Source organism: Aphelocoma coerulescens, assembly GCF_041296385.1.
Source record: "Aphelocoma coerulescens isolate FSJ_1873_10779 chromosome W unlocalized genomic scaffold, UR_Acoe_1.0 ChrW_unloc_scaf_1, whole genome shotgun sequence".
In the NCBI taxonomy this organism is placed as follows: Eukaryota; Metazoa; Chordata; class Aves; order Passeriformes; family Corvidae; genus Aphelocoma; species Aphelocoma coerulescens.
This window is the reverse complement of record NW_027184080.1, coordinates 9,074,006-9,145,690: the sequence shown is the minus strand read 5'-3', so window position 1 is coordinate 9,145,690 and position 71,685 is coordinate 9,074,006. Positions and strand designations below refer to the sequence as shown.

Sequence of the window (71,685 nt, the reverse complement as noted above, 5' to 3'; positions counted from 1 at the left end):
GGGGAAATTCCGGTCCTATGGCACAGCGGCCTTGCCATCCTAAGGGTAAAACTTTATAGGCGCTGTGTCCACATATCCAGTACCAACCTCGTCCTGTGGGCACTGGCCAACCCTTGGGCTTTAGTCCTTGTCTTGTTTGATTCTTATTCCACATGTTGGCCCCCCCCATATGTCCAGAATTCTGAGCAGTTGGGGTAGCTGCCTATAAATGTTAAGTTCCCGCATTTGGAGTCTGTCTTATTCCCCCCTGAGTTTTTAGGTACAGATTCTTCCCAGCACCTCTGCACACAGGATACTGGTGAGGACCCAAGTATTGGCTCTTCAAACTCCAGCTTCCACTGAAGTTGATCTAGGGATATGTTGACATAATGTGAAAGCCTGTTAGTACTAAGTGCAGCATAGATTTCTGTTGTATTAGGGAATGTTGCCCCAACCAAAGGAAAGCCTCTAGCAGAATTCTCAGGCAGCTGAGAACATACCCAGCAATCAGTTAGATTAAAATTTTCAACAACACCTTTGAGCAATCGAAGGTATGTATTCTGGTCCCATGCACCTGCCCCAATTATCAATGTTACCAGTATGGTCCAAATCATGTTGTGTTGATTTTTCGTAGCTGAAGGCGCAGAGGTCCTGTTCTTCTTGCCTCCCACTCTGGCTTTGGCGCAGGTTTGGTCCTGGTATAATGGATCCAGGTCGGTTTACCTTGTACTTTAATTGCTGTATGAGTGGTCAGCAGTGTCTGATAAGGTCCTTCCCATTTCTCCTGGAGTGGATCCCCTGAAAGAGACTTAACATAAACCCAATCCCCTGGTTTCACATTATGAAAGGGTTTATCAGGTGGTGGTGGTTGACAATTAACAACTGTAGCGCGTATTGACTGTAATTTTTGACCTAAATGCTTTACATAATCAATTAGGTAGCTTTGCCCTACCAGAGCCACACTGTCATTGTGAATCACGTTTGTTCCATAGGGCCTTCCATACAGAATCTCAAAGGGGCTTAATTTTTCTTTGAGCCGTGGTTTTACCCTAATTCTTAGCAAAGCCATGGGGAGAGCCTGATACCAATATAAATTAGTTTCTTGACAAATTTTGGCTAATTGTTGCTTTATTAAGTGATTCATCTTCTCCACTTGTCCACTTGCCTGAGGCCTGTATGGTGTATGTAACTGCCAGTGTATGCCTAGTAAATGACTGACTTTCTGCACCACCTGGGCTACAAAGTGTGATCCTCTGTCAGAATTAATTTCTCGGGGTACCCCAAATTGTGGAATAACTTCTTGTATTAAAGCTTTAACAACTTCTCTAGCTTTATTTGTTCTACAAGGGAAAGCTTCTGGCCAGCCTGAGAAAGTGTCTGTGAGGACTAGAAGGTACTTGTATCCCCCCTTCCTAGGTAATTCAGAAAAGTCAATTTGCCACACATGCCCTGGTAAAACGCCTTTAGTGATAGTTCCTGTGCTTAGCCTAACAGTGGTATTAGGATTGTTTTTAAGACAGATTTCACAAGTGGAAGTTATGTCCTCAATTGTTTCCTTCAGTTTTGATGCTGTCACTTTGTCCTTCAAATGGTTATATAAAGCATCAACTCCCCAATGTGTCTTAGAATGTTCGCTTTGGATGAATAATTTTAGCAGTTTTCTGGGTATCACAATGAGATCTTTTATTTTAGCCTACCCATCAGATCCTATTTGTCCCTTTCCTTCTTGTACCCAATTTAAATCATCAGTGTCATATGGTGGGGGGTTTTCACCCATAAGGATGTTAGAAGGGATTAGAGCAAGGGCTTGAATTTGATCCCTGCCAGCCACTGCCTTTGCTGTTTTGTCTGCCATAGCATTTCCCAGTTCAGGGATAGTGTTACCCTGGGAGTGTCCCCTACAATGCATTATAGCCACTTTTGAAGGTTTTACCACTGCTTCCAGTAACTGTATGATTTCAGTAGCATGCTTGATTTCTTTCTTCTGTGAGGTTAATAAACCTCTTTCTTTCCAGATAGCCCTGTGAGCGTGTACCACCCCAAAAGCATACCTTGAATCAGTCCAAATGTTGATAGGTTTTCCTTCGGCCAACGCCAAGGCTCGAGTTAGGGCTATTATTTCAGCCTTTTGAGCTGATGTCCCCACAGGTAATGGTTTTGCCTCAATGACAGCATCTGTGGTTGTAACTGCATACCCAGCGAGACGCTTACCATTCTTGACATAACTGCTCCCATCAGTGAACCAGTTGTCTGCATTTTCTAGCGGAGAGTCCTTTAGGTCTGGGCGGCTGGAGTAAACTGCCTCCATGGTTTCAATGCAGTCATGCTGTACGGGCTCCTCAGCAGCCTTGCCTTGGAGGTAAGCTGCTGGGTTTAAAATGTTAGTTACTTGGATACTCACATCCTCTGATTCTGCTAGGACAGCCTGGTATTTGAGAAAGCGAGATGGGGTTAACCAGTGATTTCCTTTCTGTGTGAGCACTGCTGACACTGTGTGAGAGACAAAAACAGTTATCTGCTGGCCCAGTGTGAACTTGCGAGCTTCTTCTATGTTCAGGATCACAGCTGCCACTGCACGCAGGCAGGGGGGCCATCCTTGGCTGACCACATCCAGCTGCTTGGAGAAATAAGCCACTGGCCTTTTGTATGGTCCCAGCTTCTGTGCCAAAAGTCCCAGCGCCAGTCCTTGTCTCTCATGTGAGAACAACAGAAAAGGTTTAGTGACATCTGGTATGCCCAGTGCTGGAGCTTGCATCAACTCACATTTCAGGGTTACAAATGCATTATTAGTCTCTGGTGTCCAGCATAGGTGAGTTCCCCCAGTCTCTTTTAGGAGTTGGTATAAAGGTTTCATAATTAGTCCATAGTTGTAGATCCATAATCTACACCATCCTGTCATTCCCAGAAAGGTTCTTCGTTCTTTGGTTGTGGTTGGCCTGGGCATTTGACAAATTGCCTCTTTCCTGTTGTCTCCCAAGGCTCTCTCCCCTCCTGCCAGTTCATACCCCAGATATGTAACTTTCTGGAGGACTAGCTGAGCCTTTTCAGGAGAGACTCTATATCCACTTAGTCCCAGAAAATTTAAAAGACTTACAGTCCAGTTCTTGCAGTCTTCACGGGTCCTTGTTGCTATTAGTAGATCATCGACGTACTGCAGAAGTGTACCTTCTCCAAGTGGCGGTGTCCAGGCTTCCAGTTCTTGGGATAATTGACTTCCAAATATCGTGGGGCTATTTTTGAATCCTTGTGGCAATACAGTCCATGTGAGCTGACTTTTTCTCCCTGATTTGGGGTTTTCCCATTCAAAGGCAAAAATTTCCTGACTGCTTTCAGCTAATGGCAGACAAAAGAAAGCATCTTTTAAATCTAAAACTGAAACCCACACGAAATTACTTTGTAATTTTGTAAGTAAAGTATAAGGATTGGCTACTATGGGATGCAGTGTTTTTGTTATTGCATTTATTGCCCTTAGGTCTTGGACTAACCGATAACTTCCATTTGGCTTTTGTACTGGTAGAATTGGGGTGTTGTAGGGGCATCTACATTCTCTCGGCAACCCTTGATCGATAAATTTGGCAATTATTGGCTCTATTCCCACCCGTGCTTCATGCCTTAGTGGATATTGTTTGACTGACACTGGCTGTGCCCCTTCTAATAATTCAATAACCACTGGGGAAGCTCGTTTTGATCTTCCTGGGATTTTAACATCCCATACTAGTGGGATTACTTGATCTCTTATCTCATCATCTATGGGTATTCCTTCTTTTTCAGGGATATTTGCTAAACTTAAGGCCAAAATTAAGTTTTCTTCAGGAACCTGTAGTCTCATTCCTTGTTCTGTGAATTCTATTTTTGCTTGTAACCAGGTTAATAGATCTCTGCCTAGCAGGGGTTTAGGCGAGTTTGGAAGATATAGAAATTGGTGTATTCCCATCCTTTTTCCTAATGTAAATTTTAAGGGTCTCAAAAAATAGGCTTTCTCAGTTTTCCCTGTAGCCCCAACAACTTGGACATAATCATTACTGACAGGACTCAAAGTCTGATTCAGGACTGAGAATGTGGCTCCAGTATCTACCAAAAACTCCACCTCCCGTTCCCCTAGCTTAGCTTTGACCAGCGGGTCAGCTAGGGAGGGACCCGCCGGTCCCCGTCACTCCTGGTACAGCTGTGCTACAGTCACTGCTCCCAGTGGCGCTGATGATTGTGGCGCTGGGGTCGCGGCACGGTTCATAGGACAATCTCGTTTCCAGTGCCCGGGCTGACCGCATACCAGACACTGGTCTGAGCCTGGGCATTGCTGCCTTTGTCCTCTGGGTGGGGGCCTTCTCCCGCCCCTGGGGAATCCCGATCCCCTGACCTGGGCCACTGCGACTGTGTGGGGATGTGCCCTGTTTTTATAAACTTCCCATGCCACTGCCAGGAGTTTCTCTAAGTTTCGGTTATCTGGTTCCTTAATCTTTTGCAGTTTTCTATGTATATCTGGTGCTGATTGCCCCATCAATAAGGATATTAACTGTTGCTGCCCAATTTCAGAAGCTGGGTCTAGTGTAGTGTGTCTTCTCATATTATCCCTTAATTTTTCTATAAATGCACCTGGGGATTCAGTGGTTTCTTGGTGAATACTGAATAACAATGACCAGTTAACTGTTTTAGGTATAGCATTTAGAAGCCCCCAGTGTACTAATTTCCTGTATCTAACTAAGAATGGGTATGTTTGTGGATCATTGGGGTCCCAGTGTGGATTTCCTGTAGGAAAAATGTTATCTACATTTCCATGCAATGTCCCAGCAGCTATCTGTCCCTGCACGTGTGTTCTTGCTGTGGATATTACAGCAGCTTTTTCTGTCTCAGTTAATTCTGACAGCATGAGGTCTATATCTTCCCAATCAATATCTTGATTTCTAACAACCAATTCAAACCTTTTTGCTACCTTTTCAGGGTTTTCTCTATACACTCTGGCTGCCTCCCTCCAGGTATCTAAATCCAAAGCTGTAAGTGGTGTTTTAACTTTTGTTATTCCCCCGTCTGGCCCCACCACTTGTCTAAGTGGTGCTATGAGCTTCTTCTCTACAGGGGTCTTGCTCCTAGTTCTGGATGATATTCCTGAGCCAGCCTCGCTTGTTCCTTCATCCCCACTATCCTCTGAGGATGTTTGGGGCACTGGGGACATTGTTCCTGAAGTTAGAATGCCACCACTGCGCCCCATTAGCTCCTGAGTTTCCAAGGGATCCTGGTCCCTCTCAGCTTTGAGCTTCAAACATCTTTGCCCAATGGTGCATGATGAGCAACATCTCTTCATGCGGTTTTTTCCTTTTGCCTCCTTTTCTAGGAGGAGGACCATAGAGTCCTGTGGTGCCAGATTGATGCCACATTGTTTCTGCCACTCTGGTTTGCGTCTTAAGGTAAAAAAACAATCTGCATAGGAGGTCTCATCCCATTTATTTTCCCTCCTTAAAAATAACATTAATTGCAATAGAGTGTTATATCTTTGCGTAGTCCTTTGAGGGATGATTCAGCATTCTCTGAGATGATCCTTGTCCCCTCTATCTTGACAAGATTAGGGTGAATTCGTCTTCTCAGGCTTTGTAATTAACATCTTCTGTCTGAACTAACATTTGCTGTCTCCCAATAGTTAACTGTGCTTACATGAGTTAGTTATTGACTGCCCCTTCTTCACAGAGAGTACCTTATTTGCGTCTTTATGTCCCATCTTTGCAGTCCACAGTTCCATCTCACAGCTTCGGTGAGGCAGCCGCTGCGCACGCCCCATGTCTCCAACAGGCCGATATGCGATTGGAAGGCACCAGACCTTCTAAAGTCCGAGTGGCTCTATACGTGTCGGACGAGCACGAGATGCTTTCGGTACCCGTCAGCTAGGACACCAGACGTCTGTCATGGGTTAGCAAGCATGACCATGGAAGTGAGTCTTTTGCAAAGAGGTGCTTACAGCTTCCTCTATGACCTGCCAGAACCTATCAACTGGCTAGTTTGAATATTGACAACTTTTTAAGCCACTTAGAATTTTGACCGCCTCTGTAGTCCACATTTAAGAATGGACAAACCCTGGGAAGCCCTCTCTCTTGCTTCCGGCTGGGGGACAGGTAACTGGGCTGGGCTGGTACAGGGCACAGTGGGCCCTGCCGGGTCCAGGCCAGGACCTGCTCAGGCCGGGCTTGGGCCAGGACACAGCCATCCTGGAGCTGTGCAGCCCTGTTCCACCCACGCCCCCCCCCCCCCCCCCCCCCCAGCTCTGCTACGTGCAGACAGCACAGCCCGGCTCCCCCCCTCTCCAGTGCGGCCGAAGATTCAGCTGAAGCTGCTCTGCTGTCTGGCAAAGATCATTTGACCAACAGCGATAAGCGAAATTCCAGCTGCAAGGCCCGGGTGAGATTAACCCTTTTAGTGCTGTAAGTTCCCTCCAGAACAGATGGAGCCTGCAGACATTAAGTAAAGAAAGAAGAGCTGAAATCCTGAGGGAGGAGAAAGAGGCGATGTTTAGGAGCTGAAATTCTGTTATAAAGCTATGGTGGTGATGGACTATGATATATCAGAGTACCCGTTGTAATTTTATGAAAGCATGGGGGGTGGAGTGTTCAACTTGTACTTGTGAGCAAAAGCACCTGTGCTGGAATAAGCAAATGCTGAAGCAGCTGTAATTTGATGAGAAATTTGAACAGGGAGAGATGGAAGTGATGAGGACTCTTGCTCCAATCGGAAGGAGAAGACCTCTGTTCCTAGAGATACTCCCAGAGGTAGTCCTAGAGATGAAGATGATGAGGACCCTTTTTCTCCCAGGAAAAGGTGAGGGCCTCTATTCTTAGAGATGAAATAGTCCCAGAGATGGGTGAAGAGAACTTTTGTTTTTGAACAGCTCAACCTTAAAATGGTACCCCAGTAGTTCAAGATCGGACCCTCGAAAGCAGTTGTGAGAAGCTGTAAGTTGTGGGAAGGGACTCTCACATGATGCGAGCAGAGAACCAACCTGGGCAGCTATCTTGTGATACTGAAGCCATGAGAGAACCTCTTGTGGAGATGTCTCCATAGCATGGGCAAGAGAGACTCCTCTCCCTAAATGAACTGAAGAAGGTTATTATGGAAGTGGTAAACAGACTGAACATCTCAAGGGTTGTCTTTTACAGTGGGAGAAGGGGGAAAGGTGGGGGGAGGAGAAGTGTTCTGAAGGTGTGGTATGATTTTTTTTTTCCTTTCTTTTAGGTCTGTTAATAAACTTCTTTATATTCTTTCAAGTTTTGTGCCTGCTTTGCTTTCTCCTAATTCTTATCTCACAGAAGGTAAATAGTAATGAGTATTTTGGACCAAACCACTACACTAAACCTAAGTCTGGGACATGGTTGCAGTACACGTGGCTGTTACCAGACCTTCTAAGTTTGCAGTTCCGGTACTCGCTCCGTGGCTCAGTCTGTGTTCCGTGTGGCCCCAGAGGGAGGCCAGCTGCAGCTCGGGAGAAACTCCCGTCCCGCGGGTCCGGGGAAGGTCCCATCCCGCAGCCGCCAAAGTGGGAGGCATGCACCTTTCTAAAGTCCAGTTTGCAGTACACGTGAAGGGTCACCAGACCCTCTATGGTCCAGTTGCGGTACTCACTCCATTCCGTCCGAGACCTTCTAAGTCGGTGCGGTTGCAGTACACGTGAGGGGTCACCAGATGTTGCTGTTATCCCCAGAGAATGGCAAAATCACGACATAAGTCCAGGTCAGATGATATGGCCAAAGCAGAGCTAAGTCCCCATTTAATGAATAGCTCATCTTTTATAGTGTGGTTTGCAATAAAGAAATTACATGATTGGCTTATTCATTCACCACCTCTCAAGGTGATAGGTTGAGTAGTAAGACACCCATTTCCAAATATTATTCTCACAAGACTGAAAACAATTCTACTGTTCTCACAACAACCTGCAGGTGTAGAAATGGTTTACATTCTCTCAAACTGTTGTCCATCCAGTTCGCATGAGAATGAAAGCTTTCACAGAGAAGCTGTGAGAAGCTGGATTTCTCTAACTGCTTTCTCATAAGAAAGAAAAGTTTCACAGGAAAATTCCTCTGCTCCTGCCTTTTAGCATCCACACTACAGCCTCTTCAATTAAATTATAGTGGACAAAAAGGACAACCTAAGACTGGGGGCAAGCAGAAACAGATTAGGTAAAAGAAGAGAAATAAGGAAAACAGGGGAGTTGTTCTATGCAAGAGGTGCGGTAGATCGGATCATTCCTCAGACTACTGTCAATCTGCATACCACGTCAATGGTCAGTCCCTGATATGCCTGGGAAAAAACAGGCTGGGGGGCGCACGGGGAAATTGCGCCCAGATACAAATATTTCCCCAGGCTGCTCCGACACGGGCCTACTCAGCCAGCTTGCAGCCAGCACCCGGGGATCAGCCGGGGTGGATGTGCACACCGCAGCAACAGTCATCTTAGACTCCTGTCATGTTCATAAGGTTCCCTTGGATGCATTTGGGCCCCTGGGACAGGGATTCAGTGTATTGCTTGTGGGCAGATCTAGTGTTACCATTCAGGGGATCTTTGTACACCCAGGAGTTATCGATGCTGATTTTACAGGTCAAATTTGTGCTATGGTTTCCATACCCATCCCCCCGTCACTATTCCTGAAAAGACTCGCATTGCTCAACTTGTGCCTTTTAAGTCATATGTTCCTAGGTCAGAACAACGCAGTCGCGGAGATGGTGGCTTTGGATCTACAGGACTTCCGCAGATCTTCTGGACTGCAGACATCTCCAGCCAAAAGCCGCCGATGATGTGTACCCTAATCCTGCCAAATGCCCAGCCACCCAAGATTCAGCTCCAAGGTTTGATCGACAGGGGTGCTGATGTAACTATTATCTCCTCCTCTGTGTGGTCTCCCATGTGGCCTCTGGCCCCTGCGGGGTCAGCCATTGCAGGGTTGGGAGGAACCACACAGAGCTATTTAAGCGAACAACCTGTGGTGGTGAAAAATTCAGAGGGACAAACAGCTACAGTTCGGCCCTATGTCACTGCAGCTCTGCTTAACCTCTGGGGACGGGATGTGTTGGCTGCCTGGGGGGTACGGATTTGGACAAATTTTTGATGGGGGCCACTGTGCTGAAGGGCGCAGTATATCCTACGCTGCCTTTGAAGTGGCTAGTATGCAAATCTATTTGGATTCACCAGTGTTGGGGTTCCTGCCCCCTGGCATGGGGTCCAGGGGGAGGGGACCCTGGAATAGAGGCAGGGCCTATGGGGTTTCCCTACTCCCTGGTCAATCTTGTTCCCCATTGGTTGTTTTGTGTTCCCCTGCGTGGGGAGGACCGTTTGTCCCGTGATTGCTTGGTTCTTCAGCAGTCCCCTGGCCATGTGGCTGGAGAATAAAGATCTCTGAAACATCTATCAAGAATCGGTCCCTATTCCTTTCCACGGGCTTCGCTGACTATACATGTTGCAGAAATCCCCGCTGCAACACACCAGTGGCCCCTACCAGAGGAGAAATTAGTCACCCTTTGCCAGTTAGTCCAGGAACAATTACAACAGGGACATCTTGAGCCTTCTACTAGTCCCTGGAACACTCCTATTTTTGTAATTAAGAAAAAAAGTCGGGGAAATGGAGATTGTTACAGGATCTCTGAAAAATCAATGCAGTGATGGAAAGTATGGGGGCATTGCAGACTGGTATGCCCTCACCCACCATGATCCCAACAGAGTGGGAAATCCTGATCATTGATTTGAAGGATTGCTTTTTCACTATTCCTTTGCATCCTATTGACAAACCAAAATTTGCCTTTACTGTGCCTGCAGTTAACAATGCTGAACCTGCGCAGACGTATCAATGGAAGGTTCTACCTCAGGGCATGAAGAACAGCCCGACTATCTGCCAATGGTATGCCGCTCAGGCTTTGTCCGGAGTCTGTGAGCAGTTTCCTGAGGCACACTGCTACCATTACATGGATGATATCCTGGTGGCAGCATCCACCCAGGACAAGCTGCTGAGGATACAGCCTTGGCTGCTCACTGCTCTGCATTCTTATGGATTGCAAGTGGCTCCAGAGAAAGTTCAACAGCATCCTCCTTGGAAGTATTTAGGAGTCAAAAATTCTGGATCAGACCATACAACACCAAGAGGTGCAATTCTCGGATTCTATTAAGACCATACAACACCAAGAGGTGCAATTCTTGGATTCTATTAAGACCTTGAATGATGCTCAGAAATTGCTGGGTATCATAAATTGGTTACGTCCTTATCTAGGGCTAACCATGGTACAATTTTCCCCGCTTTTTAATATTTTAAAGGGGGACCCCAAGTTGAATTCACCTTGAAAATTGACTCCTGAAGCGTGACGAGTGCTGGAGGAGGTGCAGCAGGCTGTTTCTGCTCTTCAGGTTTATTGAGTGGATCCCTCCATTGATATCACTGTTTTCATTACCATTCCAGATCTTCATCCTACAGGTGTCATTGGCCAATGGAATAAACAGTGGCCCGACCCTTTGCATATCCTGGAATGGGTCTTTTTGCCACATCAGCCAAAAAAGACAGCATCCACATTGTTTGAATTGATCGCTTGTCTGATAATTAAATGCTGTCATCGGTGTTTGCAATTAATGGCAGCAGACCCTGCAACAATTGTTCTTCCAGTACAGCAGGATCACTTTGAGTGGAGCCTGGCCAATAGTGCTCCTTTGCAAAGTCTGCTGCAAAACTTTTCAGGACAGATTGCTTATCATCTGCCCAGCCATAAATTACTGCAAGTGGCAAAATCAATAAGCTTCACTTTACGACCAAAAAATAGTCGGGTGCCAGTGCAAGGACCCACCTTCTTCACCGATGGGTCCGGGAAAACTGGGAAAGCTATTGTTACCTGGAAGGAGGAATCTGAATGGCAGGGGCTGGAAGGCCATGAGTCAGGCTCAGCTCAGCTGGTTGAACTGAGGGCTGTCGTCATGGCTTTTCATCAGTTCTCTCAGGTACCTTTGAATTTGGTCACTGATTCTGCCTACGTAGCAGACATAACTCAACGCTTGGATTACTCGCTTTTGAAGGAAGTGAATAATGCGGCTCTGTTTTCACTATTGAAAGCCTTGTGGTGTGCAATTCAAGCTTGAGTGCATCCATATTACATTTTGCATATTCGAAGCCACACCAGTTTGCCAGGTTTCATAACAGAAGGCAATGCTAGGGCTGACAGGCTAGCTAACCCTTTGTGGGTGGCACCTCAGCCTGACAAAATTGCACAAGCCAAGGCATCGCACAATTTTTTCCATCAAAGTGCGCATACCCTGCAGAAGCAGTTCCACCTAATGCCAACTGAGGCTCGGGACATTGTCAGTGCTTGTGCTGACTGTCACAGACTCGCTGCACCTCTGCCGTCAGGGGTAAACCCCAGAGGCCTAAAAGCCTTGCAGCTTTGGCAAACAGATGTAACACACATTCCTGAATTTGGCAGACTTAAGTATGTGCACGTGTCTATTGACACGTTCTCCTCAGCTATGTGGGCGTCTGCTCATACTGGGGAGAAAGGCCGCGATGTCATCGCCCATTGGAAACTTGCCTTCTCGATCTTGGGCGTGCCTTCTTCCGTGAAAACTGACAATGGCCCTGCCTATGTCTCACAGAAGATGTGGCAGTTTCTGCACCTATGGGGTGTAGATCATACCTTGGGTATTCCACATTCTGCTACTGGCCAAGCCATTGTTGAACACGCTCACGGCACTTTGAAGTGTGTTTTAGAGAAACAAAAAGGGGGAATGCATGGAGAAACCCCACAGAGCCGACTAGAAAAAGCGTTATATACAATTAATCAACTTACAGTGCCACCAAATTCAAATAATCCTGTTATTTTGAACCATTTTCTCTCATTGCAGTCTGCAGGCGAGATGTACCTGCCTCGAGTGAAAGTCTGGGTATGGGACCTCCTCACTAAGAAGTGGGAAGGCCCTCATGAGCTCATTGCTTGGAGTCGTGGGTATGCTTGCGCTTCCACAGATACTGGGGTACAATGGCTACCTGCAAGATGCGTTCGCCCTGACCTGCAGCACCAGCAGCAGAACAGGCAACCTCCAATGCAACCTCCAGATGATGACCAGAATGCAGATCATTCATCAAATGATCCCTCTGATGATGATCAGGATGTTGACCATCAGCCTTGTCCTTCTACAAGCAGAGACTGAATTTCAGAGATTGAACTTCAAGTTTCTTGTGTTATGGAGTCAGAATGTTATGTAGAACGTTAGAGCCCTTAAGGCTATTCAGAATTAATGTCTGGATGTATAGCTGGATTCTCTGGATTCCCATGGTATTGCTGGAGAATCTCTCTGCCTACACTAAGTTAGTATCTGATTTGGATTCAGTTTGGTAACAGCCATTACCAAATGGATTCTTTATGCTGTTTGTTCTCCTTGCTGCAAGGGATCCTACAGAGGATTACAAACACTACCTTTTTGGTCTTTAAAACAAAAAGGGGGAATTGTAGATGCTAAAAGAGCTGGCAGAGAAATTTTCCTATTTTTTACAGCCACTTGTGAAAGTCTCCTTTCTCATGCAATCTAGCTGGGAAAATTGTTTGAGGTTTTGTAAACTATCTCACAGGTGCACAAGCTGTTTGTGTTTTGTTTTCCACACTGGGAAAAATATTTTGATGTGGGAGACAGAGGACGAGTGAACATGCGGGAAATTCAACAATTTTGGAAATGGGTGTTATGCCGTTCAGCCAATCGCTCTGGGAGGCCGATGGTCAAGCACCCAATGGTGTTATGCCACTCTTGCGAACAAAGCTATATAAGATGATTTATATAATTAAATATAGCCACTTCTGGCCTTTGAACCTGATCCTGGACTGTATCGTTCTTGGTACAACAGCGACAGCGAAGGGAGACTTGCTCTGCAATTAAGGATTCCACTACATGTGGATCAATTCGACCTTGCTGTTCACGGAATGATGTGAGGTCCACAAACCCTCTTGGGTCAGGTAGAAGTTGGTTCGGGTGGCCGCAAGGTCTCAGTGGAGGAGGGCTCGATGGTCTAAGAAAGCAAAGCCGGGGATGAAGTGCCAGAGCGAGGGTGGTCAGGTTCTGATGTAGGAGACATGTTTACAGATTCTTGGAATGGTCTCACGTTCTTTGCTGGGATGCACCTCGGACTGTTTTCTGTGGAGACACAAGCATAACCTCTTCCCCATGTGACAAGGGGGTATGGTCCCAGAACCCCAGAACCTTACCTGATTCTGGATCTCTAATGAGCACTGGGGCTTTTTGTTTGACTTCTAATTGAGAATTATTGCTAAAGTGCCTTACAGTTGGAGGGTTAGGATCCATTAATGAGCAATTTAAAAAATTGAAAACATACGCTTTCTGTAATCGCTCGGCTGGGGTGGCATTCCCCATTCCCCCTTTCTGTTGTAGCAAAAGACGCTTAAGTGAAGCATGGGCTCTTTCAATTATAGATTGGCCCGTTGGAGAATGAGGAATCCCCGTGACATGCGTTACTCTCCATAGGGCAAGAAAATTTGCAGCACTCTGGGAAGTATATGCCGGGGCATTGTCAGTTTTGACTTGCAAGGGAATGCCTAGTACTGCAAAAGCACTCGCAAAGTGCCGGCGAACATCTTTTGCCACCTCTCCTGTATGACAGGATGCAAATAAAGCATCTGAAAAGGTGTCTATGGAGGAGTGGATGTATTTGAGTTTACCAAATTCTGAAAAATGAGTGATGTCTGTTTGCCATAATTGAAGGCTTTGGAGTCCTCTAGGATTAACACCTCCCGCAACAGAGGGAAAGGAGTGCCTCTGGCAGTCAGGGCATACAGCAACAATGCTGGAGGCTTGGCAATTAGTCAAATCAAAAGTGCGTGCCAGTGCAGCAGCATTTTGATGAAAAAAAGAATGGCTAAGTTTTGCTTGGGCAAATCGGTCAGGCAAAACTTGAACAGGTAAAGTAAGTAAGTCTGCTTGGCGATTTCCTTCTGCGATAAAACCGGGCAAAGTAGTGCGAGAGCGAACATGCATTACAAAGTAAGGCTGTTGCCTAGCATCTAAAAGGAAAACAAGTTGTTGTAGCCATTGAAACAATTCCGCATTAGACACTTCCTTCAGTACGGCAGCTTCAGCTCTCTCAACGATCCCTGCAACATAAGCAGAATCTGTAATTAGGTTAAAAGGAATAGGCCATTGCTGAAAGGCTCACACAACAGCTGTCAGTTCAACAATTTGAGGAGAACCTGAAATGGTGGCAACATCTGCATCCCACCAGTCAGATTCTGTGTCCCACCAAAGTAGCACCGACTTGTACATGTGGCCAGATCCATCTGTGAAAACAGTTAAAGCATGCAAGGGAATTTCGCTTCTTTTGGGTCGCGTTAGGAGATTAAAACTGGTTGCCACTAGCTTGTGCTTTGGGGATGTGAAGAAAGTTGTCCAGGACAATCAGCCAGGGCCATTTGAAACATTTCGGACGGCTGCAACAACCACTGCAAATAAACAGAAGTAATAGGTAAACAGATCAAACAAAAATCCACACCTGCAAGTGTGGTTAATCTTTGTCGGACTTTTACAATGAGCAAAGCAATCATTTCATGTTGAGTGCTTATGGTCTTAGACATATGGTGTGACAAAAAAATCCATTCTATAATCAGCAAAGGGTCTGGCACATTAGGATCCCACTGATAAATCAAGGCATGGGCTTGCTTAGCTGGGTTAAGAATTATTAAACAAAAAGGTAACTCAGGGGCCCATCAGGCCTCTTGGCGGTTTGAAATAGCATCAGCTACTTGTTGCAGTGCTTGGGAAGCCTCGGGTGTAAGCTGCCGAGGTGACAAAAGATTTGATTCCCCTTTTAGCAAAGCAAACAAAGGGCTCAAATCTGCATTGGAAATTCCTAACAAAGGACAAACCCAATTAATGGTTCCCAAAAGTTTTTGGGCATCATGTAAGGTTCAAATGTCTGATTGAATTTGTAAAGATTGAGGGGCAATAGTCTGGGTCCTGATACGCCAGCCAAGGTATTTCCAAGGGAATTGGCACTGGATTTTTTCGGGAGCAACACAAAGTCCCGTTTGAGTTACAGCAGCAATGACAACGAGTAGGGCTTCCTCCATAACCTCTTGTTTCTCTGCCACTATGAGAATGTCATCCATGTAATGATACAGAAGAACATCAGGCGTTTTCTGGCGGATGGGACTGAGGACCCTTGCAACAAACCACTGAAAAATAGTAGGGCTATTCTTCGTTCCCTGTGGTAGGACAACCCAGTGATATCTTTGCAAGGGTTCTTGCATGTTAGTGCTTGGGACAGAAAAAGAAAATTTAGGATCATCATCAGGATGCAAAGGAATAGTAAAACAGCAATCTTCAAATCAATGACTGTCAAATGCCAGTCTCGAGGGATCATGGTAGGAGATGGAAGACCGGGTTGAAGGGCTCCCATGTCCTCTATAACAGCATTAATTTTGCGAAGGTCATGGAGCAAGTGCCACTTGCCAGTTTGTTTTTGAGTAACAAACAGGCGAGTTCCAAGGACTGGTGGAGGGGACAATGTGTCCCTTTTGAAGCTGTTCTTGGACAAGGTCAGTAAGTGTGCGCAATTTGGTTTGTGACAGGGACCATTGATCCACCCAGATAGGGTTCTCAGTTTTCCAGGTTAATTTCAGGGTGTCGTGCACCACAATGGTCCCCATCAAAAAACAGACCCAATTTTTAAACCCCATTAGGAAAGTAAATCACCTCCCCATAACACCATGGGTACGAGTAGAACAAATGGTTTAATAGAAGCTGTGTGCCCCTCTGGTCCCATCACTTGAACTAGATGGCAACTTTGATAACTGCGACTGCTTCACCCAATCCCAGTGAGGGCTTGGGGTACTTCCGTGAGGGCCCAAGCAGGAGGCCACTTGGCTTGAGAAATGACAGTCACATCAGCCCCAGTATCTAAAATACCAGTAAGCATCACTTGGTGTCCTCGTAGAGACAACATACATTTACAAGTAGGGCATCTGTCTGAAATGGCCTGTACCCATAAAATTTGTGGGGTTCCTGTGGAACCAAATCCTCCCACTCTTTCTTTGTGTTCCTTTACAGGGGGTTGCGATTCATGTGGGAAAAGAATCAGCTGCGTGATGCAAGTTCCTTTAGGAACTGTACAAGGTGGGAAAGGGGTAAAAGCCATGATTTTGATTTCTCCTACAAAGTCTGAGTCAATAACCCCGGGAAGAACAAAAAGTTCTGAAAGGGTGGTTGAGCATCTCCCTAACAGCAGGGCACTTCTCTGGGGTCCTGGGGGCCCAAGAATTCCTGTAGGGAGTAAATGAACAAAAGAGTCTAACAACGTTAGTGTGACTGAGGTAGCCAGGTCAAATCTGGCGGTGCCTGCAGTTGCTGGGCGAAGACTTGAGGCAGTCCTCCTTGGGGTGTCTGCGATGGCTGAGGTATTTCTGTCTGCACATGGCGCTGTCCTGCACTCTGGGTCTGGTTTCCCTGGATCGGGCGACCTTCAAAATCATACTTAGAATGACATTGATTAGCAAAGTGACAGCCTTTACAACAACGGGGACACACAGCAGGGTTTTTAGGTTTAGTCCCTTTCAGAGCGAAGCAGTCTTTTTTCAAGTGACCAGGTTTGCCACAGCCAAAGCAAACTGCTGGAGCCCCGGAGGGGCCTTTAAGGGCTGCAAAAGCGGCAGCCATTGCCTCATATTTATGCTTTACTGTGCCAATGGGATTGCACACTTCAAGCATTTCAACCAAGGTCGGATTTTGATTAGGCAATGACTTAAGTTTCTTACAGCCCTCGTTCGCATTCCCAATAGCAAGCTTTAAAAGCAAAATTTCACGAACTTTGGGGTGTTCAACCTGGTGCTCAAGCACTTGCTTAAGGCGATCAATAAACTGCATGTAAGGTTCACAAGATTCTTGCACAATAGTTGTAAATGCTTTCTGCGGCTTCTGTGTATCAGGGACTTTAAGAAGGGTGTCTTGGGGTGACTTTATGATGTGTATTCCATATCGCTGCCCTATGCCCAGAAATTAATTCTTGTGCCTTTCTATGCCTTTAAACTGAGCCTGAGAGGGGGGAGGAAAAACTGAGCAAAACTTTTCCAAAGCAGTTTGCAGCTTGGTCAAGGTCACACACAGAGATAGAGACTTTTTTTCAGCTGCAGCAGGAGAATGAGAGGGAAGGGAAGCACCCGGCTTGCTTTTCTTTCCAGACAGCTTTCGGCAGTTTTTTTTCCCTCAGCTCCTTTTCATTCAGAGAGTTGAACTTTTGTTTTTCTGGGACTTCGTTTTTTCCCTTTTCTCTGCTGGACTGTTTCAACATCAGAATACATTGGGAGGACTTTCCACCGAGGCCTTGGCCCTGGAGGTGGGCCCACCACCCCGTCCCAACTCCAAGGACAGGGAGAGAGAGATCTACGGAAGGAATCTGAATTTTCCCCCAGGTTTCTTTCAGCAGGGCGAGGGGTTTTATCATTTAGCATTATTATCCTTTTTCTGGGTGTTTGTTAAATAAATAGTTTTTATCTCTTTCACTTTCCTTTGAGGAAAAAAATTCTTAAATTCTTTTTTTTTCCCCGAACTGGGTGGGGGAGGGATGGTTGTAACCTGCCTTCTGTCAGAGGATATATTTCCAAATTTGTCCAAACCGGCACAGGTCATAACATAAGCATTAAACACAGAAGACAGCAAACTCATGAAGTATGGAGAGCTTAAACCATGCTCTGTCACACTCCAATGGAGCTCTTTAATTACGGAAAAAGACATTGGCTCCCATTGCGGGTTCCGTTGGTTTTTTCCCTGATAAAGGACAGGTGCTGCAATTTTCTCTGCAATGCCCAGTTCCCTCTCTTTCAGCGCCTCCCGTTTCAAATGAGCCCAATTGTCATGGGGGTTAGGGGGATAAAGGTCTGGTTCCCTCTCAGGCTCAATAGATCCGGGATCAAAAGGATCTTCTTGCTCCTTCTCGCTATCATCAGGGCAGTACCCCACGGCGAATGCCCTTACAGATCGCAAGGGACCCCCCTTTGGCTTTCCCACAGGAGGAGGGGTTGAGGGCTGTACAGGAGGAGATGCATCACCCTCGAATTGCATTAAGCTTCCCAGATCCTTCTCAGAGGGAGAGCAAGATGTATTCTCTTTAACTTCAGCATGGGATTTCTCCTGAGCCATCATAGTCTCATAAATCACTCTCCAGGAGGGAAACATATTTGCAACCTCCTTATCCCCTTTTGTCGCACAATTCCATAACTTGACTCCCACTTCATCCCACAGTTCTTTAGTGAAAATTGTAGCCGGGGCAACCCCCAGCAGCTTGGCCGCTGTCCATTTCAGCATGACTTTTAGATAATGCAAAGACAGAAGTTTGCCATGCTTATCTATAATGTAATGTAGTCATGAGTTTAAATACTTCTCTTTCTTGGACAGACATTCCGTTACCCATGTTCCCCACGTTCCCCACAGCTCACCTCCTTATCCTGGAGGGAATCTTTGCCGGCCGGCTCCTGCTTCCTCTCAGCAGCACTTAAGTTCTGTGGGGTTCGCCGTCAACCGCTCAGATTAGGCAGATCTTTGCATCCTCACATGGGAGCACCATTTGCGGCGATTGAGAGACGGGATGCAGCTTGATGCAAGCAAAATTCCAATTTATTGTTTCTACAGCATGGCTTATATGCCCTTATAGCCTTTAAATAAAACTTTCCATTACCTTAGTAAAGAATGCAACATTCGTGTTTCCTAGCAACATTAATTAACTATCATCTTGCATGATTTCTCTAAAGCAAGGCACAATGCAATATATGATGTTCCTTTTACTCAAAGACCTGTCTGCCGCTCCCATGGCATCTGGCCCACTAAGGTCAAGATGTCCATACCTGCGGTACTTTCCACTCAGCTTCCCAACTGCGTCTCCACAACAATTGCACCCAGACCCTGGTGGGAAGAGTAGAGAGTGGTTTCTTCCAGCCTTTCAGGCCAGGAACAGCAGTTTTTGAAAATATTGAGCTCCCTCTGGATGTTAAGGATGGCATAATCTTCTTGTCAGTTCTGTTTTCTTTTTTCTCTAAGACCCGCACTGTGTACAAAATGCTTAGAATCAGGGCTATGGCACAGCATCCTCAGGATGAGAGGGAGAAAAGCAGCAAAACAACAAGCACCATGTCCATGCAAAACATCAAAAAGAGAAAAGGAACCAAAAGACCAGTCAACGCTTTCACATAAACCATCACCAAGTCAGAACAGCCTAAGCTGGTAGCAGTTGCCCCCATTCAGAAGAAGAAATCAAAGAGCAAATCAGTCCGCATAGTGACTGATGAGGATGTGGCAGGACCATCACACCCAGCAGAAGAGACAGAGACGGAGATCATCACTCGGTCGCTATCCCTGGGTGAGCTGCGTGACCTGCGGAGGGAATTCACCCACCAGGCGAATGAGTCCATCCTGACCTGGCTGCTCCGCATCTGGGATGCTGCAGCCAATGACACCATTCTGGACAGGAGTGAGGCCAGGCAGCTGGGATCTCTGTCCCGGGATGTGGTCATTGATCAGGGGATCGGGAGAACCCAAGAAACTCTCAGCCTCTGGCGGTGACTGCTGACAAGTGTAAGGGACAGGTACCTTTGTAAAGAAGACCTCCAGGTGCACCAAGGAAAATGGAGCACAATGGAACAAGGTATCCGGTGCCTGAGGGAATTGGCTGTGCTGGAGATCATTTTCTCAGAAGACGAGAGATTCCCCAAGAGCCCAGATAGTGTCCATTGCACGTCCCAGATGTGGTTGAGATTAACATGGCTTGGACCAGAGATGTACTCCTGTTACCTAGCAATGCTGCAATAGAGGGAAGGAGAGGACAAGGTGGTCACATTGGTCAACAAACTGAGAATTGACAAGGACACTGTCACCACTCTGCTAAGCACCCATGTTTCATCTGTGAAAACAAAGCTGGCTGAGCATGTCTGGAGCTTGGAGGAGAAAATTGAAGAGGGCCACCAGAAACTGAAAAAGGAGCTTAAGGAAGGAATTTACCAAATCTCACCAGAACCAACAAGAGTCTGCCATCAGGAACAGACGTCCCCCAGCCAGGGAGAGAAGACATACTCTGCGAGGTAACCTCTGGTTTTTCCTTCAGGAGCATGGGGAAGACATGATGAAGTGGGATAGAAAACCCACCTCCTCCTTAGCAGCCTGGGTATGTGAATTGAAAAGAGAAACATCTACCTCAGGAAGCTCATCTAGGTTCAACACTGGTCCGGTCTCTCATAGACAGAGCCCCAGATGGTATAGGAATGATAATATGACTGATTCTCTAGAAGGGACCTCAGGAACATATTCACCGGAGGGAAGCAACATGTACCATGACCAGGAATAGAGGGGCCCTGCCTCTAGCCAGGTAGACGAAAGGGACAATCAGATCTATTGGACTGTGTGGATCTGATGGCCTGGCATGTCTGACCCACAAAAATACACAGCTTTGGTTGACACTGGCGCTCAATGTACTCTGATGCCACCAAGGTATGTGGGAGCAGAACCCCTTTCTATTTCTGGGGTGACAGAAGGATCCCAGCAGCCGACTGTACTGGAAGCTGAAGTGAGTTTAACTGGGAACGAGTGGCAGAAACACCCCATTGTGACTGGCCCAGAGGCCCCATGCATCCTTGGCATAGACTATCTCAGAAATGGGTATTTCAAAGACCCAAAAGGACATTGTTGGGCTTTTGGAATAGCTGCTGTAGAGACAGAAGACATCAGACAACTGAATACCCTGCCTGGTCTCTCAGATGACCCCTCTGCTGTGGGACTGCTGAGAGTTGAAGAACAAGAAGTACCAATCGCCCCAGCAACAGTGCACCGTCGGCAATACTGCACCGACAGAGACTCTGTGGTCCCCATCCATAAGATGATTCGTAAACTGGAGAGCCAAGGGGTGGTCAGTAAGGCTCGTTCACCCTTTAACAGCCCTATATGGTAAGTCCAGTGGAGAATGGAGACTGACGGTGGATTACCATGGCCTGAATGAAGTCATGCCACCACTGAGTGCTGCTGTACCAGACATGCTAGAGCTTCAGTATGAGCTGGAATCCAAGGCAGAGAAGTGGTAAGCAACCATCAATATTGCAAATGCCTTCTTCTCCATTCCTCTGGCAGCAGAGGGCAGGCCCCAGTTTGCCTTCACCTTGAGGGGTGTACAGTATACCTGGAACTGGCTGCCCCAGGGGTGGAAGCACAGTCCCGCCATTTGCCATGGACTGATCCAGACTGCACTGGAAAAGGGCGAGGCTCCGGAACATCTGCAGTACATAGACGACATCATCGTATGGGGAAACACAGAAGGGGAAGTCTTCGAGAAAGGAGAGATGATTATCCAGATTCTTCTGAAAGCTGGTTTTGCCATAAAGCGAAGTAAGGTTAAGGGACCTGCTCAAGAAATTCAGTTTCTAGGAGTCAAGTGGCAAGATGGACGTTGCCAGATCTCGACAGAGGTAATCAACAAAATCACAGCTATGTCCCCACCTACCAACAAGAATGAAACCCAGGCTTTTCTAGGAGCCGTGGGCTTTTGGAGGATGCATATCCTGGAGTACAGCACAACTGTAAGCCCTCTATATCTTGTGACATGAAAGAGAAACAATTTCCAGTGGGGCCCTGAACAACAACAAGTGTTCGAACAAATTAAGCAGGAGATTGCCCATGCAGTAGCCCTTGGGCCAGTCAGAACAGGGCAGGATGTGAAGAATGTGCTCTACACTGTGGCCGGGGAGAATGGTTCCTCTTGGAGCCTGTGGGAGAAGGGACCTGGAGAGACTCGAGGACAACCACTCAGGTTCTGGAGTCGGGGATACAAAGGACCCGAGGCCAGCTATACCCCAACAGAGAAGGAGATTCTTGCAGCTTATGAAGGGGTTCAAGCTGCCTCAGAGGTAATTGGCACCGAAGCACAGCTGCTTCTGGCACCCCATCTAGAAGTGCTGGGTTGGATGTTCAAGGGAAAGGTTCCTTCCACACATGCCACTGATGCCACGTGGAGCAAGTGGATTGCCCTCATCACACAGCGGGCCTGGATAGGACATCCTAATCACCCTGGGATTCTGGAAATTATAACAAACTGGCCTGAAGGTGAGACTTTTGGGTTATCTTCTGAAGAAGAGGAAGAGCAAGTGACCCATGCTGCGGAAGCCCCACCATATAATGAGCTACTGGAGACTGAAAGACGTTATGACCTTTTCACCGATGGTTCCTGCCGAATTGTAGGTGCTAGCTGGAATTGGAAAGCTGCAGTATGGAGCCCCACATGACAAGTTGCACAAGCTACCGAGGGAGAAGGTGGATCGAGTCCGGTTGCAGAGCTTAAAGCCGTCCAGCTGACTTTGGATATTGCTGAACGAGAGAAGTGGCCGAGGCTCTATCTCTACACCGACTCGTGGATGGTAGATAATGCTCTGTGGGGATGGCTGGATCGCTGGAGAAAGGCCAATGGGCAGTGCAGAGGGAAACCCATCTGGGCCACTGAGATTTGGCAGGACACTGCCGCCTGAGTAGAGAGGCTGACCGTGAAGGTTCGACATGTGGATGTGCACATACCCAAGAGTTGGGCTAATGAAGAGCATCTGATGCCTTAAGAGGCCTCCTAGACACAGAGACTGGACAGGAGTAAGGGAATAAAATAGGTATTTATTTGAAAGGCCTTCAAAGGTACACCCTGGGACCCAGAGGCTATTGCCAAAAATGGACCCCAAGATGGACGACAGGTCATGAGTTCTTCACACCACACTTTTATAGGTTTGGTTCATTTGCATATCAGGGTTAATTCTCCAATTAAAGCTTCAGTTCAATTATGTAATTTCCCCTCAACTTTCCCCCCTTAGAAGCTCTTTGGATTATACTTTTTGGGCCTAGGATGGTCTGGGTGACCTTGAAGAGCAGGCCCGGAGAGGCTTTGTTATGTCTACCTAGCACAGGTAAGCAGAAATTAGCAAGCTACAAGAAACCTCAGAGTTACACTCTAAGCAGTACAGAATCAGGAAAATATGAAAGTTAAAACCTAGGCATCACATTGAACAATGAGCAGATGGACTGAGCTGCCAAGGGGTCTTGGGGTGACTTTATGATGTGTATCCCGTATTGCTGCCCTATGCCCAGAAATTAATTTTTGTGCCTTTCTATGCCTCTAAACTGAGCCTGAGAGGGGGAAGGAAAAACTGAGCAAAACTTTTCCAAAGCAGTTTTCAGCTTGTTCAAGGTCACACAGAGATAGCGACTTTTTCCCAGCTGCGGCAGGGGAGTGAGGAAGCATCCGGCTTGCTGCTTCCTGGTCAGCTTTTGGCAAGTTTTTCAGCTTTCTTTTTTTCTCTGGAGAGAGACTGAGAGTTGAACTTTTTTCCTTCCCTGGAATTTCAGATTTTCTCCCTTTTCTGTGGACTGCTTCAACATCAGGGCACATCGGGAGGACTTTCCACCGAGCACAGAGGGCCTGGCCCTGGGCCAAGCCCCAGCTCCAAGGAGGCCAAAGGGAGGACTCTAACACTTTCCCAGGTTTTTTCTCCACAGTGAAAGATTTTATTATTTAGCACTATTTTCCTTTTCCCGTGTGTTTGGTAAATAAATAGTTTTTATCTCTTTCACTTTCCTTCAAGGAAATTTTTTTTCCCAAACCTGGTGGGGGAAGGGGTGTTTGTACCTTCTCTCAGAGGATATATTTCTAAATTTGACCAAACCGGAACACAAGGTGAAAGTATCACAGGTGGATCTGGACTGGCAGCACAAAGGAGAATTATTTCCAGCTCATTGGGCCCATGATGCCTCTGGTCATCAGGGATGAGATGCAATGTACAGATGGGCTCGTCACCGAGGGGTGGACTTGACTGTTGGGAAATAGAATTATTGGGATCAATAAAAGAACTGTGCAAGCAATAGGTCTGGAAGCTAAAGGCTTGTGTGTGAGAAAACTCTCCATGGGAAAGTCCCTGTGTGAAAAATAACAAGCAGGGCTGGGAACAAAGAGGGAGTTTTGAAATGGTGCAGCTGTACTATCCGGGAGTGAACGAGGGAGATGGACACTGAATTCTTTTAATCATAACGAGACTATGGAAGCTTGCCAATGTAAGTCCAATTATGTAGAAATAGAAATGTGTTTTGATAAGCTTTAAGCCACTTAGGAGTTAACAAGCTGGTATACTATATAAGTGCCTTTGGACTGCTAATAAACGGAGTTTGCTCTTATCAATCATAATGGTTGGACTGCTTCTCTCTCCCCCCGCTGGGGCCCTGGGCTCCTCGTCTTGTTAAGCTTCTAACACTTGACCATGGACAGTATCTCACAGGTCATCCACAGCTGCGAGACCTGTGCTGCAATCAAACAGGCCAAGCAGGTGAAGCCTCTGTGGTACGGTGGACGATGGTCAAAGTATAAGTATGGGGAAGCCTGGCAAGTTGACTACATCACCCTTCCCCAAACCTGGCAAGGCAAGCGCTATGTGCTGACCATGGTGGAAGCAACCACTAGATGGTTCGAGACCTACGCTGTGCCTCATGCTACTGCCCAGATCACCATCTTGGGCCTGGAAAAGCAAGTCCTGTGTAGACATGGTGATGCCTTAGGTTTTAACTTTTATATTTTTCAAATCCTGTACTGCTTAGTGTGTAACTCTGGAGTTTCTTGTAGCCTGTTAATTTCTGCTCTCTCATGTGTTGCAGCGGGGATACTGCAACACGCATATATCAAACCAGGAGTCCCGTGAAAAAGAAATAAATATATACGGACGGATTCTTGCTAGATGTTTCAGAGATGTTTATTTCCCCAGCCGCATGGCCGGGCTCTGCTGAGGGACCCTTACAGTCGGGGCCCGAGCTGCTTTGCCCGCGCAGGGGAACACAAACCAACCCATGGGGAACGAGGCTGACCAGGGGCAGGGAAACCCCGTGCCTCCCTCAGGGCTACATGGCAGGGGAGGGACCCCAACATCTCACCCGTTTTATTTTAATAAAAGGAGAATGAAGACAATTGGATAAACATAACAAGAACAGTTTCAAAAACAAAACAAGCCACCCTCCTGAGTCTTTAAATGTCCAAACAAATTCTGTGGAACATCTCAGGGCTGACAGAAGGGAGACAGAACTCTCTGGACATGCCTGTGGGGAAACTGAGGCAGGAGAGGGTTTAATTTCTTTCCTCCCCCTTTTCATCCCCCCATCGGCATCGGAAAGGGATTTTTGGGGAAACAATTGGCAAAGGCAGGGGTTTGTGAGGGAAACCATGGATGAAAAAACGGATTGGGAATAAACTGGGGATAGGGTAAACTTAGGAAAGGGTTCATATTGGGTATAGGGTAAAAGGGGAAATTAGGCTGTGGGTAGGGAAATTGCTGGAATGGATATTGTTTATAATTTTGTGCATAACGGCTGCCTTTGACGGGAATACCTCCAGGCCCAGTAACATTCGCTGCTTGTAAACCCTTCTTTCCTTGCACTATATCAAATTGAACAACTTCCCCATCTCCTACACTTTGCAGGTAATTTTTAGGGTTATTCCTTTTAATGGCAGTTCTATGGATGAATAAATCTTCCCCTGTATCATCTCGTGTTATAAATCCATAGTTGTTTTTCACATTGTACCATTTCACAGTTCCTGTGACTTTCGTTGCTAGAACGTCTCCTATCACGTGCTTGCGTGTCTGTCGTGGCTGCTGGTCCCGCGTGGCCGCCGCCTCGCCGACTCCGACGTCTCGGTCAGGCCCCCGCGCCGCGGCCGCTCTGCGCTCTCTGCACGGCCCCGCTCCAGCGCCTGTCTGGGCTCTGCACGGCTCCGCTCCGCAAACTCCACGCTGCTTCGAGAGCGGCCCCGTTTCGGCTCGGCGCTGCACTGCACAGCTTCTCGTGTCGCTGTGGAAACCGCCGCTTCTCCCTGCATAGGGCTCTCTGAGCCATATGCACAGAGCGGGCTTCCACGCTGACCTCCGGTTCCTGGCTGCTCGTGGCCCACGGCACCCATGGCGCCTGCGGCGTCGCTCCCTCACTCGCAGTCGCGTGGCCGGGGACCCCGAGACAGGGATGGGGTCCGCAGTAAGGCGCGCGCTCCCGAGGGGGCCGGGCACATCCAGCACAGGCACCTCCGCTGGCACAGCTGCAGTCATACACTCCTGGGGTGGCCGCCACGCGGTCTCGGCCACGGGAGAAGTATGATCTTCTGCTTTAGGGGTAATGGGATCATACAGATGCTCCTGAAGAGCGTCACTGATTATAAAGGATCCACGGAGAGCTTCTATCGCTAGTCCATCCCTTAGCTTATCACAGATCTCGTTCCAGAAACACTCCTGAGAATATCCAGGAGGTTTGATATCAAAAAGTAAGTCTCGAGAAATATAGGGGAACTCTTTGAAAAGCCAGATAAAAAAGTGTTCAAGATCTCCCGGTTCCAATACTTTTTTGTTTTGTTGTTCAAGGATCCCTTTTACTTCTAGATACATTTTTTTCTGTGGCTCAGAGAGCCCCATTTCCCACGATTCTTCCATAATCCAGATATGGAATAGCGAAACAAAACCAAGAAGAAGAATCCAAAGTTTCCAGGGTTTACTCACACAAATCAGTCACGGGGATCGTTCTGCTCGCAATCTTCCACCATATGTTGCAGCGGGGATACTGCAACACGCATATATCAAACCAGGAGTCCCGTGAAAAAGAAATAAATATATACGGACGGATTCTTGCTAGATGTTTCAGAGATGTTTATTTCCCCAGCCGCATGGCCGGGCTCTGCTGAGGGACCCTTACAGTCGGGGCCCGAGCTGCTTTGCCCGCGCAGGGGAACACAAACCAACCCATGGGGAACGAGGCTGACCAGGGGCAGGGAAACCCCGTGCCTCCCTCAGGGCTACATGGCAGGGGAGGGACCCCAACACTCATGCTAGATAGACATAACAAAGCCTCTCCGGGCCTGCTCTCCAAGGACACCCAGACCGTCCTAGGCCCAAAAATATAAACCAAAAAGCCTCTAAAAGGGGGCAAGCTGAGGGGAAATTACATCATTAAACTGAAGCTTTAATTGGAGAATTAACCCTGATATGCAAATGAACCTAACCTATAAAAGTGTGGTGTGAAGAACTCATGACCTGTTGTCCATCTTGGGGTCCATCTTGGGGTCCATCTTGGCAATAGCCTCTGGCTCCCCAGGGGGTACCTTTGAAGGCCTTTCAAATAAATACCTACCTTTATTCCCTTACTCCTGTCCAGTCTCTGTTTCTAGGAGGCCTCTTAAGGCATCAGTTCTTTGGCACCTCCAGAAGGGACAACGAGGCTTCTGAAAATCCTCTGGGACTCAGAAAGATCCAGCTCATCTCCCCCCCCACCTTGCCGGCACCGGGGGGGGGGGGGGGGTACAGTTGCTACAGTCCAGGAGGCAGAGGAGCCTCAAGAGCCCAGAAAACTCTCCAGATCCAGCACAGAGGCAGGTGAGTAACTGAATAAAGGTGGTATTCTGTTAGCACCTGTGTTGGGTGTTAAGAGATAGAGATCTCTTACAGATTGTTTAGGAACTTGGAAGAGTCCGAAAGGGGTTTCATTTGGTGTTTCCCCCTTTAGTTAGCTTGTCAGCTCGTGAGAGCTTGTCAGGGAACTCGTGTGAGAGTTCCAGGGAATTTAATTTTCCCTCTGTTGGTTTGTTGCTAGGTTCTGTCTAGCTAACACTCCGTGGCATTCAGCCAGGTGGCGCAGCGGCTTGGAGGCTTGAAACCTATATCCTGCTACAGTTTGAATCACTAGGGTTATGGGTTCGAATTCTACCTTCTCCAGTTTTCTCTCTTTGCTTTATAGAGTGTTTTTAGATCGCTTTGCTTTATTTTTGTGAATTTTCTGTTTATAAGCATAAAACCATGGGCTGTAATATTTCTTGTATGGGGAATGAAATACCACTAAACTCGCCTTTAAGTTTAGTATTAGAAAACTGGGGGAAATTGACTGGCAAAGATAAAGCCCTTACAAAAGCAGAATTAATTAGACTTTCCACACTGATTTGGCCAGCTTATAGTTTAGATAACTGGCAAAAGTGGCCCCAATTTGGTAGCCTAGATGAAGAATTAATATTGAGTTTAATATCGTATCATCGAAGAGACCACTGTTTCTTAGAACTAGAGTATGCGAAGCTCTTCTTGGCTGCATCTAAGTTACAAATATCTAAAAGAGAGCATATACTGTTTTTAAGGAAAAAAGAGGAAAAGGTTAGGAAGTCTATGTTGGATCTGACAAAGGGGGAGGACGTGGAGATGGATCTAATAGCTCCTGCACTGAGAACGCCCCCCCCCCTCCTCCTCCTCGGCCAACGTGGGTCCAAGGGGCGGGGGAAGAGGCAGCTTTAGATGGGTTCCAGCCGGTGAAAAAGGAGAAGGGGGAGGCGGACTGGCCGCCCCCGCCGCCTCCCGCGGACCCGGGAGACTTCTCGGCCGCAACTCGGGCTCTGGCAGGGCCACATTTGAAAGAGGATGAAGACTGGTGGCGGCTCTGGAAGGCGCTTGTGTCTTCAGTGGCTTCTGCCCAGAAGCCGCCCGGCTCTCTCTCTCCCCCCTCCCCTCCGGTCCCTCCAGGGGGGGAGGGGCTAAGGGGAGGGGACAGCCAGCGTGTGCAGCCTACGGCACCGCCCTTAGAGGTGGAGCCGGAGGGCAGAACCTTCCACCAGGAGGGCGGGGAGGGAACCTCCCGCAGGGGGGGTGGCGTTCCTCCCTCTCCCAGGCGTCCGAGTCTCCATGACAACGCCGCGCGCCGAGCAGCTGGCTTAGAGGATGACGTCATCGAACCGCGCAGGCCCAGGGACACTGCCCGGCCTCTGCGGCGGAGCAGGTCCCTGTCAGTGATACCAGGTACCAGAATGGGCCGGGGCAGACCTGACACAGCCGACTCCACGGAATCAGACAACTCTCACTCAGGCAGTTCCTCTGAAGAGGAAGATGAGATAGCTGCTTTAAGCAGGTGAAAGAGGGGAAAGATAGCAAGAAAAGCTATAAGGGAGAGAAGCCCAATTGCTAAACGGACCAGAGTGAAAAGGGAGCCAGTTTTACAAGCCCCTCTGAGACAGGCTGTGGGTAATCAAGGGCCAATCTATGTGAAAGTTCCATACTCCCTCATAGAGTTAGAACAATGGAAGTGGGAAAATATAAAGAAAATCCAGACAAAGTGGCTACTTTGGTACAAAGAGCAATTCAAACACAGAACCCTGACTGGAATGATTTGGCAGCTATGATAGTGACATTGCTTGATCCCACTGAAAGACAGATGGTAAACAAAGCTATATAAACTCTGTGGAATCAGGCATAGCTAGCGGGACGTTCCAAGGTACAGTTGCAGAAATTTTTCCAACAGATGATCCAGGGTGGGACCCAAATGTGCCAGCAGAAATGCAAAGATTAAAACGGTATTGTCATGGTTTAGTATAGTTTGGGTTTTTAGTAAAGAGGGCATCAGCCACGGAAGAGATTCTCTTGCAAAGAGGTGCTTACAGCTTCCTCTATGACCTGACGGAACCTATCAACTGGCTAGTTTGAATACTGGCAACTTTTAAAGCTACTTAAGAAGCTTGACATGCCTCTGTGATCCACATTTAAGAGCGAACAGAGCCCAGGAAATCTCTCTTGTCTTCCGGCTTTCGGACAGGTAGGGGGGGGGGGGCCTGCAGGCGGCCCTGCGGGGCCGGGCTGGGCCTTGCTCGGCCTGGCCGGGTCGGCCGTGGCGCAGCCCTGTTCCATCCATGGCCCCCCCCACAGCCCTGCTCCGTGCAGGCGGCGTGGTCCGGCTCCCCCCCCCTCCTTCCAGTGCAGCCGAAGATTCATCTGAGGCCGATGACTGGCAAAGATTATGTGACCAACAGCGATAAGCAAACTCCAGCTGCAAGGCCCGGGTGAGATTAACCCTTTTTTAGTGCTGTAAGTTTCCTCCAGAACAGATGAAGCCTGCAGACATCAATCCTCTCCCGAGTCAGAGGAAGAGGGAAGGTGAAGGCACGTGAAAAAATGCCATAAAGACACCAAAGTCAGTGAAGAAGGAAGAGCTGAAACCCTGAGAGAGGAGATGCTTCAAGCTTAGAAGCTGAAATTCTGTTGTAAAGATATGGTGATGGACCATGATATATCAGAGTACCCGTTGTAATTTCATGAAAGCATGGAGGGTTGGAACGTTCAAACTGTAATTGTGAGCAAAAGTACCTGTGCTGAAATAAGCAAATGACAGTAGCTGTAATTTGATGAGGACTCTTGCTCCCAGGGGAGAAGGAGGGCCTCTATTCTTAGAGATGAAATGTTCCCAGAGATGGGTGAAGAGAATCTTTGTTTCTGAACAGCTCAACCTTAAAATGGTACCCCATTAGCTAAAGATTGGACCCTTGGAAAGAGTTGTGGGGAAAGCTGTAAGTTGAGGGAAGGAACTTTCACATGCAAGCAGAGAACCAACCCGGGCAGCTGCCTCACTGTGATATTGAAGCTATGAGAGAACTGTTTCTTGTGGAGATGTCTCCATAGCATGAGCAAGAGAGACTCCTCTCCCTAAGTGAACTGAAAAAAAGAGATTATTATAGAGGTGGTAAAGTGACTGAAAATCTCAAGGGTTGTCTTTTTACATTGTCAGTGGGAGAAGGAAGAAAGGTGGGGGGAGAAGTGTTCTGAAGGTTTAGTCTGACTTTTTTTCTTTCTTTTAGTTTTGTTAATAAACTTCTTTATATTCTTTTAAGTTTTGTGCCTGCTTTGCTTTCTCCTAATTCTTATCTCACAGAAGCAAAATAAGTAAGTAATGGATATTTTGAACCAAACCACTACAGGTATCAAGATCTTATAGTATATGGGTTAAAGCATGGTGTCCCTAAAGCTCTTAACTGGGCAAAACTTTACGAAGTGAAGCAAGGTCCTAATGAAACTCCTACTGATTTTTTGAATAGGTTAAGAGAAGCTGCTACCAAATAAACATAAATCCTGATACAATGGAAGGGGGAAAGCATCTGGCTTATTTGTTTATAGGTCAGGCTTCAAATGATATAAGAAGAAAGTTGCAAAAGTTAGAAGGGGTTCAAGACATGAGTAAATTGTTAGAAGTAGCCTGGAGAGTGTTTCGAGATAGAGACTCCAGTGACAAAGGTAAACCCTGTCCAAGGAAGAAGGATAGTCAGGAAAAGTCATCTAAGAAAGCCTCTCCCCCTAGGGACAAAGACACATACACTTATTGCAAGAAGAAAGGGCATTGGAAAGCTGACTGTCCGATGTTGAAGAAAAAACCCCCAGTTCCCCAGCTCCCATTGGAACAAAACTCATACTCAGAATGATGGGGACCGGAGGCTTCTCTCCCAGCAGAGCCTTCGGTTATAGCCAAGCTGCGGAAAGATGATATAGAATTTCTGGTAGACACCGGCGCGGCATATTCTGTGTTAAATACTTTAGAAGGGAAACTGAGTCATGAAACTGTTCATGTAGTTGGGGCAACAGGGGTAACTGAAACACGGCCTTTCTTCCAACCTTTGAAATTTAAACTCGGGAAGCACTGGGTAACTCATCAATTCCTTTATATGCCTAACTCCCCTAAACCATTGCTGGGGAGGGATTTGTTAGAGAAATTGGAAGATGAAATTAAATTTAGAAGAGGGGAGGGCGTTCAAGTTATCATTCCAGAAACTAAATTTGTTGAAGTTGCTGCATTTTTTATAGAGGACAGATGTGGTGAAATCCCCATTGAAGTTGAAAATGCTGTCAACCCAATTGTGTGGGCCAGGGATGTTCCAGGAAGATCCAAACAGGCAGAACCAGTGAGCATTGCACTCAAACCAGAAGCCACACCGGTAAGGCAAAAACAATATCCTTTGAAATTAGAAAGTCGCAAAGGACTGGCACCTATAATTGAAACATTCCTCTATCATGGGTTATTAGTGCAATGTGAGTCCAGGTATAACATGCCAATCCTTTCAGTGAAAATAGCTGATGGTAAAAGTTATTGGTTAGTCCAATATTTGAGGGCAGTTAACAAAATTACAGAGGACATACACCCAGTGGTAGCCAATCCATACACACTTTTGACCACACTGACAGATGAATTAGGGTGGTTTACTGTTGTGGACCTGAAAGATGCCTTTTTCTGCATTCCTGTGCATACAAACAGCCAGGAGCTTTTTGCTTTTGAGTGGGAAAATCCCGAAACAGGGAGGAAAAGTCAGCTTACATGGACAGTCCTACCCCAGGGTTTCAAGAATAGCCCAACGATATTTGGAAAACAGCTAGCAAAGGAATTAGAAGATTGGAGGAGACAAGAGCCAGGAGGGGTTATCCTTCAGTATGTTGATGACATCTTGATTGCAGCTAAGACCAGAGATGACTACATCCAATTCACTGTAAGCTTGCTAAACTTTTTGGGACAGAGTGGATACAGAGTTTCCAAAGACAAAGCACAGATTGCCAAGGAAGCAGTAGTTTACTTGGAACTTGAGATCTTCTGTGGACACCAACAGCTCAGCAAAGAATGGAAGGAAGCCATCTGCTGACTTCCAGAGCCCCACACCATGAGAGAGATGCAGGCTTTTCCGGGAATGGTAGGTTGGTGTCATTTGTGGATAGCAAATTATGGGTTGTTGGTGAAACCCTTGTATGGAGCAATAAAAGCAGCTGAAAATGGCATTATAATTTGGACTGAAAGCACAAGGGCTGCATTTAAACAGCTGAAACTCTCTAATGTCAGCTTCAGCACTGGGCTTACCAGACTTGACTAAGCCTTTTGAACTTTTTACACATGAAAGACTGAATGTGGCACTGGGCATATTAGCACAGTGCCTCGGAAGCCAACGGAGGGCTGTGGCCTACTTTTCCAAACAGCTGGACAATGTTAGCCAAGGGGGGCCTGGGTGTTTGAAAGCCGTGGCGGCTACTGTCATCCTGATTCAAGAGGCCCGGAAACTCACCCTTGGACAACACATTGTAGTATGTGCCACATGCAGTAGCAGCAGTACTGGAACAGAAAGGAGAACATTGGCTGTCCGGCAACCGAATGCTTAGATATCAGTCACTGCTGTTGGAACAGGATGATGTTACCCTGAAAACAACTTCTGTTGTTAACCCTGCCATGTTTCTGTCCTCTATCTTAACTGACGATGTGCCTGAGTATTACCACAGGCCTGGTTCCTACGGTATATCACTGTGTCCCGCAGCCATAGGGAAGAGGAGGAGGAGAAGATCCAGCAGGCAGGAATTGTGCAGCAAGATTGATTGACTTAATTATTTTACAAACTCTTTTATAGACTTTTTTCTTCTTAGTCTAATTGGACAAAGGACCAGCCACCCCTTGGGGGTGATTGGCTAAAATCCTAAACCATCCATTGTCAAAATATTTTTCTACTATACCATAAACAAGACTTTTCAAGGTTGCAGGTGTCTTGGTTGTTTACATTCCCTGCTACCTCTTCTGTGAGAGAGAAAAGTCTGTCACGGACTTAGAAAATAGCAAGAAAATCCTCGCTAACAGCATTTTTGAACCTACAATTCCCCCTTTTTGTTTTATAAGATAACAACTCTACTATTAATCCTAAATAGAAATCTACATCAGTTATTAATTCTAAATATGTCCTTAAGGCTTTAACTATCTGACTCCATAACAAGAAATTTAAAGTTCAGTCTCTGCTTGTGGAAGGACCATCCCAGTCTCTGCTTGTAGAAGGACCATCTGCCTGATGGTTGGTATCCTGGTCATCATCAGAAGAGTCATTAGGCTGATGATCTACATTCTGGTTGCCATTTGGATGGTTGGCGTTCTGGTCATCATTTGGAGGTTGCCTGTTCTGCCTCTGGTGCCGTAGGTCAGGGCGAACGCATTTTGAAGGTAGCCACCGTATCCCAGCATCTGTGGAAACACAAGCATACCCACGACCCCAAACGATAAGCTCATGAGGCCTTCCCACTGGTTAGTGAGTAAATTCCGCACCCAGACTTTTGCCCGGGGCAGTTGTCTGTCGCCTGCAGACTGCAATGAGAGAAAATGATTCAGAATAACAGGATTATTTGAATTTTGTGGTACTGTAAGGTGATTAATTGTATACAAAGCTTTTGCTAGTCGGCTCTGTGGGGTTTCTCCATGCATTCCCCTTTTCTGCTTGCCCAAAACACGCTTCAAGGTACCATGAGCGTGTTCAACAATGGCTTGGCCAGTAGGAGAATGTGGGATACCAAAGGTATGGTCCACACTCCATAGGTGTAAAAACTGCCGCGTCTTCTCCGAGGCATAGGCAGGACCATTATCGGTTTTCACAGAAGCTGGCGCGCCCAGGACTGAGAAAGCCAATTTCCAATGGGCAATGACATCACGGCCCTTCTCTCCAGTGTGAGCAGTAGCCCACATAGCCGAGGAGAAAGTGTCAATAGACACGTGCACATATTTCAGCCGACCAAATTCTGGGATGTGAGTTACATCCGTTTGCCAAATCTGCAAGGCTTTTAGCTCTCTGGGGTTTACCCCCGCTGGCAAAGGCGCAGCGAGTCCGTGACAGTCAGCACAAGCACTGACAATGTCGCGCGCCTCGGATGGTGTTAAATGAAACTGCTTCTGCAGGGTATGTGCACTTTGATGGAAGAAACCGTGCAATGCCTTGGCTTGCGCAATTTTGTCAGGCTGAGGCCCTACCCATGCAGGGTTGGCCAGCATGTCAGCCCTGGCATTGCCTTCTGTTAGAAAACCTGGTAAATTGGTGTGACTTCCAATGTGCAGAATGTAATACGGATGCACTCGAGCCTGAATTGCAGACCACAAGGTTTGCAACAGCGAAAACAGAGCCGCATTGTTCACCTCCTTCAGAAGGGAACAATCTAAGCGTTGGGTGATATCTGCTACATAAGCAGAGTCAGTAACCAAATTCAAAGGTTCCTGTGAGAATCGCTGAAAAGCCATGGTAACAGCCCTTAATTCAACTAACTGAGCAGAGTCTGACTCGGATTGGTGTGTTAATGAACCACCTCAAAGGCAGTGTAGGATACTGTGCGCCCTTACACACAGTGACCCCTACTAAAAATTTGTCCCAATCCGTACGCCCCAAGCTGCCAACACATCCCGTCCCCAAAGATTATGGGAAGTGGTAGCAACATAAGGCCTAATCATAGCTGGGTGTCCCTCTGCGTCCTTCACCACCACAGGCCGTTCGCTTAAATAGCTCTGTGTGGTTCCTCCTAATCCTGTGATGGCTGATCCCACCGGGGCTAAAGGCCATGAGGGAGGCCACGCAGAGAAGGAGATAATAGTTACATCAGCACCCGTATCAATCAAACCTCGAAGCTGAATCCGGGGTGGTTGGGCGTTCGGCAGGATCAGGGTACATGTCATCTGTGGCCTTTGGTCAGAGATGTCTGCAGTCCAGAAGGCCTGCGGAAGTCCCGTAGATCCACTGCCGTTATCTTCGTGAGTTTGTTCTACCCTGGGGACACAAGACTTAAAAGGCACTAATTTAGCAAGGCAGGTCTTTTCAGGAATAGTTACAGGGGGTTTTTGCGTGGAGACCATAGCGCAAATCTGACCTTTAAAGTCAGCGTCAGTAACTCCCGAGTGCACTAAGATTCCTTGATGGGCAACGTCAGGTTTTCCACCAGCATCGCACTGGATCCCTGGGCTGAGGGTCCATATGCATCCAAGGGAACCTTATAAATACCGCTAGAGTCTAAGACGACTGCGGCTGCGGTGTGGACGTCAAACCCGTCTGATCCCTGGGTGCCGTCTCTAGGGTGGCTGGGTAGGCCTGTGCCTGTACCTGTGCCACTCTCTGGGGGAGCGACTGCATCGGAGAGCAATTCCCCTTCCTTGCACCCTGGTGGAAGTTTCCCGGCAACGGCCGACCATTGGCATGAGTCCGGGATCTACAGTAGTCCGAGCAATGCCCTGGCCTGCCACACCTCTTGCACTGGGGGATCGGTGTGTTCTCTTTTTGGCTCGGCTTAGGCCGCTTCCGTTTCTTCACCTGTTTTGGTGGCTTTGGTTCACGACCAGAAGATGCGTGAACAGGCTGCAGGAACGCAGCCAAAGCAGACCTTTTCTGGTTCCCAGATCCCACATTAGAACAGGCTTCAACCATGTCTTTTACCTCAGGATCCCCTGCGAAGGCATCTATGATTTTTCTGCACTCCTCATTTGTGTTATCTCTCACTAACTGCCTTAACAACAACTGTCTTAACCTGTCATCCTCAACCTGCTTCTCGAGAGAAGCAGCAACTTTCTCTACAAAGGAGAGGAATGACTCTGATTTGCCTTGAACTATTTCAGTATATCGCTTTCTGGGCGCAGACAACTCTATGGTTTTCAACAGGGCAGCCATGCCGACCTGTTGAGCTTGCTGCAGGATGCTAGAGGACAAGTTACCCTGTAGGCTGGGATCAGAGAAGGGACCAGTCCCCATCAAAGCATCCACTCCTGCTGTCTGTCTAGGATCAGCAGCAGGGAGCTGCAAATTTGCTAATGCAGTCTTGCCAGCCAGCTTTCTCCAGGTTTTCTCAAAACCTGTAAATTGTACAGGTTGAAATAGAATTTGACCTAAGTGTCTGATATCAAATGGAGAAAGCAAATCTGTATTTATCACCCTTATTATCTGCATAACCTCAGCAGAACCTAGCCCATATTGTGCCACCTTGGATTGGAGGTCCTGGGCAACTTTCCAAGCAATTACCTCATGCTTGTCATGCTCCCCTGAATCTGGGAGAGCCTTATACACTGGGAAAGCTTGGATCTCCCCTTTTGGGGAATCACTGCCATCCTGAACATCTGGCACAGCCTGTGGACGGAGTGTAACAGCTCCCCGGTTACCCCCAGAATCCTCAGATCCATTTTGCAGTCCAAGGATTTCTAATAACCTCCAGTCACCCTCCTCCAATGCTCGCATCTTAATAGACTCTAAGAAGCTATTATAATGCATCGGACGCACTGTTACTGTGCAGTCCTGAAAGGTCCAGGGGCTAGACCAGCGCAGCCTTTTTCCTTCGCCGGGCAGCTACAGCCGCCTGACGACCTGGGGCTAGAACCTCATCTGCCTCACTGCCTGACGAGGAATCATCAGGCAAAGGCAACTTTGGGGTGCTGGGAGTGAACAGAAATGTACGTGGAGGGGCACTTTGGCTAAGTTCGCTAGAAGCAGAACAGACAGGACAGACTACAGCTGCTCTCGGCGCCGCCGCCTCTGGCACAGCAGCTGCGTTCGGCGCGGTCGTCACTTCCACTGCTTTTTTGCGTTCCCCAGCCCCGCTGGGTGCTGCCGCCGTTCTCAGCGTCGCCGCTCCTGCCCGCTGCTCCGCAGCCGCCATCTCTGGCCGTGTCTCTGCAGCCGCCGCCGCTTCCGGGATTTCCTGTGGCTGCGCTGCTTCCGGGTTCGCCGCCGGCCACGCCATTTCTTGGCTCGGAGCCGCGTCTCCCGCATATGGCGGGGGGGGGGGCGTGGGTGGCGTGGGCTGTGCCGGCGGCGTGGGCGCGGGCAGCGCTAGCGGTGCGGCCAGCGCGGCCGGTGCGGCCGGCGCGGGCTCGGGCATCCGCCGCTCTAACAGGCTGAGGAGTTTCTCCATCCTTCGGGATAGGTTCGGCAGCTCTGTCAGCAAAGGTAGATGCTGCATTTAGAGGTCAATGGCTCGGTTCTGCAACTGCGCAGAACAGTCCAGCGCCAGGGAGGGCAGCGGACCACACCCAGGGAGTCTAGGTGCAGGCACGTCCGGCGCCACGCCGGCTAAGAAGTTAGATCCAGGTCCATATGGAACTGAGCTAGGCGCCTCTCTGGGCGTCCAAGTGGCTAAGCCGCTGATCTGCGGCCCTGGATAAGCTGTGGCCGCCCAGCCGAACGGCAAGGCAGGCTGTGCGCCCTGACGCTGCCCTGACCCCCCTGCCTCTGCCGGCGCGGGGTTCCTGGGGGCTGTGGAATCCTGCGATTGTGCAGGGTGAGCCGTCGCAGGCTCTGCCTGTGGAGCCGGGGGGCTTTTTCCGAATCCACCATCATTTGCCCCGGAAACCCAGTCAACGGGGCCCCCCTCGGACATTCCTCCGTCACTCATCACCGAGATAGGCGAGCCAGCCCTGCTATCACAGTCAAGGTCTGTCAGCAGGATAAATAACGAACGCCAGGTTTTGTATAATTCTAAGGCTGCTGGGTCCCCAGTCGGGAGCTCGTGCCGGACAGCACAGCCAAGTTCCTGCCATAAGGAAAAGTCCAGGGCAGTATCTCTGTCCATGGAAATCCCTCTTAAAGTAGCCCAGTCTAATAATTCCCGAACTGAGTTTTCAGGAATGGAGGTGCTCAATATGCTAAACACACCTTTCCAGACCAGTACGACAGCATTGTTCTGTGAGCCGCTGTTTGCCATTTCTCAGTTCTGTCGGACCTCCCGGTCCCGGGGGGGAAGGGGAACAGCGTACCTCTAGAGGAATTCAGCTTGGCTCGCAGCAGCAGGACACGTCAGAGAGTGCAAATCACGTCAGGCAGCACCAAATATTACCGCAGGCCTGGTTCCTACAGTATATCACTGTGTCCCGCAGCCATAGGGAAGAGGAGGAGGAGAAGATCCAGCAGGCAGGAATTGTGCAGCAAGATTGATTTATTTAATTATTTTACAAACTCTTTTATAGACTTTTTTCTTCTTAGTCTAATTGGACAAAGGACCAGCCACCCCTTGGGGGTGATTGGCTAAAATCCTAAAACATCCATTGTCAAAATATTTTTCTACTATACCATAAACAAGACTTTTCAAGGTTGCAGGTGTCTTGGTTGTTTACATTCCCTGCTACCTCTTCTGTGAGAGAGAAAAGTCTCTCACGGACTTAGAAAATAGCAAGAAAATCCTCGCTAAGGTGGAACTCATGAATGGGACCCTTAAGGCACAAATTAGCAAAATTTGTCAAGAGACATCCATGACGTGGGTTCAGGCCTTGCCTATAGCTTTACTGAGGATCCACATACAACCGAAGCAGAGGGATAACATCAGTCCCTATGAAATACTGTATGGCAGGCCATATCAAATTCCACATGTTCCAGGTGAAATTCACATGAGGGGGAAACTTGATTTACAGAGATATCTAATGGCTTTAGGTTCTACTTTGCAGAAGCTCCAGAATTACATTGTGTTATCCAGACCCATAGGACTGGACACTCCTGCACATCCCTTCCAGCCTGGAGACTAGGTCTGTGTTAAATGGTGGGACAGTGACCCTCTACAGGTCAAGTGGAGGGGACCAGTCCAGATTTTGCTGACCACCCTCACTGCAGTCAAAGTTGCTGGCAAAGGACCCTGGATTCACTACTCCACACTTAAGAAGGCTTCTGTTCCTGAAACAACTGAGAAAACAGAGACTGATACAAATGAAGATGATGTAGTTTAAATGATTTTTTCCTGTGCTTATTATCTACACAGTTGGTAACCCTGGCTCAGGTTTGGAACAAAATTTTGCATATGATTATAGTCCAAATTGTATCCAAAGACATCCATTTGGATACAAAACTAAGAATTGACATGTAAACTGAAGTGAAAAGATCAACAAAATTTGTTTACAATTTGATAACAAACTTAGATCTTACATTGGATAACATTCAAAGCTGATTGTATCTTCCACACCCTGGTTTCATGGTTACCAAACTGACCCTGGATTAAAGATTGTTTATAATGACTGTAATTATAATTCTTGTTTATATATACTATTGTTAGATAGATATATACTGCTGTTAGACACATATTATTAGTAGATATTTAGAATATTTAGAATAGTCTCGACAAGGTAGAGACCTTGTCAAGCCTCTAAAGGGGGGGAATGATGCCTTAGGTTTTAACTTTTATATTTTTGAAATCCTGTACTGCTTAGTGTGTAACTCTGAAGTTTCTTGTAGCCTGTTAATTTCTGCTCTCTCATGCTAGATAGACATAACAAAGCCTCTCCGGGCCTGCTCTCCAAGGACACTCAGACTGTCCTAGGCCCAAAATGTGTAAACCAAAAGCCTCTGAAAGGGGGGGCAAATTGAGGGGAAATTACATCATTAAACTGAAGCTTTAATTGGAGAATTAATCCTGATATGCAAATGAACCAAAGCTATAAAAGTGTGAAGAACTCGTGACCTGTCATCCATCTTGGGGTCCATCTTGGCAATAGCATCTGGCTCCTAGGGTGTACCTTTGAAGGCCTTTCAAATAAATACCTACCTTATTCCCTTACTCCTGTCTAGTCTGTTTCTAGGACGCCTCTTAAGGCATCAAGCCAGCAGTGCCCTGGCAGACAGGAGAAGCAACTGTGTCTTGGGGTGCATCAGGCGCAGCATCCCCATCCAGTCGAGGGAGGTGATTGTCCCGCTCTGCTCTGCACTGGTGCAGCCTCACCTCAAGTCCTGGCGGCAGTTTTGGGTACCACAATATAAGAGAGATATTAAACTATTAGAGAGTGTCCAAAGGAGGGCAATGAAGATGGTGAAGGGCCTTGAGGGTGATGCCTTTTCCTGGTCTTAAAATCAAGAGTCAAACACAGTTAGAAGGGGAAAAGGGATTTTACCTTGGTATTTATTTTAAGGATCCTTAGGCACACATGTCCAGGTCAAATGCACCGAAATGCACCCCGCAAAAATGCCCACCCCAAAAGATCTGGTATAACATTATAGGTCTTACTAATTAGCATATTGTCTTGGGGTGACCTTATGATGTGTATCCCATATTGCTGCCTATGCCCAGAAATTAATTTTTGTGCCTTTCTATGCCTCTAAACTGAGCCTGAGAGGGGGAAGGAAAAAACTGAGCAAAACTTTTTCAAAGCAGTTTTCAGCTTGTTCAAGGTCACACAGAGATAGCAGGGTTTTTTTCCCCAGCTGCGGCAGGGGAGCGAGGAAGCACCCGGCTTGCTGCTTTCCAGTCAGCTTTTGGCCAGTTGTTTCAGTTTCTTGTTCTCCGGAGAGAGACTGAGAGTTGAACTTTGTTTTTCCTTCCCTGGAATTCCGGATTTTCTCCCTTTTCTACTGGACTGCTTTCAACCTCAGAGCACATCAGGAGGACTTTCCCCTGGGCACAAAGGGCCTGGCCCTGGGCCAAGCCCCAGCTCTGAGGAGACCAAAGGGAGGACTCCTACACTTTCCCACGTTTTTCCTCCACAGCAAAAGATTTTATTATTTAGCATTATTTTCCTTTTCCCATGTGTTTGTTAAATAAATAGTTTTATCTCCTTCACTTTCCTTTGAGGAAAATTTATTTTTTCCCGAACCTGGTGGGGGAGGGGTGGTTGTGCCTTCTCTCAGAGGATATATTTCTAAATTTGGCCAAACCGGAACACATATCTATCAAAAATTCTCCAATTAGAGGCTCGAGTGAGCCCCCCTCCCCAAGGAACCCTCTCCTGGATGGTTCTTAGTTTACAGAATGTGTTCTGGAGGGGACATTGGGGTCTGGGGCACACTGATCCCTAGCTACGAAGCTTCTAAAATGTTCAGTCTCTCAGCTTGACAAACAAGTCCAAGAATGTAGGCAAAAAGCACTAAGAATACAGAAGTCGGAAAAAAGGTATAATAGGGGTATAAAAGAAAAGGCAAAAAATCTTCATGGCATCAAGGGGAAGCCGTACAAGGAGCGGCTGAGGTCACTTGGCTTGTTCAGCCTGGAGGAGACTGAGGTTAGACCTCATTGCAGTCTACAACTTCCTTGTGAGGGGAAGAGGAGGGGCAGACACTGATCTCCTCTCTGTGGTGACTTGGCCTGAAGTTGTCAGGGGAGGTTTTGGTTGGATATTAGGAAAACGTTCTTCACCCAGAAGGTGGTTGGGCACTGGAACAGGCTCCCCAGGTAATGATCACAGCACCAAACCTGACAGAGTTCAAGAAGTCTTTGGACAATACTCTTGGGCATATGGTGTGAGTCTTGGGGACGGTGCTGCACAAGGCCAGGAGGTGGACTCGATCCTTGTGGGTCCCATTCAACTCAGCTTATTCTGTGATAGGTATTCCTAGGAGCGAGCAATGTGCATTTGCAGCCCAGAAACCCTCAGTCCTGGGCCGCATCCAAAGCAGCATGGGCAGCAGGGTGAGGGAGGAGATTCTGCCTCTCTGCTCCGCTTTGGTGAGACCCCACCTGCAGAGCTACCTCCAGCTCTGGGTCCCCAGCACAGGAAGGACATCAATCTGTTGGAGCAAGCCCAGAGGAGGCCAGCGAGATGATTGGAGGGATGGAGCATCTCTGCTGTGAAGAAAGGCTGAGTCGGGATTGTTCAGCCTGGAAAAGAGAAGGCTTCGGGGTGACCTATTTGTGGCCTTCCAGTACCTGAAGGGAGCCTACAAAAATGATGAGGAGAGACTATTTACAAGGGCCTGGAGTGATAGGACAAGGGGGAATGGCTTCAAACTGAGAGCAGGTTTAGATTAGATATTAGGAAGAAATTCTTCCCTGTCAGGGTGGTGAAGCACTGGAACAGGTTGCCCAGAGAAGCTGTGGCTGCCCCATCCCTGGAAGTGTTCAAGGCCAGGTTGGACAGGGCTCTGAGCAACCTGGTCTAGTGGAAGGTGCCCCTGCCCCTGGCAGGGGGGCTGGAACTAGATGATCTTTAAGGTCCCTTCCAACCCAAACCATTCTATGATTCTATGATAGTGCTGCCTGGGCAGAAAATCTGGTTGTGAAAGTACGTCACGTAGGTGTTCATGTACTCAAGAGTCAGGCCACCGAAGAACATCGGAACAACCAGCAGGTGGATCAGGCTGCTGGGATTGAAGTGGCTCAGGTCAATTTGGATTGGCAACATAAGGGGAAGAGATGCAACTTATAGTTGCAGGGGTCAACTTGCCCATGGACACTATCACACAGGTTATCCATGAATGTGAAACGTGCTGCAATCAAGCAGGGCCAAATGGTTAAAGCCCCTGTGGTATGGAGGACAATGGCTGAAATAGAAGTATGGAGAGGCCTGGCAGATTGACTATATCACACTCCCCCAAAGTTGTGACAGCAAGTGCCATGTGCTTACAATGGTGGAAGCAACCATAGGATGGCTGGAAAAATACCCTGTGCCCCATGGCACCACCCAGAACACTGTCCTGGGCCTTGAAAAGCAAGTGTTATGGCAAAATGCCACACCAGAAAGAACTGAGTCAGATAACAGGACTAATTTCTGAAACAACCTCATAGACATTTGGGCCAAAGAACATGGCACTGAGTGGGTGTATCACATTCCCTATCATGCACCATCCTCTGGAAAAGTCAAAAAATACAATGGACTGTTAAAGATTACACTGAGAGCAATGTCTGGTGGGACCTCCAAACACTGGAATACACATTTAACAAAAGACACCTGGTTAGTCAACACCAGAGGATCTGCCAATTGGGCTGGCCCTGCCCAATCAAAACTTTTATGTACTGTAGAAGGGGATAGTTCCTGTAGTGCACATTAGAAACATGCTGGGGAAAACAGCCTCGGTTATTCCTGCATGTACATGGTTGTCAGCTGGGGTTAAACCACACCACCTCCTACACTGCTTCCTCTCCCCTGTATTGTATTTTCAGCAGACATCGGGTAAGTTGAAGTCGCCTGCAAGAACAAAGGCTACTGCTTGTGAGACTTCTCCCAGCTGCTTAGAGTGGTAGTGTGCACTTCAGGAGGACCCAGAGTATCTTAAAATGTGTTCAGAGGTATTGCTATATATTTCTGAAAAGAAAGTAGCTAACCAAGCTTTTCATGTATCTCCATCACAAATAAAGAAAAGTTCCCAGATATTTATTTCTGGAATTGTACACCAGGTATTAAAGTACAACAAATAGAAAATAATGCTAAAAAAAAAATAAAAATCAGTGTTTATGTACAAATATTAAAACCAATGCAACAATAGCAACTTCCTCTTGAACATCTGATATTAAAAATCATGTCCCGATTGTCACGAAATTTGTTGTTATGCACAAGGTACTTTGAATAACTGGAATCTGTTTTATTAAGAGGACTATAACCATACCTTCTGTATTTTACAATTGATAGTATTTTCCTTCTTCCAATGAAAAATAGGAATAAAAAAATAGTAACCTTGTCATTATTTTATAAATTACTGTATTTAGTTTCCCCATCTGTAGACAATGTGCTTGTAGTGCTGGGCAAATAGTGTCCCTGTTGGTCAGTTTATACATTAGTTTACATTCAAAGTTGAAATACTTACCTAAAGACTTTGGTTAAATTAAGTACTATCATTATGTTCTATGTGATCTGATGTTTTCATACATTTTTGATCCTCAGTTTTAAAGGTTAAAACCAGGAAACAATTACACAATTCATTGACCTAATAGTACACAATTTAGTACTTTGACCATGGCAAGAGGAAAACTAAACCTTTAAAAACCTAACATGAGAAGACATATGAGTAACCAAAGTAAAAGTATTGCTATAATCACAGCACCAAGTTACACTTCTAAATGAATCAGCTATCCCCTTCAGATTCCCTGTACATTAAAAGGATACATTTACCAACACTGCAATTGCCCATTATGGATTTTTGGTTTGTTTGTATGAAAAACAAGTATAGCAGACGACAAAGAATTCATCACAGTTTGTTATAAGAATTGTGCTTCACCCTCAAAGAACCAAGGCAATATAATTTCTTCATATGGTTGCAATTTAGTTATTTTCATGCTGACTTTCAATAGACAATTCTTTTAATAAACAGTAACAAGTTCTCCATTTTAAATGTTTCAACTGAGAGAAAAATAATTAAGTCCAGCTTCTAAATGAAAAATTCAATAAATAGCTATTTTACATGGATAAAGTCATTGTGGTACAAATTTATGAATGTCACATCAAGCATGCACAAAAATGTTACTATACACGCAAGTAGTCAGAAAATATTGAAATAGATATCTAAAAAGATATGAAGAATTAAATATTTACAAAATCTTGCAAATTATTGCCTCATTTTAACAAGGAATTAAAAGTAAACGATAACAGCTAGCTAGCCAACAAACTAAATAAGATCAGCATTTAAAAATCTATTAGACTAGCTGAAATTAATTTTTCTCCCATAATTTTCTGAATTTTGGTCAAAAGTCTTTATTAAATAACTAAAGTGTCCATTCAACTTGCTGACAACCCAAGCCTTAGACAAGTCTCTGTCTACATTAAGAGCCCAGCAATGCATAGATAAATTGAATATATTACTGCATCAGCTAATGAGAATGGGCATGTTCATTTAAACACAACTGTTATAAGCATTCAGTCATCTTTGTATAATGATTTTTATACAGATCAGCCACTCACTGTAAACCCATAGACTTGAATGTATAACAATGAAGGATTATGACCAGTATTTTACAAAATTACATAAAATATGTTGATTCATTAAGAAAAAAAACAAGGTACACAGTTCAGCACAAAACACAGCAACAAGAAGCTGACAACTTGGCTAAAAATGTCAGAGTACAACACAGGGCCAAGGCTATCCATTATTTACTGTGTACTTACTAGAATTCCATATTTCAGATGTATAAGTTAAGAACTGATTACAAAATTATCTTTACTTTTGTCCACTGTGCTAAACTAATTTGTTTTAATATGATAAATGTGCCATTGCATAAATGCTTTAAAGTAATCTTCATTGCAGTGCTGTAAAGAAAACTCCATACACTGCATCCATAACTCAGGATGTCAATGCAGTTCACAGTAAGTATAATAAATACCCTCTTCCCTTTCAAATATTAAAGTCACTACTTTCTAATTATTCAGCATAACCTTGAAGCAACTATTACAAATATCAACAATGCAAGCTTAATCACTTTAATAATCAAAACAACTTTGTGGCAATTAAATTTGTAATATGAACAGTGCAAAGGAAAAGCATGGAGGGAAAGGGGTAAACCTACTGATGTTCTCCCACAAGAATTAAGAGCTAACATTTTCAAGAAAACTTCATGAATGGCTAAATTGCACTCAATGGTCAAAATAAAACTTTATTGAGGTTAAATAGTTGCTTTTATGGGAAACATTTTTACTCATCCTTTTCTATTTGACCAAAAGTGGTGAAGTGCCATTTTTGAGCTAATGACTTGCTAAACAAATAAATGCAATCCATACTGAAGAAAAACTTTCAAATACATACTTCAAGGTTCTACTACTTCTATATAAACTAGATAGTCCCTCAAAACTGTAACACTTTGAACTGCAGTGCTCCAAACAATTTGTCTTCCAAAATGCAGACTGTTTGTTTAGTGGTAAATCCTAAGGTGTGCAGACTGTAGCTTTATACATCAGCTGTCTTAGGAAAGTTAAGCTACACAGGTGCATTAATCTTCAAAGTTGTGGACAAAACTCATCTGAATAAAACAGTCTAAAATATATCTGTTTAAGCCAGTAAGTTTAAAGTACACAGATACCTCTGGCAGCATAATTACTTCTGTGTAAGGTAGCCATGGCCTATAATTTTGCAACAGCCTCCAAGTGTAGGTCTTCATAATTTATTCATGTTATGTCCCTTGTGCTAGCTTCCACCAAGATGAAATTGCTGTTTTTTTAAACTGAAGTGCTCTAGTTTAGTATCACATGAGAGAAGGTTCCATTTAAAAAACATCCTTGTATGTTTGCGCAGTTTAAGTTAAAGAAACCCATCCCTGTCTTTATAAGATAAAAAAAAATAAAATGCTACATTGAGCAGGGATCAGAAACTGTACCTGTAAACACTGTTATTACACTGCATCCATTATGGCAAAAGTAACTGACTAAAAAGCTACTCCAATCAGTTTAGAACTTCCATGCTGGTTTTGAAATGGTGGCCTCTCTCTACAGGCTTTAAAATAAATTTGAAACAGAGCTTAAAGCTGCACCACAGAGTTCTCTTAGTTCCAAACTCCGCCGAACATTTCCACATTTATGGACTGAAAAAAGAAATTACTCTTGGTAAATCAAGATATAGTTCTATACATAAAAAGACATCACTGATGTCAAAGTTCGAACTTCCAGTGAAAGACTAAGCAAACCTGATAGCTCCCATCAAGTTTACTACTACTGCATAAAGTACCCACTCTTTGTTTAGTTTTCCACAGTCATTCTGAGTGAAGGGCAGTATGTTGGTGAAGAGTATGGGTATTTATAAAACCATTTGTCTCATTTGCAGATAGACTGCTGAAGTCAGCCACTGAAACAGCCATTTTGGCACTGGTAATATGGTGTGCATGGTTCTCAAAGTCCACACCAAGGTTATTTACAGAGACATCATTCATGAAAGATTCTGGGACAGCGATCCCCATTTTCAATCTCTTTGCAGGTCTTTCTGTCTCCTCACTGCACATGTTCCCTGGGTTTAACTCTGAGTGATAAAAGCCAGTCTCAAATAAATTAAAACAATCACTTTCACCATTGCTAGGCAAGTTAAGCAATTCTTCTGTTCCAACAGGCACACGATTAACTGGTGCTCGGGGTAAGCTGTCCATAGGAGGGAAGGCATCATCCAGGCAGTTCACATCTGAAGTGTGACAGACTGTAGCTACACTGTTTGTCAGTGCTGGAAAAAAAGATGAACATAAAATGTAAATGAAATAGTTGTTTATATAGTTACAACAAAAAGTTTGTGGGTTTTGTTTGGTTTTTTTCCCCTTGATTTACCTGTCAACTCGTTGGCAGTGATAGAGTTCAGAATGCTTAGCTGTTGATCAGGAATGCTTTCTGTTCGAGTATTAGATGTTAAGGCTGAAGAATGTACTGCTCCACCAAGAGCTTCTGCTTCATCTACCAAACGATCCATGTAGTCCCTTTAAGAATATGGCATTCATAATGGGTTATTTAACAGGAAAACAAGGCCTAAAAATGATGATGGATTTATTCTCAGTTGCCATAGCCACTGCAGCTTTACACTGCAATGATGGGAAGAAAAACTAATCTTTTACATTTACAATTTGCAACAGAAAACATATTCCAAGGACATTTTACTTACGTAACTCCAGGATGATGGTTATACCTCTTCTTTCCAAATCTTGTTTGCTGAGCAAAGTAATCATAACGTTCTGACTTTTTCCACATGTAATAGAAAGCCACACACTCAGCAACTGTTCTGGTTCTTACCTAAAAGAAGGCAAGAAGAATTGATAAGATAAATGCAAAGCATTATGTTTTGTCATCTCCCCAGTCCCCATATTCCTGCAATATTGTTAGTTTTACTGTTCTAGTATCTGTAACAAACAAATTAAATCAGAAGACCTGAAAAAGAGATCTACGGTTTCAAATTTCTTTACCGAGAGGGTGGTCAAACACTGAAATGGCCTTCCTAGAGAGGTAGTCGAGGCCTCAGCCTGTCATTGTTTAAGAGGCATTTGGATAATGCCCTTAAAAACATGCCAGAACTTTTGGCAAGCCATGAAGTGGTCAGGCAGTTGGACTAGATGATCATTGTAGCTCCCATCCAACTGAAACAGTATATTCTATTCTAAATAATTATCACATCTGTTCTATTGTATGCATTATTGTTATTTAGGTTTGTTTTTTAAACTAGATTGAAACTGTATCTACATCTGAAGTATTTCAGTTCATAACCTACATAGTAATTTTTTTAACTATGGGACAGACTCTCTTAAGAAGTAAAATGCTGAGCAAATAAATTACCCAAGAGAAATGAAGCAGAAAAGACATAGGGTACTTGGAAAATTCTGATCCATAGTGACAGATCAACTCATGTTTTGTTGCACTTTGGAAAAAATATTTTTAAATAATTTCTTTGTATCTCTGGTGAATTACTGTTTACGGATAAGGTCCATTTAAAATTTGAACCACCCAGATATTTAGCATAGGACAGGTTAAGCCAAGTGTTGAACAGGATTATCTAACTGTTGTTGAACAGCAACCACAACCCTATGAAGTTTACCTGAAATACAACAAAAGCACCAGTGTCCTAAAGAAAAAACTTGTTGTGGTTTAAGCCCCATCAGCAACTAAGCACCACAGAGCTGCTTGCTCATTTCCCCCCTCCAGTGGGATGGGGGGGAAGAATTAGAAGGGCAAAAGTAAGAAAACTCATGGGTTGAGATAAAGACAGTTTACTAATTTAAAAAAAAATGCTAAAAAAGAGGAAAATAAAACCCAAGAAAAACAAGCAATGCATAAAAACCCAACTTCTCACCATCAACCAATTGATGTCTGGCCAGTCCCCAAGCCACAGCAGCCCCCACCCACCAACCTTCACCCCCAAGTTTTATTACTGAGCAGGAAGTCATATGGTCTGGAACACCCCCTTGGTCAGTTGGGGTCAGCTGTCCCAGCTGTGTCCCCTCCCAACTTCTTGTGCACTCCCAGCCTCCTCGCTGGCAGGATAGTCTGAGGAGAAAAGGCCTTGACTCTACATAAGCTTTGCTCAGCAATAACTAAAACATTAGTGTCTTATCAACACTGTTTCCAGCACAAGTCCAAAGCATAGCCCATACTAGCTACTATAAAGAAAATTAACTCTATCCCAGTCACAACCAGTACAAAGCCTCAAGGTGGTATCAAAACATACAGGAGATGTACAGAAAGTTTGGAAACACCCATACTGACAACTGTACCAAATTATACATATACTTGATAAAAAAAAAGTCCAATTCCTATTCTTCAGGCACAGAGGAGTTAATCAGAAGCAATTCAGATCAAAATTAGAACTCCTTTGTTGGTCAGAAACCAGAGTACTGATGGATGACTACACTTTCTGAAAACACAAAGAGCTAAGCCCATTTCTGTAGAAATTACACCTTCTGAGTGACAAAAATAATTAAAGATGCATTTTCCCCTCTCACAGCCATGGTATGAAAATAATACACCTCTAGGAGAGGCAGACATTTTATCTAAATTATACCATAAATGCATATATGGAATTAATATAAACAGAAGTTGATTTCAAAGAGAATATATTGACTCGTGTTGCAACACTTAGCTTTTCCAATGGCATCAGAGGCAAAATTAGTGCGGAAACACCAAGCTGGTTTTAATATGTTGGCTCTTATTTCATTCTTTTGCATAGCTTCTGAAAAAGGCATTGCTTTTACAAACATTCAGCATCATATCATCTACCAATTCTTCCATTTAACTGTAAAATACTAACCTTGTTTTTCTGTATGAGATGAAAGTCTTTTCCATAAATCAGAAGTGCATGTTCAAAGCTTCTGCATTCTTCTTCTGTCCATGCTGTCATCTCTTCTAGACAATTGCAAAAGTAGCATGATAAATTTATTTTCACTCACTAATCTTTGTGTTGCTAATGCCTGAACATCCACACACTCTAAAAAAAACTCCAAAAGTTCAGTTATTTAGACCCATGTTCTTTCCTCTAATGTACAGATATTCTACCTGAAATCTAGTATTCCTGTTTATAGAGACTCATAAAAGACTGATTACTGAAGTATTTTACCCTGGAGGGCAAAGGACATTCAAAATACTTAATAAATTATTTCTTAAGAAGTTTGTCATAAAAAAACCCCCAAGTTTTGTTAAAATCATTATTTTTCTGAATATTCCTTTTTGCATCAGATACAAAGAACAGTGACCGTTGGGAAAAAAAAAGAGTGAAGGAACAACCTCTGACTTTTTAAAGACAGAAGTGAATTTTAGTTTTACGAATTAAACAAAACAAAAAAAAAACACTAAAAAGGAATAAAAGCTTTTAAAAAAAGTAGCTCAAACTATTTGAGTAGGTCAGTTTTGTCTCAAGTATTGTTGCTTCCCTATCTTGATTCTAGCTTTGTGTCTATATATAACAAAGGAGGGATATTTCAGGCATCTTACATTCATAATAGTGATCTGTTCAGTTGTCATTTAAAGCCAATGGGGGTGGAGAACAAAAACCAACCAACAAACACATTTCAAAACATTTCTGGAAGCAGACACTGGAACAAAGACCTTGCTGCTTTCAGATGAAGGTGATAATCATTCCACTACAAGTCCATTACTTTGGCACTCCTTACTACAGAATTCTCAAACTTCAAAGAGAAGATCCCCATGTAAAGCCTCACTGTTATGAAATTATCTTGGGAGATGTAGATTTTTATCTCCTACTGAGAATAGCAGTGAACTTCAGTGGGTATAGATCATTGCACAATGGTTATTCTAAGAGACAGGCATCAACAGTATTATCATCCTGCACCATTTTAAATGAGGATATAAACCCCATTTGACGTGGGGCCTGGGAGAGGATGAACACTAGTCCTTAGGACAGAATTTAGGTCTCTAACACACAATCTCTCATAAAAGAGCTTTCTGAAACACTGCTCTGATATTCCTTATTGTTTCCTTCAGTTTTATCTTAGATACTTAAGCTTTCACAGCACCAAACTCATAGACATTCTAATTCCCCTTGGATTGAGTTCTGAGTAGGGACTATCTGCCAGAATACAAACTTATACCAGGGTTCATAGTCCATTTCTGATTTATGGAACGTGTCAAACTACAGGACAAAGAACTGTCTTTGCTAAATGATACACTGATTTTTATTTAAGGGAATAATAAAGTTAGGGACAAACAAGATTGTTTTCCACTGTAAACTCAAGCAAAACTCTCCACACTCTACCATAGACCTACAGAATTATACAGTAGAACCAGTTTAGGGTTGACATAGCACAATGTTAGCACAGTGATGAAGAGTGAGACTCACTCATACTATCAGCTATGTTCTCCTGATTCTCGTATAAATGTCATCAGATTATAATTGATGATTATCTCAAAAAGGTACTGTAATGTGGGGGAGAACTGCCTTATGGGAGCAAAATTACAACTCTCCCCCCTTCTCCTCAGTCTATATCATTCTGAAAATGGCAAAAAAAAAAAGGAAAAAAGAAGGAAAGAAAAGATGCAAAATCTGATCCTGCAACCTTTATATGAACTGTAAACTTCTCTAGCAGAAATCTCCATCTGGCCAACAGATTATACCTAATCTGAGTTATATACCTAATGGGAATTATTGAAAAACACCTGAAGGACAACGCAGTCATCAATCACAGCCATCATAGCTAACAGAGCTTCATGAGGGGAAAGTCCTGCTTATCAAACCTGATTTCCTTTTATGACAAGGTTCCCCACCTAGTTGATCAAGGGAAGCCAGTTGATGTCATCTTTTTGGATTCAGTAAAGCTTTTGATACTGTCTCTCCCAGGATCCCTCTGGAAAAAATGCCGTGGGTGAACAACTGGCTCACGGGTTAGGTGCAAAGGGTTATAGTTGATGGGGTGAAATCAGACTGGCCACCTGCCACTAGTGAGATTTTGAAGAGCTCCATCTTAGGCCCTGTGCTCTTCAACATCTTCATAAACAAATTGGATGCAGGACTGGAAGGGATGCTAAGCAAGTTTGCATATAATACAAAACTGTGAGGAGCTGTTGGCTCCCTTGAATGCAGGGAGGCCCTGCAGGGAGACCATATGAAGTTTAACAAGGGCAAGTCCTGGAATGTGCACCTGGGAGGGGGCAACCCTGGATGTACAGACAGAATGGGGAACGAGATGCTGGAAAGCAGTGCCACAGAAAGGGACCTGGGGGTCCTGGTTGACAGAAAGTTGAATAAGAGTCAGCAGTGCCCTGGCAGCCAGGAGAATCAAATGTGTCCTGGGGTGCATCAGGCAAAGCATTCCCAGCCAGTCAAGCAAGGGGATCGTCCTGCACTGCTCTGCACTGGTGCAGCCTCACCTCAAGTCCTGGGGGCAGTTTTGCTCACAACAGTATAAGAAAGATATAAAGCTAATAGAAAGCGTCCAAAGGAGGGCTACAAAGTTGGTGAAGGGCCTTGAGGGGAAGCCGTATGAGGAGCTGTTGAGGGCACTTGGCTTGTTCAGCCTGGAGAAGAGGAGACTGAGGTCAGACCTCATTGCAGTCTACAACTTCCTTGTGAGGGGAAGAGGAGGGGCATGGACTGATCTCTTCTCTAGTGACCAGTAACAGGACCCGAGGGAATGGCTGAAGCTGTGTCAGGGGAGGCTTGGGTTGGATATTAGGAAAAGGTTCTTCACTCAGAGGGTGGTTGGGCACTGGAACAGGCTCCCCAGGGAATGGGCACGGCCCCAAGGCTGCCAGAACTTGACAAGCATTTGGTTGGATTTTTGGGGTGTCCTGTGCAGGGCCAGGAGTTGGACTTTGATGATCCTTGTGGGTCCCTTCCAATTCAGCATATTCTATGATTCTATGAGTAATCTGTGCTAAAGACATCATGGAAAAGGGATGTGCTTATTAATCTTAATCTTACTCGTGTTTTCTACCCCCTCCAAAGACATGTTTCTTAAAAAGCAGATACTCTCTCTTACCCTGAGATGCCTTTCCATTTGAGCAGTATCTCTCAATTGCTTCTTTAACATTATGGCTACTCTTGAGAAGTTCATATAGTGCCTATAAAATAGAAGTCATCTTTAGAAAGAGTTAAAGTTTCCAAATATCCTATCTAAATTTCTGAAACAACCCTTTCAGTGAACATATCTAATGTAAAAAGAGGATATATCTTTATACAGGATGAAAATGTTAAAATAATCAATAGCAAAACCATCCAAATGTTAAGGCAAGGTTTAATTAAGCAAATGTAAAACATTATATGTAATAATTACGAAAGCTGGATTTGTCAACAGCATGTCAACTGGAAACATCATAGATCACACTGCCAACATTCAAATACTCAATTTTAAGCATGTGTTTAAAATTAAAAATAAGATCCTGACCCCAGTACCATCCAATTAAAAAAAATATTGCTGCCTTTATAATACAAGGCAGAGAAAGAGAACACATTAATTACAAAGCAATGTGTCACAAATGGAACAGGATATAAAATATACTTGTTCATTGTCACGTGTATGTAGTCCTTCAGGAATTCTGCCAATCATATTTTCATTTCCTGCTCTTAAGGAGGTTTCAAAAAGGTATTCTTTAACTTTACTTTCTGAGATCACATCAGGTTTCCAAAGTAAATGGTCTTCATTTTCATAGGCTGTTAAAACAGAATTCATTTATGGCAAGTGTGACATTTTTAAGGCTAGAACATAAAAAGCTATTTCACAAAGAACAGGAATACAGAAGTAATCAAATCAAGCGCTGTCATGCCACTTTCAAATTGCAGCTCATTTTTTCCCCCAAAAGCCTTAGTTTAGAGAGAGACTGCAGTGTGGTATGGTGAAGAGATTCAGGTTCCATGAGGATGAGATAAGGGACTGGCTCTTGAGACAATCTCTACAGAGGAGCAGCTTGTTGACAGCTAGATGATTCAAGTCAAATTATGCATATGTATTAATCTTCATATAAAAAAACTAGCAAAGCCACTCAGTTTTATTCAGCTGTTTACAACAAATAAGCTATAGTTTACAATAAAATGTGTACTTTAATATTTCAAAAATTGCATATAAAATAAAAAAAGAGGTGGCAGCTAACTGATCATTTTCTACTAAAATTTGCTAAAACTTACTGTCTTGGGATGACTTTGTGATGTGTAGCCCATATCGCTGCCCCATGCCCAGAAATTAATTTTATGCCTTTCTATGCCTTTAAACTCAGCCTGAGAGGGGGGAGAAAAAAATTGAGCAAAACTTTTTCAAAGCAGTTTGCAGCTTGTTCAAGGTCGCACAGAGATAGAGATTTTTTTTTTTTCAGCTGCGGCAGGAGAATGAGAGGGAAGGGAAGCACCCGGTTTGCTTTTCTTTCCAGCCAGCTTTCAGCAGTTTTTTTTCCTCAGCTCCTTTTCCTCTGGAGAGCTGAACTTTTGTTTTCCTGGGACTTCATTTTTTTTTTCCTTTTCTCCCTGCTGGACTGTTTCAACATCAGAATACATCAGGAGGACTTTCTACCAAGGCCTTGGCCCTGGAGGTGGGCCCACTACCCCGTCCCAGCTCCAAGGAGGGGGAGAGAGAGATCTACGGAAGAACTCTGAAATTTTCCCAGGTTTCTCTCAGCAGATCGAGAAGTTTTATGATTTAGCATCATTATCCCTTTTCCTGTGTGTTTGTTCAATAAATAGTTTTTATCTCTTTCACTTTCCTTTGAGGAAAATTTATTTTTTTTCCCCGAACCTGGTGGGGGAGGGGTGGTTATAGCCTGCCTTCTCTCAGAGGATATATTTCTAGATTTGGCCAAACCGGCACACTTACTTAACAGAATGGAAATCTAGGTCTCAATGTGGTAATTTCTTTTTCCATTCACTAACAACTGAATGCTGTTAACAACTTGTATGTTCCATATTTTACATGCAATCAGGATGTATAGTCCTCCTTCATAGTATACTGAAATCATGTATGCACCCCTCAAGTAGCTTATTTGAAATATATTGGAAATATTTAAGAGTTGGCCTGAACCCTTGTCAATGCATACATTTAGATTCTAGATTAAACTAAATCCTTTATTCTGATCAATACATGTGTTTACACATAATGCTTTATGTACTCTCTTGGCAATACAAATTAGAGTTATTAAATTCAAACACACCCAAGTATAATGGCAGTTACACTAGAGGAGATGAAGAAGATTCTCAAATCTCTCATATAACTGCAGGAAATAATATTAAGCTAAGGTGAAGAATAAAATTACATCTCCTAAAGTTCTGTTATGACTTAAGAACATTGAAAGCTTTTAAACAGACATGTTACAAGTGTAAGGTTTATAGAAGAGCAAACTGCTTTCTAGCACAATTCCAATAGCTGGGACTTTACGGCAGAAATATAAGCTCCTGTTTGCTATCACAAACTCTTCAGGGAGTACAAAAGAGGTTTTTACAGAATCCTCCACTCTCTCCAAGCATTGCTGAGCTCAGCTTCAATCTCCATTATCAAGACAACCCAGCACTTTTTGCTGGAATCCATGCCTGATATTCTCAAGAGGAACTCCTCAGGCTCTCCCATCTGGTAGCTCTTTGCTCCTGGCTATGCCAGTGAACAATACTCTCTCTGGTTCTCTCTAGCACCAGCTTGTTCCAGAGAAAGTTGTCAGATTAATGCCTTCCTGATCATCCTCTGGTTATTGGCCCTTCTCTAGTTCTTGACCAAGGAGAAGTCAAGATGTGTAAATAGTAAAAGGACTATTCAGATAAAACTCGTTTTCACCCTTCTATTTCTTACAACCAGTAAGCATCATGCTCAAATCATAAAAAATAGAAAACTTCCATAGATCTCTTAAGCAACACAAGAGATGTTCACTTGCTAATGCTTCCAGCCAGTGAAGGTTTCTAAAGGTACCAAATGAAACTCTATTAAATAAAGTTATTTCTTCCACTCTGGCACAACTTCAGTTTTTAACCTAAATTTACACAGCAATAACATCATACTTAAAACATCTTTTTTTTTAAAGACAAGGTATATCTAGATCTACATCATCTGCTCATGCTATGGAAAATTCAAATAGTTCATTGCTTTGTTTTTCATAACCATTTTGTAATCCACACTGTCGTGCTTGCTAAAAAAGAAGCAAAGAAAAATACTGAAGATCTTCAATGTAAACTTACATGTTCATAGCCCAGTTATGATACCCTGATGAAAATATTTACTTCTTGACCCACAGTTTGTCGCCTCCTAATATTACTAGATACTTCAGAATTAACACTGTAATCCACTCTCCTATGTCTTCTCGAAAATATCCTTTCAAAGTTGTAGAATCACACTTTTAAGATATAATTATGTGGTTTCAATACTTCAGTTGACTAGGGGTTTATTGGTTGGTTGGTTTGGTATTTTTAACTAAGTCATTGAATTTATCTTATAAATTTAAATAACATTTTTCCATTAGCTGCTATGTATAAATATAAGATAAAAACTAAAACAGAATAACTTACCCTTTTCATTATCACTGTATCTGCCAAGGTAAGGTGGAATTTCAGCCTGATACTGTGAACCAACCATTATTTCCTGAAGATATAACAAAAATCATAAGAAAAGGCTACTACCTTAATATTCTGTGCATGGAAGCATTACAAATTCCATTAACATGGGATTTTGCAGATAATTTCAGAATTAAGGTACTATTTTAGATATGTACTATAAATTTTAATGCATTTTTTTAATAGTAAAAGTTTTATTAACTTTTTCTTAAGATATAGTTATTACCTTTCTCAAATCTTCAGACGAATTACCATTGTCTGCCTCTATGTCTTCACCATCTGATTCCTTATCTCCATCACATGTAGTGTTTGCTTCAGACACAAATAAGTTGGTTTTAGCTAGGAAGAATTTTCAGTTCAAACACAGAACTACAAGATATTCTTTACTTTTGAGAGGAGCCCTGCTTTTATTCTGGAAGACACTCATCACCAGTCTGTTGATCTACATTTCTATCAAACTAGAATTAAGTCAGAAAGCATTGGTGATTTCATATTGCAGAACTGAAACATTTACCATTATTGCAACTAAGACAATATTTCTAATAGTCAAAAGGAAATTAGATCATTTTTCTTCATTAATTTTCTTCAATAAATGCTTACACCTTATAGAAAAGGTATGAGAAAAACAGAAAACTTCCAGGGCTATGACTTAGCCATGGGTTAATCACAAAGAAAGTAAAGTTGAAGGCAAGTCTTTATTACCTACTGAAGCCTTTCATCTGAAGTTTTAATTGACATTCAAAACATTCCTTTAAACAAGGCTACCTCAGCAAGGACTAAACATATAGTAGATATACAGAAAACAGAATAAGCAAAAGACAACAAAAGACTGCTTACTCCTCTTTAATATTTTTTTTCCTTAGGAAGAAATACAGCAGAGCACTCCAAGTAATTCAAATACAGTACTCCACAGAATAACTCATATTTTAGAATTTGGAACTCTGTGGTTCTGGGTTCTGAAGTAAATCTATTTTTTTATTTTATCCCCAGCAGAATGGAATCTATAGTTCTGATAAGATAAAAGCTATTTCATATTCTCAATTTTCAGTAATAACATGCTCACAAATAGGGTTTCAATTTTAGCTTCATCACAACTAAATAGAATCATCAACATCAAAAACAATATCCAAGACTATAGACTGAGGCTCCTCTCCTGTAGTCATTACTAGAATCACCAGTCTCTCTTTTTGCTGTTAGAAATAGCAGGCAAGAAGCTAACATGAATGCGTGAAACAGCAATATACCTGGATAATAATATGCAATTATTTTTTCCAATTAATCCAAATTCAACAAAATGGCCTATGTGTTAGACTTATCTTAAAATTGAATGTTATCTTAAGAGAAATGGACAGGGATCGGAAAAAAAAAAGATGGAACTGTCAAAGCACAGAAAACTGACATTTCCCTCCCTGACATGGTGAATATTTGATTTTAAAATGCCCAATCAAAATTTCTAATAAAGAGCAACATTCTGATAGAAAAACCACAATAGCTGAAAGCAAAGATGACTGTTTCTTAATCCTGAGTAAGATGAAGGAGCTAATAATTCTTTCCATAAAGTTGCCACACTTTCAGTGTCATATTCATTAACAGTTCACAAACAATGTTTAAGTGCCAGAGAGATTGGGGTTTGCTTAACTAAAAAAGGGCACTATAATTTTTAAAGGTTTTTGTATCTCTCTCAAAAATGCCTTACATTACACAATCAGCAGCATGCAAAGGGCTACAATTGCTGATGATTGAGACAGCACATGCCCTTTATCATCCCCTTTCTCTAGAGGGATGAAATCCCCCAGAAAAAGCTCAAGATACTTGCCACATTAAAATTGTGATTAAAATCCTCCACATTGTCTATTGCAGTTCATTTGTTCACTGGTGTACTAGAGTTGGAGCAATGAGGAATATCTTGCCAAGGTTGGATAATTGAACCAATGGGTCTTGGATCTTTCCCATAATAGTTCCACAGGTAGTAAAATTTTGGTGGTCATGGGTTAATAGGCCCCATCCCATATAAAACCACTTTGGCTCATGAAGTCCTATGGAAAACCATTGAATGTGTGAAGGGAAATAATCACAAAGAAACCAAATTCCAGTTCACATCCATAGGCTGAATAGAGAAGTCACTGGCTTAAAAGTAGCAGCAAAAATTTTAGTAGAGAAACACTAATTTAAAAGAACATGTTACATATTCATGCCATTCACCAATGTACAGAAAATTACAAAGAGTGTTCCTTGACATACATTAAGTATTAATTATGAAAAACTACTGTATTTTTAGAAAAATTAATTGTGCTTCTGCTTTGAGCTCTATATTAAATATAGGTCTTTTTAGGTAATCAATAATACCAACCAAAGACAATATTCATGTACAACATCCTGCAAAGCACTGTTTCTCAATCCCACTGCAATTTTGATATTTTAAACTAGAAAGCTATATAGTTCATAGTATATGGTAAGACTTTATGAGTACTATTATAAAATTAGGTTTCCTACATCTTAATGGCCGAGGAAAGAAGTCAGTAGCCTCATGTGAAGTAACTGATGGTGTCAAGTCATCAGCAGAGGACTGCGTTTCTTCATCATCGCCTGACAAGAGGTCTTTAGCTATTTCCTCCTGTATCATTAAAATAAAAAAAATAAAACTTCAGACTATTAAATATAGACTGGTGAGCATTTAGATTCAACAAATTGCAAGTCTCATTAATTAAAATGAATTATTTTACCATAAGCAATTTTAGCAGACTGTTCACTATTAAAAAGCTAATCCACTTCTAATTCTCAGAACAAATATAACCATTCATTTCAGAGTTGAACACAGAGGTTTATTTCCCCCTTGTCTATTAAAATAAATGCACAAGTAGTAACCTCTGCAAGCATCAAATCTCAGATGTTCATCCAACTGCTTTTAAATAAAAAAGTGAGTGGAAACATTTAAAATTCTGTCATTCTTTACATCACAGATACCCCTTAAATTCAAGGGGGAGGTGGGTAATGGGTGAACAAACAAAAACCCAAACCAAAGCCAAGCACTTTCATAGATTTTTCCTGAGAAGAATTACAGATAATAAAGTGGAAAGTGGGGGGGTGGGCGAGCAAGAGCAAGCAAAGGGGAGGGCAAAAGAAAGGGAGGGAGTGAGAATGCGCTTCCTCCACTACCAGACATGCTTGAACCCCTCTGTATAGTGATTAGGGAGGCAAAGAACTGTATTAGACAAGAAGCCAGCTACATTTCTGTAGCCTCAACAAAATGGTGACTCCTAATGAGAATCAGATGTGCAGAGCCATCATTATACTCTACTTTATGTGAAGTTTATAATTTCATCATACTTATGGAAAGCAAAAAAAAAAAAAAGACATGTACTTACTACCTACAGATTTTATAATACAAACTACTAGCTGCATGCCTTATAGCCAATTATCAGATTCATCTCAGAATTCAAAGTTAGCCTGTGAATCATAAAAACTGTAGTTTTGAGTTTCTATATTCAACAATGCGATACATATAGTAATTGCACAGAAAACAATCTCTCTCTCACCCTCCAAAGATGAGATTTTTACAAATTATATGCATTTGAAAGAAACATTCCAAAGCATCCAGTAGTGCACTTTTCAAGTTATCCACAAAAGTTTGATACATGACATGTATATTCGAAGCCAGAATTATTATTTCTGGACATTGCATACATTAAAATAAAATACAGAACTTTTCAGAAAAAAATCCCACTTGTATAAAATAAAAAAAAAAGGAAATCTATTTAAAGTTCTCTGAATGTGTTTTAGAAGAACCATTACCTTATTCATTTCTCAATTGTAATAATATAATGCCACTAAAGTTGCTATGCATTTGTGTGATAATTATAATTAAATTCAGATCCTAAATATCTTTGAAAAATAATTAAAAGTACAATCACAGAATCATTTAGGTTGGAAAAGACCTTTAAGGTCATTGAGTCCAACCATAAACCTAACACAGCCAAGTCCACCACTAGTACAGTAACTTAATTGTACGTTGAAATTGACAAAGATATGTATATTGTAACATCAAGAGATAGTGAAATATAAGTTAAGGTCACACGGATTTCTACTTTTAAACTGTAATACAGGGAAAAACAGTTCTGACTTACTTTATCTAGAGTCATATCTGGAAGCTCATCTGCAAGTTCACTTGGAGAGCTACCCACACTGGAACCAGCCATAACTGGAATTGTGGGTTCATAGCCATAGAATGCCAGCAAATCTTCCAATGGCATGTTTCCTTCCTATTACAAGAAGATTTACAAATATTTCAACATATTGCCAAATACTTGTAAGCAATTCAGGCCTAAAAGGATAAGACATATTTTGAAAAACAAAAGTAAAAATCAAACAAGAAAAACTTAATTGAAAGCAGGAATCTTGATTAAAGATCTAAAATATTTTCAGGCATGAGACTGAAATAATTCATAACTGTGTCTCTTGGCATATAATAAAGTCCCATTAAACTATTGAAGAAAACCATTTAGTGGATGAAACTAAAGAGTAATTATTAAAAATTTGCTCCTTATCTGATTCATACTGTAGAACATGATTTGCCTATATTTCTTCAAGACAGAAGATAGACTAGGAACATTAACAATCTCCTTACAAGAAAGAAATGCAGAAAAACTTGAAAACTTTAGTCCTATATAGTTACAGTTGCAAGTGTGCAAAACACCACAGAAGTAAACCAATGTAGCAATCTTTTATCCCTCCTTTCCATCTTCTGCATATTTTATAATGGCTGTAGAGAAGGTGGTGTAGTTTAACCCCAAGCAGCAACTAAGTACCACACAGCTGCTCGCTCACTCCTCCCCAGTGGGATGGAGATGAGAACTGAAAAAGTAAAAGTGAGAAAGAAACTCATGGGTTGAGATAGACAGTATAATCATTAAAAATAAACTTTTTTTTCTTAATGCAAGGAAAATAGGAGAAAAAAGAACCACAACAAAACAAAGAAAGAGGTATATAAAACCCAAGAAAGACAAATAATCCAAATGAAAACAATTGCTCACCACCAACCAACTGATGCCCAGCCAGTCCCCAAGCAGTGGCTCCCCACCACCATTCAGGCACTTGGCTTGTTTGATCATGGCATACTGACACTGAACCGTGCCATAAATCAATTAACATTTAACATTCATGGATAACCTGTGCAGTGGCATCGAGTTAAGTCCACCTCTCAATCATGAGTCCATTTGTATGCTGCATCCCTTCCTACATATCCTGATGTGCCATGGGCCCATCAAGCTATAAATAGGTCACCCTTCTGTTCCCAGTCCAGATCCACCTGAGCCACTTCAATCCCAGCAGCCTGATCCACCTGCTTATTGTTTCAATGTTCTTCAGTGGCCTGACTCTTGGGTACATGAGCATCTACATGACGTACCTTCACAACCAGGTTCTCTGGCCAAGCAGCAATATCTTGCCACAATGCAGCAGCCCAGATGGGTTTATCTCTGCACTGCCAGTTATTCTGCTTCCATCGTTGCAACCACCCCCACAGGGCATTTGCCACCATCCCTAAGTCATTGTAGAGATAAAGCATTGGCCATTTCTCTCATTCAGCAATATTTGTAGCCAGCTGGATGGCTTTCACCTCTGCAAACTGACTTGATTCACCTTCTCCTTCAGCAGTTTCCACAACTCGTGGTGTAGGACTCCACATGGCAGCTTTCCAACTTTGATGTTTTCCTACAATATGACAGGATCCATCTGTAAACAGGGCATATGGCTTTTCATTTTCTGGTAGTTTATTATATAGTGGGGACTCTTGAGCCCGAGTCACCTCCTTTGGCAACACTGAAGTTTCGACCAGTTCACAATCACTTTCAGAATTCCTGGGCGGTTGGAGTTTCCCATTCAAACCCATTGTGTGATCAGTGCAACCCACTTACTCCACGTAGCATCAGTTGCATGATGTGTAGAGGGGACCCTGCCTTTGAACATCCAGCCCAACACAGGAAATCGAGGTGCCAAAAGGAGCTGTGCTTCAGTATCAACTACTTCTGAAGCAGCTTGAACTCCTTCATATACTGCTAATATTTCTTTTTGAGGCTGCCTCTTCTGATTTGCTCTCCTGCTTCTTGTTAGGAGAAGCTTCTTCATCTCTTACTAAACAAGTTGACTTCTGCTTCCATTGTTTCTGCCTCTTTGGAATAGCCAGGGAATCTTTTTTTTCCCCCCAAATATTCTATCACTTCATCAGGATTCCACACTTGTTCAGGACTGAAGTTCCAGACCATCGGAGGTGTAAACCTTTCTAGACACCTGTCCATATTCTCCCATGTGCCTTGCCACCCATAACCACACTGCCGCAGGGCCTGGGTCATATTCTTAAATAGCTTGTTAACCTCATTAAAAACGGAAGCAATATTCCTAAGAAATACAAATAGAAGTATTTAGACTACCCAAGGATGTTCAAGATACTGAAGTTACTGTAACAAGGGAGAAAACATGACAAAAGGTGGTGGTGAAGGTGCCATTCTGTATTACCTCCACAAAAAAAATCTCTCAGAGGAAGAAGTATAATTGTTAATTGTCTCCATGAGATGGTACCTGAAGTACATTAATGGCTTCAGTACAGAACCCAAATACCAGATTAAGCTCAAGGCCAGTGTTTTAATAATAAATCTTGCAGGCAAAACATCACTAAGCACTAGAGAGCATAGCAAACTGCAAAATCCAACACCAATCTTTAACACGTACAGCAAAAAAAGAGAGCATGGCATAGATCAGACAAGCTAATATCAAGAACAGATAAATCAATATCATGACCAGCAAATGTTAACAGATGTAAATTCTTCCTAATATGTTATGGTCAAATATGTTATCTCAAACCATTTGTGCCCTGTTGTGGCTTAACCCTGGATGGCAACTGAACACCACACAGCTGCTCCCTCCCTCCCCAATGGGATGAGGGGGAAAGAGAATTGGATGAGTGAAAAAGAAACTTGTGGGTTAATATAAAGACAGCTTAATATTTAAAAAGACATAATAATTTTTAAAAATTGTAAGAAAAAGAAAAAATAAAAAGAGGGGGGAAGTAAAGCCCAAGAAACACAAGTTATCCAAATGAAAACAATTGCTCACCACAAACCGACCAATGCCCAGCCAGCCCCCGAGCAGCAGGGCAGTGTGAGAAGCAGAAAAGGCCTTGGCTCTGTGTAAGCTTTGTTTAGCAATAACTACAACATCAATGTGTTATCAACACTGTTTAAGCACAAATCCAAAGCATAGCCCCATACTAGGTACTATGAAGAAAATTAACTCTCCCAGACAAAACCAGTACAGAAAGTAATAGGAGAAAAACAGCTAATGATACAAAAGCAAAAATCAAGAGAAAGGCTTAGTTTATAACTTCTTTTTTCCAACAGCTTTTGATCCAATTATTTTACTAAATATCATCATACTTGCATCCTAACACAATTAATAAAACAAACCATGGAAATTTTTTTAGTTACCTGACTCAAGTTATCAAATAATTAAAAATATTTTCCAATAATTTATACCTTTAAAAGTTATGTTACCTTAAAAAATTTCTTGTTGAACTTGTACACTGATTAAGTTACTTGTTTTCTTTAATCAACTAAGGTCTTAATTCTGCAAAGACTTTTCACAATGGGTAAATGCAAATTCATGTCCAAGTCTTTCCAGGATTGGGACATAAAGTACTAAAGTGTTTAAGATGAGTGGCTCTCAGTTCTTTTTCCTTCTTTTATAGAAGCAATAAGATCATATTGTGGAGTACCAACTCCATTTTAACCACCAGACTTGTCAAGCTGCTTCGCTATTATAACTGCAAGTTCATAATTAGCAAAAATATAATTGTAAAAGGTAGCAAGGCAAAACCAAAACAAGCAAAAACCCCAGAAGTTAAGAAAATTTGTTTTTAAATGGACTACAAAAGCACAGCCTCCTATTTAATGCTAAAAATTACACTTTCCTGGAAGTCTGTTGATCAAAATCTGAAGTTATGCTGAGTGGTGTAAGTGGGTCACTGAATGGTAATGCAAGCAGCATCAGTTTGTGGCTATTTAGCATTCAGCAGGCATTTAAAACGGGTGATGCACTGACACAGATGAACAAGAGGTAGAAACAGAAAAAACATGTAATTAAAGAATGTAAAAAAGAATAGGAAAAGCCAAGGAGCATGCTGGTCATTTTGTACACCCAGCAAATGCCAAACTGATGAAACTGAGACATGGAACTACAATTTATGTAGCAAATTAATGTGAAAAATGTGTAAAACAGGACTGTGCTTCCAGATTGGAAAACCAAAATCTGACCAACAGAATGAAACACAGCTAGCTGTCACTTAATGTACAATTTAAACTTATTTCCAACTTATAAAACTTAAAAGTGACAAGTGATATTAGATAAGACTTTAAAATCTGCTTCAGTAATTTCTTTTCCAAAGTGAAAAAGTTATTAAATGAAAAAGATGAATCTGAACTTAACACTAATAACTTTGAGAAGCTAAGGTCAGCCTTTTTGTGAGGAAGCACTGCTATATCCTAACCAAACCCGATTTTTTTCTTTAAAAAAAAACTCCAAAGGCATTTTGCAGAAAATTGCATTATACAATACAAACTAAAGAACAGGTTGAATGTTCTTTTCACTAAAAAGCTACTACATACATGGACATTTAGGAGAGAGCAAGTCACTCTTACCTTTTCTAAATCTTCAATTTCAGAGCTGAAATTTTTGTTTTCTTCCATAATATCCTCCTCTTCATCAAGAGTTCGTTCATCATCATAATCATGTACCAGCATTTCAGCAGAAGGGTCAAAGTCATGATCCTCAGAGGATAAAGAGCCAACTATCAAAAAACCCTAATTTGAGTAATTTTTTTTGTATACCAACATATGAAATTACATCACAGGAAAAAAAATAAGGTTGCATGAGTCTTTACATACATAGTTAGAACTCTCAGTGGAATAAATGGAACAAATTCTTAACTACCTGAAAAATTCAACTATTTTAGCTGGCCTTGCCTTTTTGTATTGTAACAGGTGGTTTTCTCTCTTACAGTATAGAGTACTTGGGAAAAGTATCTAAACTACTGAAACAAAGTTTCAGAAAGTACAATACCAAATTAATATTTTACTGAATAAAAGATTGTTTTAAAGATCCTGGAAATCATCATTAAAGTATAACATCCACATGTCACAAGATTTCAGATGCTGCAAGACACTGATTTATAGACTCATTCTATTTATATTATTTATATGGTAACTAGCATAGCTTTTCACTAATTAACAGCTAACTTAGGTTGCAAACTAGTTTCCTAACAACAGCAAAATAAGCAGCAAGACTCACTTCAGATTAGTCTCACAGATGAGATCTTTTAATAAAACTAATTTAATTCCTAGAAATTGATCTAAAAAGGAAGAACAAACATAGCAGTTTCAAGAAATATAGAGGGAAATATACCAGAAATAACAAAACATTTCTAATGGATCACAGTAATTAACAAGTCATTATGACAGCTCCGTGGTCCAACAGACACTTTTTCATTACCCAAGAGGATACTCATAAGTCATAAAAAAGTACTGTTGTTATTTTAAGTGCATTTGTTAGAAAGCACTATATTAAACAAGTTTTTAAGATGCAAATATGCTGCACAGCAATGTCAGTGTTCTACAATGAAAATTACTGAAATGCAGGGTTGTTTTGTTCTTCAATGTTCACTTTCTTAAGACTTTCATAATGGAGAAAAGAAACAGACTAGGATATTTCTTTTTCACCTCTGGTTTCCCCTTCTAGTTCTTACAAACTAGTGCTCAGCCAGTGCCAAGAGCAGGTACACAGAAGCAAATGCATTCCCCAAATATTTCTCATGAGTAGCCCTGCTAATGTTAAATAGGCTTCCATGTGTAAATATTCCAAAGAACCTTAACAGCAGTTAAAACCTTAACAATTACATATCATCATGATTTTAAATGTTTTCTGATATTATCTAGAAATCAAAAATTTACACAACCCTGCAGTTATCAGGAACAGAAGTGATAGCTCTCCAGGCTACATGGTTTTACTGAGATGCTGACTTAAAAATGCTACAAAACTTTACTTTCATTTTGGGTTCTGAGCAGCCAATTACTAACTGTGACCAGAGGTAAGGGAAGAACTCCACAGAGCACATCTCTTAAAAATCAGGCAGGCAGTTAGTTACTGAAAATGAAGCATTAGGAGAGCTACGAGGCAACAGAAGGTAAGTTTGGGAAGGAGAAGGAAGAAGACAGCAGCATGCAGGCAGCAGGCTAGGTACTGGGGCAGAAGGTGGGCAAAGACGAACCTGGGCTCGAACTCCCAAAGGAAGCCTGTGGGGAGAGAAAAAGAGTGAGGTGAGACACGGGCTCCATCCAACCCAGCAGCAGGTAAGGAGTTTCCATTTCATGCCCCCTCCCATCCCCTCCCCCTCAAGAGCTGCTCCCTTCCCCCGCCAGCCCCCGCCCTACTCGCCCCTCCATCGTGTTCACCCTCTCCTATCCCTCCTTCTCTAGCTCGTTCCCTGCCTGTCGCTCTCCTTTTTTCCTCCTCCCCTGGCAAAAGCCCCCCAAGTAGCCTCGCCTGACCCGGCGCTCCCACTCCTTCCGACCCCGGCGGGACATGACAGTGGCAGGCAGAGGGAGCCGGACCAGCAGCCTCTTCCCCGCTGCCAGGCCAGGGCTCGCTTCTCCTCCCTCCCACCGAGCGTTTCTCCATCGCCCGCGCTGCGGCAGCGCCGCCGCTGGCCCGTCCCGCACCCTCCATGGCTCGGTGCGGCGACCGCGCGCCCGGCCATGGCTTGTCGGCCGCCCGCGGGCGGCGAACTCGGGACCCGCGCTGCGCGGCACCCGCCGTGCGGCCTAGTCGCGCAGGATCCCAGTGTCCAGGCGTTGCCAGTCACCTCGCTGGCCACCCCACGTCGCCGAGCCGTCCCAGAAGCGCATTACGGGGATGGTGAGGCGGGTGATGAGGGCCCGCCAGCAGCGGGACCCCGCAGGGAACCAGCCGAATTCCGACGCCCCAGCCCGCTTTCCCCGCTCACCTCCGCCATATTGGGACGATCGAGCTGAGCAACAGCGTTGCGCCGAGTGCCCGGATGAGGCCGCTAAGCCAATGGCAGCCGCCGAGTTCCAGCCGGAGACAGCCAGGGAGTGAAGAAACTGAGAGATCGGCAGGACTGAACTGGGGCGGAGGAGGTAGTATCGGGACCCCGCCTCCAGCACCGCCGCGGCCTCCCACCCTGGCTAGCGAAGGTGCTCTGCCTGCCCGGCCCGGAGAGGGCGCTGGACACCCGCCGCGGAGCCTAGGCTTGAGGGGCGCGGCTCCGGCTGTTGTCCTCTCCTCGCCTCGCCGCCCGCCTGGGGAAGCCTCGGCCAGCAGAAGCTGCCCGTCACGGGGCGAGGTGAGCGGGAGTCGCTGGGGCCCTGAGGCTGGCTGGAGCCAAGGTAACTCGGACGTCCCCTGGCCTCGGCGCCGTGCCGCACCTGTCTGAATCAGCTTGTCTGTGACTGCCGCGACTTGCAGTCCTGTTCCGGGGCCGGGAATGCTGTGCAGAAACATTACCCTGCGGCCAAGTAATACCCGGGTTTGTGACCTACTCTTCACTCCGTATTGAGCTCCTTCCTAAGTGCTGGTGTGGAGTAGTTATGCTAACACCTTACATCCTAAGTGTCTGAAGCAGAAAACAAAATGTCAAGGCCTTCAAATCTTGCTGTTGATGATTGCCTGCTGTGGGTTAAACAGCGAAAGTAAAATTTACTTTGCAGTGGATATTGTATCTAAAAGTTGAGGCATTTTATGTACAAAGTAATATCTATTCCATTTTTAGTGGTTATTTTTTGTCCCAGTACACAGGAAGTGGGAATTTGGCCGTTTTCAACTTGATCCCAGGCTATAAATACTAATGCTTTTAACTTTAGAATTACATGTTTCTGCTTTTGGCCAAAATAGCATCTGCCATACTTGCTATATCGAATATTGACCTGCTGGAGGAATGGTGTGCATCACAGTGACACTCAGTTGCAATAGTGCCCCAGACTGTGTCCCATCCTGAGAATTTGGGAGGCTAAAGGCTGTATCCTGAAGTGAACAGTTTCTAAATTGGGTTTGCAGACAGTGCAGAAATTCCAAGCTAGTTTCGGTACTTAAGTAATGAAGCTCCCTACGGTTTAATTTATTCTGTTGTTGCTCTGAAAAACAGAGTAAATTAACTAGTGTCATGTGCTGCACTGCTGAGTCTAGTCTACTTCCAACTGTCCAAACAACACAGCAGCCTAAGATGTAGATATACCTGCTCTTGATATACCTAGGGGTAAGATGTTTGCAACATAAAAATCCCAAGACTTTGCAGAAACACATTTTCTAGGAAAGTGTTACAGTGGGGATACTGTAACACGCCTATATCAAACCAGGAGTCCCGTGGAAAAGAAATATATATATGGATGGATTCTTGATAGATGTTTCAGAGATGTTTATTTCTCCAGCCGCATGGCCGGGATCTGCCGAGGAACTCTTACAGTCACCGGGACCCGAGGGTCCTTGCCCGCGCAGGAAACACAAACCAACCAATGGGGAACGAGGCTGACCAGGGGCAGGGAAACCCCGTGTCTCCCCTCAGGGCCCCTCTTCCCAGGGCTACATGGCGGGGGGAGGAGACCCCGACATTTCACCCGTTTTATTTTAATAAAAGGAGAATGAAGACAACTGGATAAACATAACAAGAACAGTTTCAAAACAAAACAAGCCACCCTCCTGAGTCTTTAAATGTCCAAACAGATTCTCTGGAACATCTTAGGGCTAACAGAAGGCAGACAGAACTCTCTGGGCATGCTTGTGGGGAAACTGAGGCAGGAGAGGGTTTAATTTCTTCCCTCCCCCTTTTCATCCCCCCATCGGCATCGGAAAGGGATTTTTGGGGAAACAATTGGCAAAGGCATGGTTTTGTGAGGGAAACCATGGATGAAAAAACGGATTGGGAATACACTGGGGGTAACAGGACATAGGGTAAAAGGGAAAGGTGGGATTAGGAAAGGGAGACTGTAGGGGGGGCCTACAGTGGAGATATTGTCTAACAGGACTACGATTTTTAGCATATATACTGCCTTTTACAGGAACACCATCAGGCCCAGTGACCTGCGATGCTTGTAACCCTTTTCTACCTTGTACAATTTTGAATTCCACCACCTCTCCATCTCCCAAGCTTGGGATGCATTTTTCAGGGTTATTCTTTTTAATAGCAGTTCTATGCACGAATATGTCTTGCTGGTTATCACATCTTGTTATAAAACCATAATTTTGCTTAACATTATACCATTTCACTATCCCTAAGATTTTAGCTACTATGGTCTTTTCCTTTTTCCGAGTGTCTGCTGTTTTCTGTCTCGCTGCGTCTTTGCTCTCTCTTTCGGTCGCTCCCGTGTTGGAACTGTTGGGGCTGCTGGGGCTGCCGGAGCTGCTCGTGCCTGCGCGCTTTTCCCGGGGTCGCGTTCAGGGCTGCGCGGGCCGGGCCGGGCCGGGCCGCTCAGTTCTCCATGCGTCGCCTCCTCTGTCCGCAGCTTCGCTGCCGCTTCCAGGCTCTGCATCTCGGCCGGGTCCCTGAGCGATGACCCCCCCGCACTCTGCTCCAGCACACGTTTCGGCTGGGCGCGGCTCCGCTCTGCCGCTGCCAGCCGCCGCCTGCGCGCCGCCCCTCTCAGTCGGGCATTCACGGGGCTCGCTCCACCACGCGCTGTGCGGGGCCGGACGTGCACTGCTGGGCCGCGCCGCTCCCGCCACTCCCCGCTCCGCCACCGACACTGCGGCTCGCGTGGCTCCGCCCGCGCGCGGCAGCTGCCTCGCTGTTGCTCACAGAGCGCTCGGTGCATGTGGCCTGGGTCGCACGGTCCCTGAGCCAGGCTTCCCTTCACCAGGACACAGCTGACATTGCTCAACAGTCTCGGTAATTAAATAATATTCACGAAAATATTCTTCCATCGGCATATATTTTGACTCAAATATTAACTGGGTCCAAACGGTCTTCCAAAAGCCCTTGGTAAGCATTAAATCCCAAGAAACATAGAAAAAGTCCTTAAGCAACCATGCCAGGAAGTGTTTCAGTTCTTTCTGAGCTTGAATCAAGCTAAAATTTACAAATCGTTGTTCAAGAATCATTTTAAGTTTAAGATAAATGTCCATATGCGGCTCTGAGAGCCAAGAGTCTTCCCACGGTTCTTCCATAGTTTAGATATGGAATAGCAAAACAAAACCAAGAAGAGGAATCCAAAGTTTCTAGGGTTTACTCACACAAATCAGTCGCTTAGGGATCGGGGATCGTTCTGCTCACAATTCTCCCACCATTTTGTTACAGTGGGGATACTGTAAGACGCCTATATCAAACCAGGAGTCCCGTGGAAAAGAAATATATATATGGACGGATTCTTGATAGATGTTTCAGAGATGTTTATTTCTCCAGCCGCATGGCCGGGATCTGCCGAGGAACTCTTACAGTCACCGGGACCCGAGGGTCCTTGCCTGCGCAGGAAACACACACCAACCAATGGGGAACGAGGCTGACCAGGGGCAGGGAAACCCCGTGTCTCCCCTCAGGGCCCCTCTTCCCAGGGCTACATGGCGGGGGGAGGAGACCCCACAGGAAAGTTCTCACAGTCACAAGCAGCTCCAGCAGTACCTCATTCTCCAATCCCTGATCTGTCTGCCTTTTTCCAAAGTTGTATATACAGATTAGAGAGTTATCAGGTAAAAATGATCAGAGACTTACAGGCTATGTCAGAGCGCACTGCACGTGCTCAAAAATTAAGGAAGATGTCATACTTTCCACCTTTGATCTGGAATGCCATTACAAACCTTATCGAGTCCAGAAACAAGCAGGAATCAACTCCGGGAACAAGGAGGCGAGCACGCAGATGTGAATCAGTGTCAACACTACTGTCGATGCCACAGACATCAGTTGTCTTTTTGTGCAAGAACTGTGGACTGAGTCTTATGTAAAAAGTGGGAAAGTTAATGGTGTAAATTTTGTATAT

At 44.2% G+C, this 71,685-nt stretch overlaps 1 protein-coding gene and 1 long non-coding RNA gene across 9 annotated transcripts in view; both read right to left on the bottom strand.

The window, feature by feature from the left end:
• LOC138102767 (uncharacterized) overlaps positions 1-5,701 on the bottom strand; it is an 11,985-nt gene extending 6,284 nt beyond the window's left edge. The window contains exon 1 of the long non-coding RNA XR_011147525.1: positions 5,666-5,701. This is a non-coding gene — a long non-coding RNA (uncharacterized lncRNA). The remainder of the gene's footprint in view (positions 1-5,665) is intronic.
• Positions 5,702-43,601: 37,900 nt separating this feature from the next.
• LOC138102717 (mesoderm induction early response protein 3-like) lies at positions 43,602-67,851 on the bottom strand. Of its 8 annotated transcripts, none has more exons than XM_069000482.1 (13): positions 67,707-67,851; positions 66,972-66,996; positions 65,347-65,508; positions 60,784-60,918; positions 59,153-59,273; positions 56,886-56,971; positions 56,615-56,687; positions 53,640-53,791; positions 53,121-53,202; positions 49,937-50,031; positions 47,804-47,931; positions 47,476-47,621; positions 43,602-47,374 (listed from the first exon to the last, which is right to left on the bottom strand). In XM_069000482.1, exons 3-13 carry the CDS (start codon positions 65,446-65,448, stop codon positions 46,917-46,919), a joined length of 1,578 nt encoding a protein of 525 aa, XP_068856583.1. In that variant the 5' UTR covers positions 65,449-65,508; positions 66,972-66,996; positions 67,707-67,851; the 3' UTR covers positions 43,602-46,916. The 8 variants fall into 8 exon arrangements, with proteins under 8 accessions (XP_068856583.1, XP_068856582.1, XP_068856576.1 ...); XM_069000481.1 differs by having other exon boundaries at positions 47,804-47,850; positions 65,347-65,495; positions 67,707-67,783; XM_069000475.1 differs by having other exon boundaries at positions 49,937-50,028; positions 65,347-65,495; positions 67,707-67,783.
• Positions 67,852-71,685: the final 3,834 nt, after the last annotated feature.

Bases quoted from the DNA above. Each gene is read 5' to 3' on its own strand.
- LOC138102717 (XM_069000474.1), bottom strand. The intron at 65,496-66,971 runs GTTCGTCTTTGC...GTTTTTTGATAG, and splicing joins CTTTGGGAGTTCGAGCCCAG to TTGGCTCTTTATCCTCTGAG. The intron at 47,622-47,803 runs GTAAGTAAAATG...ATATTCTTAAAG, and splicing joins AACCATCATCCTGGAGTTAC to GGACTACATGGATCGTTTGG.